We start from the raw sequence: 52551 nt of genomic DNA, 5'->3' as shown, positions 1-52551 counted from the left end.
AAAAAAAAAAAAAAAAAAAAAAAACCTCAGCATCTTTATTTATTTATTTATTTATTTATTTATTTATTATTATTATTATTATCTTTTGGAGATGGAGTCTCGCTTTGTCACCCAGTCTGGAGTGCAGTGGCGCAATCTCAGCTCACTGCAAGCTCTGCCTCCTGGGTTCACGTGATTCTTCTGCCTCATCCTCCCGGATAGCTGGGACTACATGCACCCCCCCGCCACACCCGGCTAATTTTTTTGTATTTTTAGTAGAGACGGGGTTTCATTATGTTAGCCAGAATGATCTCGATCTCCTGACCTCGTGATCCACCCGCCTTGGCCTCCCAAAGTGCTGGAATTACAGGTGTGAGCCACTGCACCCAGCCTTTCTTTCTTTCTTTTTTTTTTTTTTGGATATGGAGTCTCGCACTGTCACCTGGGCTGCAGGTGACAGCAATTGACAAAAATTATTCAACTGTTGTTGAATAATTTTTTTCCTGTTTTTTTTGTTTTGTTTTGTTTTGTTTTTTTTTTTGAGACGGAGTCTCGCTCTGTCACCCAGGCTGGAGTGCAGTGGCCGGATCTCTGCTCACTGCAAGCTCCGCCTCCTGGGTTTACGCCATTCTCCTGGCTCAGCCTCCCGAGTAGCTGGGACTACAGGCGCTCGCCACCTCGCCCGGCTAGTTTTTTGTACTTTTTAGTAGAGACGGGGTTTCACCGTGTTAGCCAGGATGGTCTCGATCTCCTGACCTCGTGATCCGCCCGTCTCGGCCTCCCAAAGTGCTAGGATTACAGGCTTGAGCCACCACGCCCGGCCTGTTTTTTTTTTTTTAAGACAGGGTCATGCTGTGTCACCCAGCCAGACTGGAGTGCAGTGGCGCAATCACAGCTCACTGCAGACTCAACTTCCCAGGCTCAAGCGATTCTCATGCCTCAGCCTCCTGAGTACTGGCTAAGTTTTTGATTATGTGTAAAGATGGAGTTTTTCTGTGTTGCCCAGGCTGGTCTCAAACTCCTAGGTTCAAGTGATCCTCCTGCCTCAGCCTCTTAAGTAGCTAGGACTACAGGTGTGCATTACTAAGCACAGCTCACAAAATATATTTTAAAATTAAAAATTCAGGCCAAGCACAGTGGTACACATGTTATCTCACTGCTTTGGGAGGCTAAGAGGGGAGGATTTCTTGAGCCCAGGAATAGGAGGCCAGTCTAGGTAACATAATGAGACCTTATCTGTACAAAAAAAAGTTTTTTAATTAGCTGGGCATGGTGGCACACACCTGCAGTCCTAGCTACTCAGGAGGTTGAGGCTGGAAGATAGCTTGAGCCCAGAAATTCGAGGCTGCGGTGAGATATGATATATGATCACACGACGACACTCCAGCCTGGATGACAGAGCAAGACCCTGTTTCTGAAAACAAACAAACCAAAAACCCAGAAAGTAATGCCCAAGAGGTTCCTTTTATACAGGTTATCATGGACTAGCATATTAATGAAAATTCCTAGGCCAGGAGCGGTGGCTCACGCCTGTAATTCCAGCACTTTGGGAGGCCAAGGTGGGTGGATCACAAGGTCAGGAGATCAAGACCAGTCGGGCTAACATGGTGAAACCCCGTCTCTACTAAAAACACAAAAAAATTAGCCAGGCACGGTGGTGGGCACCTGTAGTCCCAGCTACTTGGGAGGCTGAGGCAGAAGAATGGCGTGAACCCCGGTGGCTGAGGCAGGCAGATCACGAGGTCAGGAGTTCCAGACCAGCCTGGCCAACACAGCGAAACCCCATCTCTACTAAAAATACAAAAATTAGCCAGGCATGGTGGCAGGCACCTGTAATCCCAGCTACTTGGGAGGCTGAGGCAGGAGAATCACTTGAACCCGGGAGGCTTAGGTTGCAGTGAACCGAGATTGTGCCACTGCAATCCAGTCTGGCCGGGTGACAGAGCATGATCCTGTCTCAAAAAAAAAAAAAAAGGAAAAAAAAATTATTCAACAACAGTTGTTAAAGCACAGGAAGAGCTGGGCACGGTGGCTCCCACCTGTAATCCCAGCACTTTGGGTGGTTGAGGCAGGCAGATCACTTGAGGTCAGGAGTTCGAGACCAGCCTGGCCAAAACAGTGAAACCCCATCTCTACTAAAAACACAAAAATTAGCTGGGCGTGGTAGCCCATGCCTGTAATCCTAGCCACTGGGGAGGCTGAGGCATGAGAATCTTTTGAACCCGAGAGGCAGAGTTTGCAGTGAGCCGAGATCATGCCACTGCACTCTAGCCTAGGCAACAGAACGAGACTCCGTCTCAAAAATTTAAATTAAATCAAATCAAATAAATAAATAAAATAAAATAAGGCACAGGAAAGGAAGGCTTTATTCAGAGCCATTACGATAGAGAGAGGGGCCACAGTGGCAGGGGCTTGCAGTGAGGAAGACAGGTTGGGCTCAACTCCAAATACTGCATGGGGAAGTGGGAATTCACAGCCTAGGATCAGGGTGGGGTGCAGTGGATGGAAAGTTACTAAGACGAAACGTCAGGGGTAAGGGGGGATTCTGGCTCAACCAACCTAACAGGATTCTTGCTGAAGACACGCCCAGGTTATCAGACATCACTTGGGGGCTGGTGGAGGATGAGGAACCTGATCAGATGTCAAAGATGGGAGAGGGTTCTTGCTAAACTGACTTAGCAGGGTTCTTTGCTAAAACTGGATTTGACAAGGAAGTACACAGATGAGCCTAGCAGGAGATTCAGAGGCTTGACTAGTTTGGCCATGCAAATAATTTTTTTGTTTTGTTTTTTTCTGTTTGTTTTGTTCGGCTCACTGCAACCTCCACCTCCTGGGTTCAAGCGATTCTCTTCCCTCAGCCTGCAGAGTAGCTGGAATTACAGGTGCCTGCCACCACACCTGGTTATTTTTTTCTGTATTTTCAGTAGAGATGGGGTTTTGCCATGTTGGCCAGGCTGGTCTCGAACTCCTGACCTCAAGTGATCCACCCACCTTGGCCTCCCAAAGTGCTGGGATTACACCCACCGCGCCTGGCCCAAGCAAATCATTTTTATCAGGGGATTGGCTCCAAAGAAAAACAATAGGAGAGGAGATCCTGCAGGGTCACAGCCGGTACAAGAGCCTGGCCGCAAGGAAGCCTGGTGACAGGAGAGGGAACAGAGCGCTGCTGACCTGCTGAAGGGAAGGCAGAGGTCGGACAGGTATCCGGATTAGTCATCGCATAACAACTTGGCATCAGCCATGCTCTGCCATCTACTGTGTGGCCTCCGGCAAGTGACTCTCTCTGAACATCCACTTCCTCTCATGTTAATTTCTTTCTCAGAGGGTTGTAAAAGGCCTTGGCAAGCCATGGCCATAAAGCAATCACGGGCTGGGCGTGGTCACTCATGCCTGTAATCCCAGCACTTTTGGGGCACTGAGGTGGGAGGATCACTTGAGGCCAGGAGTTCAAGACCAGCCTGGGCAACATAGTGAGATCTGGTCCTCACAAAAAATAAAAAAATTATTCAGGTGTGGTGGTGTACCTGTAATCCCAGCTACTCTGGAGGCTGAGGCAGGAGGATCCCTCGAGCCCAGGAGTTTGAGGTTGCAGTGAGCTATAATTGTGCCACTGCACTCCAGCCTGGGTAATGAAGTGAGACCCTGTTTCACTTTTTTTGACATGGAGTCTTGCTGTCACCAGGCTGGAGTCCAGTGCTGCAATCTTGGCTCACTGCAACCTCTGCCTCCTGGGTTCAAGTGATTCTCGTGCCACAGCCTCCTGAGTAGCTGGGCTTACAGGCATGTACCACCACACCCAGCTAATTTTTGTAATTTTAGTAGAGATGGGGTTTCACCGTATTGGCCAGGCTGGTCTCCATTTCCTGACCTAGTGATCTGCCTGCCTTGGCCTCCCAAAGTGCTGGAATTACAGGTGTGAGCCACCGCACCAGGCCAAGAAAAAATTTTTTTGCTCATACAAAGTTAGCTATGGGTCTGGGTGACTATCGAAGGCAGAAGCCCTCGATGCCAGGGCTCAGCCCTCTTCCTTCATGTGGCACCTCCAGGTTTGCTCAGCTCCTAGTGTGGCCCAGGCAGGAGAAAACAGAGCATGGAGCATTTTGCACTGCCTTCCCCTGCGCGGGCCACAAACACAAGGTCTTGCTGTATCCACTGGGGTGGAGTGCAGTGGTTGCACTGGTTTTGAAATACTTCTACAAGGAGCATTTAAAGTGTTCTACATCCAACACTTCTACTTACGTTTTATTGGCCAAGTAAGTCACATAACTATGCCTGAGTTCAACAGAGCCTAGGAGATGGTGGAGGGCATTAGTAATGCTTGCCCTACTGTCTCACTGCTGGTGCTGAAAATCCAGTGAGAAAATACACACAAAACATATTCATTCATTCATTCATTCAACAAACGTTTACTGGGCACCTATGATGTGCCAACCACTGTTCTAGGAACTGGATACATACCTATGAGTGAGTACATAGCAGTGAACAAGACATATAGAAATCCCGGCCCAGCCGGGCACGGTGGCTCACACCTGTAATCCCAGCACTTTGGGAGGCCAAGCGGGTGGATCACCTGAGGTCAGGAGTTCAAGATAAGCCTGGCCAAGATGGTGAAACCCCATCTCTACTAAAAATACAAAAATTAACTGAGTGTGGTGACAGTCGCCTGTAATCCCAGCTACTCGGGAGGCTGAGGCAGAGAATTGCTTGAACCCAGGAGGTAGAGGTTGCAGTAAGCTGAGATTGAGCCACTGCACTCCAGCCTGGGCAACAGAGTGAAACTCTGTCTCCAAAAAAAAAAAAGAGAAATCCCGGTCCATGGCAAGCTCACATTCTAGTGGAGAAGACAGAAATCTGGATAAATATGTAAAGTACACAGGGGTGGGAGTGGTGGCTCATGCCTGTAATCCAAGCACTTTGGGAGGCTGAGGTGGGTGGATCACCTGAGGTCAGGAGTTCGAGACCAGCCTGGCCAACATGGTGAAACCTTGTCTCTACTAAAAATACAAACAAATTAGCCAGGTGTGGTGGCGGACTCCTGTAATCCCAGCTACTTGGGAGGCTGAGGCAGGAGAATCACTTGAACCCAGGAGGTGGAGGTTGCAGTGAGCTAAGACCATGCCATTGCACTCCAGCCTGGGCAACAAAATTGAAACTCCTTGAAACTCCATCTCACTAATAATAATAATAAAATAAAAAATAAAGTACACAGTATGTGAGTGGGTGATAAAAGACAGGACCTTCCAGAGATCACTAGATGTGTAGACTTGAAAGATCTGCTCCCCAGACCTGGGGCTGGAGAAGGTCTTAGTAATGGAGTGGCGGCCTCATGTCTTTATGTCTGCCCTGAGATAGAATGTTTGGGTGTTGTTGTGCTTGCAGGGCCTCCATGCTGAGTTTTGTCTGTGTTCAGCTGGGAACATGCAGGTGACCCTGCCAGGCAGGCATCTTCTCACTTTCTCCAGGGGGAAGAGATGAGGGCAGGGAGGTGATGGGACAGATCACTAGGGACTTGGTGGCTGTCATAAGAACGCTTTTTTTTTTTTTTTTTTTTTGAGACAGAGTCTCGCTCTGCTGCCCAGGCTGGATAGAGTGCAGTCGTGCAGTGGTGCAATCAAGGCTCACTGCAGCCTCTACCTCCTGGGCCTGGGCTCAAGTGATCCTCCCACCTCAGACTCCTGAGTAGCTGGGACTACAGGCACATGCCACCACACCTGGCTAGTTTTTGGTATTTTTTGTAGAGATGGGGTCTTGCCATGTTGCCCAGGCTGGTCTCAAACTCCTGGGTTCAAGCGATCCTCCTGCCTCAGTCTCCCAAAGTGCTGGGATTCCAGGCATGAGCCACCACACCTGGCCCTGTTTTTTTTTTTTTTTTTTTTTTTGAGTTGGTGGCTGTGAGACGGACTCTCGCGCTGTCGCCCAGGCTGGAGTGCAGTGGCCGGATCTCAGCTCACTGCAAGCTCCGCCTCCCGGGTTCACGCCATTCTCCGGCCTCAGCCTCCCGAGTAGCTGGGACTACAGGCGCTGCCACCTCGCCCGGCTATTTTTTGTATTTCTTAGTAGAGACGGGGTTTCACCGTGTTAGCCTGGATGGTCTCGATCTCCTGACCTTGTGATCCGCCCATCTCGGCCTCCCAAAGTGCTGGGATTACAGGCTTGAGCCACCGCGCCCGGCCAACCTGGCCCTGTTATGAGAACTTTTGACTGTTTCCTGGAGTGGGGGGCAGCCAGGGCAGGGGTCTGAGCAGCAGGGCCCTGACCTGACTCAGGTGGTCTCAGGCTTCCTCTGGCTCCACAAGAGGAGCAGACAGCGGGGAGCAGACAGAAGGGAGCTGGGAGACCAGGGAGAAGGCTGTGGGGTGTCCAGATGGAGGCTGCGCCAGGGTGGGGACCGTGAAGGGGAAGAGTTTAGTTTCTGTAGGTGGAGCCAATAATATCTGCTGACAGGCTGGAGTGGGTGTGAAGGAGAGAGGTGAAGGACCACCCCGGAGTGTTTGGCCTCAAGTCACTGGAAGGACAGAGCTGCCACTAATCTAGGTGGGGAAGGTGGTGAGGGAGCAGGTTCTGGAGGAAGGTCAGAAGCTCGGGAGGCTGAGGCAGGAGAATGGCGTGAACCCAGGAGGCAGAGCTTGCAGTGAGCCGAGATCGCTCCACTGCACTCCAGCCTGGGTGACAGAGCAAGATTCCGTCTCAAAAACAAAACAAAACAAAACAAACAAAAAACTGGGTGTTGATAGCCTAGAGATGGGATTTAAGCTGTGCATAGAGGGGAGGCACCCCATGGCATGAGTGGTACAGAGAGGAGGATGGAGACCTAACACCTGGGGCTGGCCAGGAGTAAGGGGTTGGGGGCCAGAACTAGATGACAATATGGTTACGACCGGCAGTGAGTGCCATGAGAAAGTACAGGTCCTTTTGAAAGCATATAACTGGAAGCTCCACCTAGTCTCAGGCTGGGTGGAGACAGGGAGGGCTTTCTGGAAGAGATGACTCCTGAGGTGACACCTGCAGCCTGAGTAGCTACACAACCAGGCCAGAAAAAAAAAAGGTGGCAGGAGAGTTCCTGGCCAGGGGCATGAGGGCTGGCAGCAAGTGAGCCTCGGGAGAGGGCAGAGAGCTGCAGCAGTCTGGCAGGGAGGGGTGTGGTGAGAAGGGAATCTGGATTAGTCACCACCAAAAGATTTGTCATCACCCAAGCCCAGGATCAGATCTGGTTCTGCCACCCTCCGTGACCCTGCCTTTCAGAATCTCCGTTCTCTCTCCTGCCTTGCAGACAAGGCTTGTGTAGCAGTTACCTTGGCCTGGCCCCAGCAAGGCCTCAGGAAACATCAGCTGCAACTAGTTTTGTCTGTTGTGATCTTGTTATTTGAGCTATTATATTAATTATATTATTAACGCATAAGGGTAGTGGTTAAGGATACAGGCTAGGGAGCGTGGCTACCTGGGTTTAACCTCAGAGTGGGTTTACTTCTCTGTAAAATGGGGATAATAAATAGCATCTATGTCACAGGGCTGTTAGGAGAATGAGGGAGCTGATGGACGTCAAGCACTTGGAGGAGTGCTTGACAGTTATCTGTTTTTTTTATTTTTTTGAGACAGTTTTGCTCTTGTTGCCCAAGCTAGAGTGCAATGGCGCGATCTCAACTCACTACAACCTCTGCCTCCTGGATTCAAGCGGTTCTCCTGCCTCAGCCTCCCCAGTAGCTGGGATAACAGGCACAAGCCACCACGCCCAGCTAATTTTTTATATTTTTAGTAGAAATGGGATTTCACCATGTTAGCCAGGGTGATCTCAAACTCCTGACCTCAGGTGATCTGCCCGCCTCGGCCTCCCAAAGTGCTAGGATTACAGGCGTGAGCCACCACACCCGGCCTGTGTTTGTATTATTTAAGGATGACTAAGAGTCCACCAGCTGAGGAATACAGGTGGCCTCCAGGATGAGGGAGCAGCATGGGCACAGACATAGAGCTAATAGCTGGCATTTACAAAGCATTTATCACCTATTTATTTATTCATTTATTTATTTATTTGAGATGGAGTTTCACTCTTGTTGCCCAGACTGGAGTGCAAGGGTGCAATCTTGGTTCACTGAAACCTCTGCCTCCTGGGTTCAAGTGATTCTCCTGCCTCAGCCTCCCGAGTAACTGGGATTACGGGCATGTGCCACCATGTCCGGCTAATTTTGTATTTTTTAGTAGAGACAGGGTTTCTCCATGTTAGTCAGATTGGTCTTGAACTCCTGACCAATCAGGTGATCTGCCCAACTTGGCATCCCAAAATTCTGGGATTTCAGGCGTGAGCCACTGTGCCCAGCTATTTATTTATTTGAGACAGCGTCTCGCTCTGTCACCCAGATTGTAGTGCAGTGGCATGATCTCGGCTCACTGTAACCTCTGCCTCCTGGGCTCTGGTGATCCTCCCACCTGTCTCCAGAGTAGCTGGGACTAGGCGCATGCCACCACACTCAGCTAATTTCTATATTATTATTATTTGTAGAGATAAGTTCTCACTATATTGCCCAGGCTGGAGTCGAACTCCTGGGCTCAAGAGATCCTTCTGCCTCAGCCTCCCAAAGTGCAGGGAATACAGGCAGGAACCATCACACCCAGCCACTGCTTTAAGTTTTTTTTTAAATAATCAGTATTCCTGCAGATATCATTTAATTTTTATTTTTTATTTTTCAGACGACAGTCTCGCTCTGTCGCCCAGGCTGGAGTGCAGTGGCCGGATCTCAACTCACTGCAAGCTCCGCCTCCCAGGTTCACGCCATTCTCCTGCCTCAGCCTCCCAAGTAGCTGGGACTACAGGCGCCCGCCACCTCGCCCGGCTAGTTTTTTGTATTTTTTAGTACAGACGGGGTTTCACTGGGTTAGCCAGGATGATCTCGATATCCTGACCTCGTGATCCACCAGTCTCGGCCTCCCAAAGTGCTGGGATTACAGGCTTGAGCCACCGCGCTCTGCCGATATCATTTAATTTTGATAGCGGGCCTAGTGGTATGGAGCAACCCATGATCCCATTTTACAGATGAGAAAATTGCTGCTCGGGAATATCAAGTCACTGTTTTGGGGTTGTGCAGTTATTACAGGGCATAGCCAGGATTCAACTCAAGCCTAGCCAGCCTCCAGGGTAGGGACTAAGAGCCAACCAGCCTGCCTGGGGGCCAGATTTAGCTGCCCCTGAGGAGTCCTGAAAAAGTACTGGACACCTGTGGCTCACGCCTGTAATCCCAGCACTTTGGCAGGCCGAGGCGGGTGGATCACCTAAGATCAGGAGTTTGAGACTAGCCTGGTCAACATGGCGAAACCCCGTCTCTACCAAAAATACAAAAACTAGCTGGGCGTGGTGGTGCACGCCTGTAATCCCAGCTACTCGGGAGGCTGAGGCAGGAGAATCGGTTGAACCTGGGAGGCGGAGACTGCAGTGAGCCAAGATGGCGCCATTGCACTCCAGCCTGGGCAACAGAGCAAGAGGCTGTCTCAAGAAAAAAAGAAGAAAGAAAGAAACCAGGCTATGCAAAAACAGTATTGTTAAAAATTAAATTAAATCAAAAAAAGGCCGGTAGCCCATACCTGTATTCCCAGTACCTCCCAGTACTTTGGGAAGCTGAGGCAGGAGGATGGCTTGAGGGCAGAGATGGCTTGAGGCCCGGAGTTCAAGAGCAGCCTGGGCAACATAGCTAGACCTCCGTCTCTATTACGTAAAAACAACAATATTTTTTAAGTAAATAAAGAAACCCGGCCGCCGCCAAAGGAATCTTCCTGTGTCTGGGACCTTCTTTAGACACTAGCATACTGAGGACACCCTTTGGGCCAGTCCAGGAAGGAATGATTCAGGTGGCCCCTGACTGGGGCGGGACGTGGTAAGGTTCGCCTGGGAGGCGGCGCCTGCGCTGCCTGCGGTTTGACTGCCATCCGGGCTGCTGCAGGCACTGGGAAAGGCACTCCAGCCTCAGTCCTCGCCACAGACACGGGCGATTGTCCTCCTGCGTGTGAGCCACAGCATACTACAGGCCTCCAGGAGGTGTTTGTCGCGACAACACCTGGAAAGGGCCCGTGCGGAGTCCCTTAGTGAGCGGACCGAAAACTGCCACCCTGGAAGGATATTGGCAGGCCCTAGGGGCTGTCACACTACGACATTGAGGGGGTATGGGTCTCCTCCGAGTTCTCATCACCCGGCCCCTGCACCCAGACCTGAGGGGTGTGGGGAAGACCCCAGCCTACCGAGTCAGGGCGGTGTGGGGTGCGCATGCGCAATGTTCCGAGACCTCCGGCGCTGGAAACGTGTAGGGCGGGGCCCAAATCCGGGTCCCGCTAGCAGGGCGGTGTGGGGTGCGCATGCGCAATGTCCGCTTCGGCTCTAGGACCGCGCGGGAGACAGCCGGGCCGCGGTGCAGTGTCAGACCCGAGAGTTGCAGCCTGAGTCACCGGCCCCGCCCTCCGGAGCCGGACGCCGCGGGAGGCCCGGGAGCGGCAGCGGAACGGACTCCCAGACCTCCGGACGCGTGAGGTGGTAAGCGCCCAGCCCGTACCCCCTCCGCACCCCGCAATTCCGGCTTTGGCGGCCCCCAGACCTGGCGAATCGTGAAGTCTCGGCCTCAGGAGCCCCCCAGATCCATGGTCTCAGATTCGAACCCTCAGACCTGTTCGACCCCCTTTCATGCCGTCCCGGGGACGTCCCGTACTTCTCCACCCTCTGTCTCATGATCCAAAATACAGGCCCATAGGTTTCAGAGGTACCCTGTGAATTCTTCCTTGGGGTGTCTTGAACCACGATCGTAGATCTGTGCCCCCAGTTCCAGCGAGAGACCCCATTATCCGGGAACCCAGGGCTCACAGCCACGATCTTAGACCACAAAGCCAGAGGTGACACTGGAATCCTGCCGCTGGGAATACCTGAATTCTCAAGCCCACATTTAGGATTTCCTAAACCCCGCCCTGGGGCCCTTTAGGCGGTGGATGTTTGCTCCGCGCCCATGACCCGCCAAGGACCTTTACATTCAGTCTGGGCTCTGGATCTCACATTCTAGCGCCCAGACACGTCGGGCACGCCTTACGCCAACTTGGGGTCCCCAACAAGAGAACCCCCACCAGACCTACACCCTCCCGTTAACGCGTGCACCCAGTCCAGGCTCCCTCAAGCCCACGGGTGCCTTTTAGACCCGAGGAGGTTGCAAACCTTGCGAGGACAACCCGCCCTCGCAAACTCAGACCCCCATCCGGAGGCCTCAGATCCCTCCTCCCATGTCCAGCTGCCGGAAATGCGTGTTTGAGGGGAGGGTGTGGGCTCAGGGGCGAAGCACCCACTGGTCCCCTTTTTTCCCCCCAGCAGTGAGTCGCAGCCATGTTCCTGGTTAACTCGTTCTTGAAGGGCGGCGGCGGCGGCGGCGGGGGAGGCGGGGGCCTGGGTGGGGGCCTGGGGAATGTGCTTGGAGGTCTGATCAGCGGGGCCGGGGGCGGCGGCGGCGGTGGTGGAGGCGGCGGCGGAGGCGGCGGTGGCGGTGGAACTGCCATGCGCATCCTAGGCGGAGTCATCAGCGCCATCAGGTAAGGCGGCGACTATCGGAGGGGCGGGGCCTGGAAATGTGAATGGGAGGTGCCTCAGGGGGGCGTGGTCCGGGAGGGGCGTGGTCTAACAATAATAGGATTAACCTGGAGGCTAACCTGGGTACCTGAATTAGGCCGGGGTGGCCTAGTTTGAGAGTCCTGTTATAAGGGGGTGGACCCCAATGAGGCGGATATCAGTCCTTGGGAGCGGGGCTTGATATGGGAGTAGTCTGATTGTGTGGGACCAGGACAATGTGGTCCTGAGGGGACCGATGTGGAGTTTTGGAGGGTGGGGCTTATGGGTCTGGGCCCGGCCTGCATTGGCTAACCTGGAGATGAACGTTAAAGGGGCGGAGCCAATGCGTCTGAGTGACATTTTACGGTCGGGGCTTGACTTATGAGTGTGGTCAGAGGTTTTAGGTGGGTTAATGAGGAGGTGAGCCCAGGAGAAAGCAAGACCTAATGGGATAGAGGAAATGGCCCAGAATGGGCTAGGCTTGCTGGGAACTGGCCGGATTAATGGAGAAAAATGCCCTGGTAGGGGTAGGGCAGGTTGGCCTAATTAGTCATGGCCACTGAGCAGTGATCCCTTGAAGGGACGGGGACCAATGGCTGGGGTAGGATGTTGGGAAGACAGGTGTTTAGGAAGGGGGCCATGGAGTAGAGTCTTGGGCAGATGGCACCTAAGGAGGATAAGACCTTGGGAAGCTGGGGCAGAGCGTCTATGAAGTGAGCCCTCCAAGGGGCGGGGGTTTTTGATTCTGTGTGGGATTTTTAGGTTGAGGGTGGCTGAGATGACTGGAATCTGCCACTGGGTAGGTGTGCCTGGCAGGAGTGGAGCCTCCCAGGGGACGGATCTCTGGGTTTCCTGAAGGGTGGGGTTGGCCTGAGGAAGGGAGAAGAGGGGCACGACCAGGGCTGTGTGGATTGGGACAGATGAGGACAAGAACAGATGAAGGGCACAGCAACCAAGTAAGGAAGATAGCGGCTGAGGTCTGGAGCGTTGGGGCTGATGGTTCTGTAGTGCTGCCCGTTGGAGGCCCCGCCCCCGACACTGACCCCTCCCCCTTATCTCTTCGCAGCGAGGCGGCTGCGCAATACAACCCGGAGCCCCCGGTAAGCCCACTCTGCAACCAGACCCACTTCTCCTGCCAAGGCCTCTTCGAGGTCCCATTCCTGTTCCTGTAGAGAAGTCCCACCTTCCTCCCCTTCTTGTGAAATTCCTCTGCCAGTTCCTCCCGTGCCATGTCCGCAGCTACGCCATGGGTCTTAGCCATGCCCCACATACGCGTACCCATTCACAACCACCTCTCATTCTTTTTCTCATCAAGCTGCCCAGCCCACTCTGACTTTCCCACCCAGGGTGCCTTGGTGTGGGGAGCCGTCCTGGCCGGGTTCCCCTCCCCCTGCTCTGAGCTCTCCTCCCTCTGCTCTGAGCTCTCCTCCCTCTGCAGCCCCCACGCACACATTACTCCAACATTGAGGCCAACGAGAGTGAGGAGGTCCGGCAGTTCCGGAGACTCTTTGCCCAGCTGGCTGGAGATGTAAGTAACCTGGGGTTCCCTGACCCCGTCCTAACCCTTCCATCCCTTCCCTTGTGGCTGCCCTTGCGCACACACCCTTGACCGTGACAATCCCAGTGTTCCCATTCTCCATGACATTCTCAGACCCTTCAGTCACGCCTGACCTGCCCCTAACTTCCGCCTGCAGGACATGGAGGTCAGCGCCACAGAACTCATGAACATTCTCAATAAGGTTGTGACACGACGTAAGTGACCGGGCTCAAGGAATAGGGTAGGTTTAGAGGCAGAGGGGCCTGAGTGGCTTTGACGTCTGGCCTCTGACTTTCAACCTGTTGCCCACAGACCCTGATCTGAAGACTGATGGTTTTGGCATTGACACGTGTCGCAGCATGGTGGCCGTGATGGATGTATCCTTGGGAGCAGTGTGGGAGAGGCCCTGGGTGCACAGGGAGTTTTTTGAGAGTATGTTTGGAAAGCCAATGTGTAGCCTTCATATCCACATATCCATGAATGTGGAAATGCATTCATCAGAGCACGCTTACCTACAGACATGTGGCAGTAAATCATAACAATGCCAGCTGTTACAGCTGGCACTTTAATTATATAAAGTGACCGAACCTTCACAACCACCCTGTTGGACAGGCACAATTATTATACTCCATTTTACAGATGAGGAAACTGAGGCTCAGTTTCCTGAAAGAAGCAGTCATTTGTCTCAAGTTATAGATAAAGGTCAGGCGTGGTGGCTCATGCCTGTAATCCCAACACTTTGGGAGGCCGAGGTGGGCAGATCACCTGAGGTCAGGAGTTCGAGACCAGCCTGGCCAACATGGTGAAACCCCATCTCTATTAAAAAATACAAAAATTAGCCGGGCGTGGTGGTGTGCAGCTATAGTCTCAGCTACTTGGGAGGCTGAGGCAGGAGAATAGCTTAAACCCGGGAGGTGGAGGTTGCAGTGAGCAGAGGTTTCGTCACTCCAGTCTGTGGACTCAGGTCTTTTGGGCTTGGGAACCTAAATTTATAACAGCCACATGCACATGTACACACACACACACCTAAGAGCACACCCACATGCGTGAAAGTGTATGAGGCAGTGTGCTCAGGGACACACATATATCTGTATATGGGCCAGCCATCAGCTGACCTTTGATGCATGCATATTTTTATTTATTTTTGTTTTAAAAAATAGTTTATAAGAAGACAAACTTTCACTATATTGACCTGGCAAGTCTCAAACTCCTGACCTCAAGCAATGCTCCCACCTTGGCCTCCCAAAGTGTTGGGATTACAGGCTTGAGACACTGCGCCTGCCCTTATGCACATTTAACACATAGGGCAGTACAGACACACAATATATACATGTAATGTAATCACAGACATATTGCATAGAGCGAAGCAATCCCAACTGTACCTCTTAACCAGGTTATTGAACCTCTCTGTGCCTCAGTTTCTCTGTCTGTAAAATGGGTGAGTGATAATGGTGATACTGAATTGGAGCTACATGCAAAAGTTTTAGCATTGTGCATAACGCATAGTATGTGGTCTGTACACATTAGCTGTTAACTATGATATTGGGTAGAGTTTTCAGCTTTGAATATTCTTCTTTCTCTGGAAATAGTCCTGGTAGAACTGGTGTCCCGAAGATTTAGTGAGAAAGTGATGTTCCTGAGCTCAACAATCCACCTGCCTTGGCTTCCCAAAGTGCTGGGATTACAGGCATGAGCCACCATGCCTGGCCACACACTTGTTTTTCACATGTCCTAACATTTATGAAATTGAGTTACTGTCCATAATTTTCTTTTCTTTTTTTCTTTTCTTTTCTTTTTTTTTTTTTTTTGAGACAGAGTCTTGCTCTGTTTCCCAGGCTGAAGTGCAGTGGTACCATCTCAGCTCACTGCAAGCTCCGCCTCCTACGTTTGAGCAATCCTCCTCCCTCAGCCTCCCAAATAGCTGGGATTACAGGTGTGTGCCACTACGCCTGGCCAATTTTTGTATTTTTAGTAGAGAGGGGATTTCATCATGTTGGCCAGGCTGGTCTTGAACTCCTGACCTCAAGTGAACCACCTGCTTCAGCCTCCCAAAGTGCTGGGATTACAGGCGGGAGCCACCGCGCCTGGCCTATCAAGAATTTTCTGAATGAGCAATTAACAACTCTTCAGGCGGCCGGGCGCGGTGGCTCAAGCCTGTAATCCCAGCACTTTGGGAGGCCGAGACGGGCGGATTACGAGGTCGGGAGATCGAGACCATCCTGGCTAACATGGTGAAACCCCGTCTCTACTAAAAAAAATACAAAAAACTAGCCGGGCGAGGTGGCGGGCGCCTGTAGTCCCAGCTACTTGGGAGGCTGAGGCAGGAGAATGGCGTAAACCCGGGAGGCGGAGCTTGCGGTGAGCCGAGATCCGGCCACTGCACTCCAGCCTGGGCGACAGAGCGAGACTCCGTCTCAAAAAAAACAAAAACAAAAACAAAAAAAACAAACAACTCTTCCGGCAAGGAATGTGTACTTTAGAGTAGTTGAATATAATTCCTCATGGTTATGTTCCTTTTTTGAGACGGAGTTTCGCTCTGTCACCCAGGTTGGAGTGCAGTGGCGTGATCTCCGCTCACTGCAAGCTCTGCCTCCTGAGCTCATGCCATTCTTCTGCCTCAGCCTCCCGAGTAGCTGGGACTACAGGCGCCCGCCACCTCACCAGGCTAATTTTTTGTATTTTTAGTAGAGACGGGGTTTCACTGTGTTAGCCAGGATGGTCTCAATCTCCTGACCTTGTGATCCACCCACCTTGGCTTCCCAAAGTGCTGGGATTACAGGCACGAGCCACCACGCCCGGCCTAGTTATGTTTAAAGAGAATCCTTATTTAGAAATATAAGTGACGATTTGTATGGATAAAATGAAAAATAAAACTGCACACCAGGTGATACGACTAGGACCAAGCGGGAGCTGGAATTTCAGCTGTGGCTCCCCTGCTTGCTGTATCACCATCGTGTCCACAGTGCATGTGATGCGTGCATCTGGGTGTAGCTGTCACTCTTCTTTTTTTTTTTTTTTTTTTTTTTTTTTTTTTTTTTTTTGAGACGGAGTCTTGCTCTGTCGCCCAGGCTGGAGTGCCGTGGCCGGATCTCAGCTCACTGCAAGCTCCGCCTCCCAGGTTCACGCCATTCTCCCGCCTCAGCCTCCCGAGTAGCTGGGACTACAGGCACCGCCACTTCGCCCGGCTAGTTTTTTGTATTTTTTTAGTGGAGACGGGGTTTCACCGTGTTAGCCAGCATGGTCTCGATCTCCTGACCTCGTGATCCACCCGTCTCGGCCTCCCAAAGTGCTGGGATTACAGGCTTGAGCCACCGCGCCCGGCCAGCTGTCACTCTTCTTAACACCCTCCCACCAGAGCGACACCACAGGCAAGCTGGGCTTTGAGGAATTCAAGTACTTGTGGAACAACATCAAAAGGTGGCAGGTGTGTAGCAACCTCTGAAATCCCTGGCACCCAGACCCCCAAGCCACAGAGATACCATGCTCCACAATGCTCACTTGGACCCGATCTCTCTGTCCCCACAGGCCATATACAAACAGTTTGACACTGACCGATCAGGGACCATTTGCAGTAGCGAACTCCCAGGGGCCTTTGAGGCGGCAGGTATGGCTGGCAGGGACATGGTGGGGCTGGGAGTGGGATGGGTAAGAAAACCTTTACTCAGCTGGTTTGGGCCTGACTCCTGGGCATGGGAGTGGGTTGGGCCATGTGGCCCCCACACCTGAAGGACTAAATCCATCTCAGGGTTCCACCTGAATGAGCATCTCTATAACATGATCATCCGACGCTACTCAGATGAAAGTGGGAACATGGACTTTGACAACTTCATCAGCTGCTTGGTCAGGCTGGACGCCATGTTCCGTGAGTGACGCCCCAGCTGTCTTCCTGGGTGGGGATTCCTATGACCTCTATGGGCCAAAGTCTCCTCTAAGCCTGACTTTGAGGTGGGCGATGCTAGGGGCACAGGGGTGACTGAATCAGCCCCAGTTTCTGCCCTCATGGAGCGCACAGTCTAGTGGAGGAGAGACGAGTCCCCAGACAGTGACAGTTCAGACTGGTGATGGCTGAGAGGGGAAGCTCAGGGCAGAGTGATGGATTGTGATGGGGGCAGCACAGGCTGAGGGTCTGGGGCTCTGGTGAGGGAAAGAGTGAGCAGAGTGTGCTCAGATTGTGCTTGGGGAAGCCTAGAGGGCAAATCCAATCCAGGAGGCACCTGATGCAGCCCAAGGGGTCAGGGAGGGCTCACTGGAGAGGGAACATTGGGACCTGAGGGATGAGGAGAGAACTTAGTGAGCAGGTAGGGAATACTGTTGCAGGGGGAGGGAACAGCATGTGCAAAGGCCTAGAAGGGGAAAGAAGATGGGGCTTCTGGTACTTTTAGCTTGCTTTCTTTTCTTTCTTTTTTCTTTTCTTTTCTTTCTTTCTTTTTTTTTTTTTTTGAGACGGAGTCTCGCTCTGTCACCCAGGCTGGAGTGCAGTGGCAGGATCTCAGCTCACTGCAAGCTCCGCCTCCCGGGTTTACGCCATTCTCCTGCCTCAGCCTCCCGAGTAGCTGGGACTACAGGCGTCCACCACCGCGCCCGGCTACTTTTTTGTATTTTTTAGTAGAGACAGGGTTTCACTGTGTTAGCCAGGATGGTCTCGATCTCCTGACCTCGTGATCCGCCCATCTCGGCCTCCCAAAGTGCTGAGATTACAGGCTTGAGCCACCGCGCCTGGCCTTTTTTTTCCTTTCTCTTGTCTTTTCTTTTCTTTCTGCCTGCCTGCCTTCCTGCCTTCCTATTCTTTTCTCTTCCTTTCTCTTCCTTTCTCTCCTCTCCTCTCCTTTCCTTTCCTTTCTCTCTTCTTTCTTTTTTTTTTCCTTTTTGACAGAGTCTTGTTCTTGTTGCCCAGGCTGGAGTGCAGTGGCACCATCACAGCTCACTGCAGCCTCAACTCCTAGGCTCCAGCAGGCCTCCTGCCTCAGCTTACCGAATACCTGGGAGTACAGGCACACACCGCCATGCCTGGCTAATTTTTTAAAATTTTTTGTAGAGACAGGGTCTTGCTATGTTTCCCAGGCTTGTCTTGAACTCCTGAGCTCCAGCAGTCCTCCCACCTCTGTCTCCCAAAGCCTTGGTATTATAGGCATGAGCCATTGCATGTGGCCTTCTGAGTGTTAGTGTACTGAATGCTGAAGACATGGCTGAGAAGTAGGAATTACTGTCCTTATTTTATGGAGGAAGAACTTAGGGTTCAAGGAGGCAAAATCTCTTGCTCATAGTCACCCAGCTAGGAAGTTGCAAAGCCGGAATTTGAACTTGGATCTGTCTGAGATTTGAGCTAAGTAAGAGAAGTTAGGAGCAGTGGACATGATTAGGTCATGCAGGATTGTGGGTGCAAAATTTGGGGGTGCTCAGACTCTACCAGGGACATTGGGGAGCCATTGCAGGTTCTAGGCAGAGGGAGGGACAGGGTCAGATTTGGCTTTAGAAAGATCCCTTGGCCTTACCGGGTGCGGTGGCTCATGCCTATAATCCCAGCACTTTGGGAGGCCGAGGTGGGCGGATCATGAGGTCAGGAGTTCGAGACCATCCTGGCTAACACGGTGAAACCCCGTCTCTACTAAAAATACAAAAAATTAGCCGGGTGTGGTGGTGGGCAACTGTAGTCCTAGCTACTCGGGAGGCTGATGCAGGAGAATGGCGTGAATCTGGGAGGTAGAGCTTGCAGTGAGCTGAGATTGCACCACTGCACTCCAGCCTGGGTGACAGAGCAAGACTCCGTCTCAAAAAAAAAAAAAGAAAGATCCCTCGGCCTCCAGGCCAGGCACAGTGGCTCACGCCTATAATCCCAGCACTTTGGGAGGCCGAGGCAGGAGTATCACCTGAGGTCAGGAGTTCAAGACCAGCCTGGCCAACATGGCGAAACCCCATATCTACTAAGAACACAAAAATTAGCCGGGCGTGGGGGCATGCCTGTAATCCCAGCTACTCAGGAAGCTTAGGGAGGGAGAATTGCTTGGAACCCAGGAAGCGGAGGTTGCAATGAGCAGAGATCATGCCATTGCACTCCAGCCTCCAGCCTGGGTGACAAGAGCGAGACTCCATCTCAAAAAAGAAAAAAAAGAAAGAAAGATCCCATGGCCAGGACAATGCATGAAGAGTGACAGAGGAAAAGAATCAGGTATGTGAGATAGCAGGGAGGTGAAGAAAGTGGACAGAAAGGGGAGATGAGGCCAAAAGTCACATAAGAAGGGCCAGGAAATAGCCACTGGATCTACCAGCAAGAAGGCTGATAGTCGGGAGGATCGTTTGAGACCAGCCCAGGCAACATTGTAGGACCCCATCTCTACAAAAAAAAAAAAAAAATAGACACTGGATCTACCAGCAAGAAGGCTAATAGTCGGGAGGATCGTTTGAGACCAGCCCCCCCAGGCAACATAGTAGGACCCCATCTCTACAAAACAAAACAAAAAAAGTAGCCGGGCGTGGTGGCACATGCCTGTGATCTCAGTTGCTCGGGAGGCTGAGGTGGGAGGATCACTTGACCCCGGGAGGGTGAGGCTGCAGTGAGCTATGATCTTGCCACTGGACTCCAGCCCGGGCCACAGAGATATTGTCTCAAAAAAAAAAAAAAAAATGAGGGCCAGACATTGTGGCTCACTCCTGTAATCCCAGCACTTTGGGAGGCCAAGGCGGGCAGATCACCTGATGTCAGGAGTTTGAGGCCAGCCTGGCCAAGATAGTGAAACCCCGTCTCTACTAAAAATACAAAAAAATTAGCTGGGTGTGTTGGTGCACGCCTGTAGTCCCAGCTACTCAGGAGGCTGAGGCAGGAGAATCACTTGAACCTGGGAGGCAGAGGTTGCAGTAAGCCAAGATTGTGCCACTGTACTCCAGTCTGGGCAACACAGTGGGACTCTGTCTCAAAAAAAAAAAAACAAAAGGCAGCCAGGGAGTGCAGGACGCTGTGGGTGTGGACACCTGAGGGTTGTGGTAACTGAGCGATGATAGTGTAGTCATTGTGTCTAGATTCCCTGTGGGTGGGGAACATGTAGTCAAGTTTCAGGGCAGATGTGGGGACCTACCTGTAAGACTCTAGGGACAGGAAGTAGAGAGTGCAGAGCCTCCCTCTAGTAGCCTGTTAGGCTTGGAACTGGAGAGGATGGAGCATAGATGTCAGTAGGAGGCTGGGGCTGGGCAGAGGTGATATCAGTACACAGAGGCCATTATTGAGGAGGGTAACAGCTTGGATTCCAATCCTCATTTCTTCACTTTCTTGCTGTGTGACCTGGGGCATGGCCCCTCCCTTCTCTGCCTCATTTTTTTTTTCTTTTCCTTTTCTTAATTTTTAGTTTTTTTAAAAAACAGAGATGAGGTGTCTGTTGCCCAGATTGGTCTCGAACTCCTGGGCTCAAGTGATCCTCCCATCTCGGCCTTCCAAAGTGTTGGGATTACAGGTGTGAACCACCATGCCCAGCCTGTGCTTCATTTTAAAATGACACTTATCTCACAGAGTTGGATTAAATGAGCTAATACCTAGAAAGCACTTTACACTGTGCTGGGTGAAGGGGTGGCCTGCCCCTCCACACCTGTGGGCATTTCTCATGAGAGACTTGAGAAAAGAAATGAGACACAGAGACAAAGTATAGAGAAGGAAAAAGTGGGCCCAGGGGACCGGCGCTCAGCATACAGGCGGCACTGGTCTCTGAGTTCCCTCAATATTTATTGATCATTATCTTTACCATCTTAGAAAAAGGGAAGTGGCGCCGGGCGCGGTGGCTCAAGCCTGTAATCCCAGCACTTTGGGAGGCCGAGGCGGGCGGATCACGAGGTCAGGAGATCGAGACCATCCTGGCTAACATGGTGAAACCCCGTCTCTACTAAAAATACAAAAAACTAGCCGGGCGTGGTGGCGGGCGCCTGTAGTCCCAGCTACTCGGAGGCTGAGGCAGGAGAATGGCCTGAACCTGGGAGGCGGAGCTTGCAGTGAGCCGAGATCGTGCCACTGCACTCCAGCCTGGGTGACACAGCGCGAGCCTCGGTCTCAAAAAAAAAAAAGAAAAAAAAAGAAAAAGGGAAGTGGCAGGATAATATGATCATATAGGGAGAAGGTCAGCAGTGAGACATATGAATAAAGATTTCTGTGACATAAGTTTAAGGAAAAGTGCTGTGCCTTGATATGCATATGCAAACATCTCCGTAAACCTTTTTAGTGCATAAAGAGCAGCATTGCCGCTAGCTAGTCCCACCTTCAGCCCTAAGGAGGTTTCTCCTTTGTCAGTAAACAGAACATACAATCGGGTTTTACACCGAGATGTTCCATTGCCCAGGGACGGGCAGGAGACAGATGCTTTTCTCTATCTCAACTGCCAAAAGGCCTTCTTTCCTCTTACACTAGTCCTCCTCAGCACAGACCCTTCACGGGTGTCCGGCTGGGGGACGATCAGGTCTTTCCCTTCCCACGAGGCCATATTTCAGACCATCACATGGTGAGAAACCTTGGACAATACCTGGCTTTCCTAGGCAGAGGTCCCTGCGACCTTCCGCAGTGTATGTGTCCCTGGGTACTTGAGATTAAGAGAATGGTGATGACTTTTAACCAGCAAGCTGCCTTCAGGCACTTGTTTAACAAAGCACACCCTGCACAGCCCAAAATCTGTTAAACCTTGAGTCACCACAGCACATGTCTCTTGCAAGGACAGGGTTGGGGGTAGGGTCACAGATTAACAGCATCTCAAGTACAGAACAAAATGGAGTCTCTTATGTCTACTTTTTTCTATATAGACACAGTAACAGTCTGATCTCTCTTTTCCCCACAGCTGGGCACACAGTGAAGTACCAGCTGCTATTATTGTCATCCCATATATTTGTGTAATGTTATTATGCTAAAAACCAATCTCCTTCCTTCCCTACCCCTAAACCTCCCCATCTCCTCCTCCAGGTGCCTTCAAATCTCTTGACAAAGATGGCACTGGACAAATCCAGGTGAACATCCAGGAGGTAAGAACCCCCATCTTGGGGTATGGGTGCCTAGGGGGACCCTACCCCTTGGCCCTTCATACCAGCTCTGAGCTGCAGTCCCCTCCCTCCTATTTTGCCAGCAGTCCCTGGGTGAGGGCAGAGGGCCTGGTGCTCTGGGGTTCCCTGTCCTCACTCTCCACCCTCCTCTCCCCAGTGGCTGCAGCTGACTATGTATTCCTGAACTGGAGCCCCAGACTCATCCCCTCACCGCCTCGCTATAGGAGTCACCTGGAGCCTCGGTCTCTCCCAGGGCCCATCCTGTCTGCAGTCACATCTTTGTGGGGCCTGCTGACCCACAGCTTTTGTTCTCCCAGCACTTGTTACCCAGCTTCTCAACATCCAGGGCCCAATATGCCTGCCTGGAGTTTCCCTTGGCTCTAGAACACTCTAACAAGCTCTGTCCAAGGGTCTCCCCACTCCCACCGGGCCCTGCACACACCCGTTCCGTAACCTCTACCCTGTATCGGTGCCAAGCCTAGCACTTGTGATGCTTCCATGCCTCGAGGGCCCTCTCTCGGTTCTGGGAGGATGACTCCAGTCCCTGCACACCCTGGCACACCCTTCATAGTTGCCACCCAGGCGGCCAAGCTCCAGACCGTGCCAGACCCAGGCGCCCCAGTGCCTTTGTCTATATTCTGCTCCCAGACTGCCAGGCCCAGGAGGAAATAAACGCACCCTGGTTGCTGATCTCTATGTGATCTGCCTCCTGATCTGATCTGAGAGAGGAGGGAGGAGCTTGGGCTCTGGGTCCTGGGGAACTGGGGAGGTCATAGATTCATCCCCAGGGCTGGATCTGTGGATCTCCTTGTCTTTTTCTCATCTGTATTTTTTTTCTCATCCTGAGCTGTGGAGGCTGAGACAGGACCCAGAAGGCCCCGTGATCTCTGCTTCTGCTTCCAGAGTCTGGGCTGGAGGGAGGCCTTAATACCACTCCTGGCCCTGTCTCCCAAGGCCATGTTTGCCCCTCTTGCAGCTTCTCCATCCACAACAGAGGCCTCTGCCTCTGTTGTGTCATGGACCATGGTCAGTGTCTTCCTTCCCACTTGAGGACACCACCCCATGTCCGCGGGTCCCGAGGGGCAGCCTATGGGTGCTGTTTGGGGTACCCAGCAGAGGGCCCAGAGGCAGCGACATCCTAGGGGTAGCCCTGGTCCAGCGTGAGGCACTGAGGGCTGGGAGTAGTGCGCAGTCCACAAAGCAGAGATCGCTGGCTGGTGGGAGTATGGGCTTGGCGGGAAGGGGTGGACACACACATACACACACACACAGAGGCCAGCGTTTATTGACACTTGTTCAAGTCCCTCAGGCCCCCCAGGCTTCCTGGTCTTAATTCCTGGGGAAGGAGGCCCAGCCAAGGCAGTACAGGCTGTAGACAGAGCCTAGAAAGGGGAACCGCGGGAGACAGAATGAGACCTAATCCCCTCCCTGGACATCCCGGGCTTTTAAGGCCTTCTTCAGACTCCGGAGTTCCCAGCCTGGACCCCAGCTCTAGTTTGGGCTCCAGCTCCCTTCCCAGATTGGACTCCTATTGTAAAGGCCCCTGGCGTTGATCTAGATCAGGCTGGGAGCTTCCTCCCCAACTCCTCCCTGGGCCTCAGTCCCACTACTAGCCCAGCCCCCATCCTGGGACACGAGCCCAAGCCCTATTACTCCCTTCCCTCCAGCTCAGTACTCCACCCCCTTCCTAAACGCCAACCCCCAACCCAGATCCTGGTCAGTCCTGGCCAGAAACCAGCCGCCTCCTACCCTGGGTCCAGCCCCGCCTCCCCGGCAGCTCGGCCGGGTTGTGCCCTGCGCTCACCTCCCAGACTCAGAGCCATTGTCACTCGGTATAGGATGTTGTCAACGAAGCCGCCCTTCAGGTACAACGGGATGTCATTGTCCTCCTGGATGTGGGGGTGTCTGATGAGAAGGGTGCCGGCTGCTCCCTTGAGGGCGCCCCGCCTGCCCCCTGCTCGGCGCGTCGGATCCCCCCACCCCCAGCCCCGCCCACCTGGAAGAGCTTCTGTTTCTCGGGCACTCGGTTCTGGAGGCGGTTCCGGGCGGTGGAGCTGAAGGAGCGGATCAGTGCCGGGGAGACCTGCGGGGTGGGAGGTGGGCGGGTATTGGAGGCACCTGGAGGGGTGTCCTGAAGGGGAACCGCTCTCTGAGACCTGGACATGGGGACAGCCCCATCCCTAGCGACCGTCCCAAAGGCGAGGAGGGTGATAACTTGGATTTTATTACCTGCGAACTGCCAGCCTGGGTGGGGAGGGGACTCGCCCTAGAGTCTGACCTGGAGGTGACCGGGCTGCCTAGAGGGTCCTGGAAGGGAGAGGACCCAGAAGGACTTTGTTCTGTGGGGTCTAAGTCCTGAGCTTTTTGTCGGGGGAGGGTTTCCTGGATTAAAGGGAGGAAACCAGGTCCCGGGAACGTGGGGACCGGAATGGAGGTCCCGGGAGCGTCCAGGCTGCCTGAGAAGCCCTGGGTGAGGCCAGGATGTTACGTTTCCGTTTCCGGTGTTAAGGGTTCCCGAGATGTTAAGTTCAAACCCGGGGCTTTGGGCTAGAGTGGGGGTCCCCAGTTGTCTCTGAAGAGTGGATTGTGGGGGAGGGGACCCAGGTTGTTTAGCGGGGAGTCCCAGGCCCTGAGGGGGGCTCACGTTCCAAGGCCCCAGATGCGGGGGTACTTGGAGAGTCGCGTATTAGGGCGGGGTTTTCTGGGTGGGGGGCCCCGGCCCAGCCCGTGGGGGCCTCACCCGCAGGGCCTGCATTCTGCCTCGTCCTCTTCCGCCGGAGTCACCTCCCCTCTCCGCCCAAGGACACGCATGGCCCTCTCCTGTCCAGGAACTCCAGACCCCGCCCGCTGCGCGCAGCGTGACAGCTGGGGACGCGGCGGGGCTGGGGCTGGGGTGGGGGGAGTCCCGCTACTCGATTCGTCCACCGAGGAGGAAGCGGTCCAGACCCTCACCCCGGGCCGCAACGCGCACCCCTTTCGGTCTCGGAATTTCTGTTGGGACAGGAGCGGAAAGCGGTACCAGGGAATCCGTTTTTGCAGATTTTTGGAGATTTCCGGGGGAGCAAGTGCAACTCCTCCCTGGATCTCTCCCTGCCCGCTGGTATGTGAGAGTGAGGAGGGAAAGGCATAAGGCCGAGTTCCAACTCCCTGTTCTGTCTACACAGCCAGAGATTGCACCTCCGAGCCTGTTTCCGTATCTGTAATGTGAGGGCTAAGGCAGGATCTTTCTCGGAGATTTGTTGAGACGTTAAATGACCTTGTTTTTAGGAAACATAAGCTGAAGTCCTTGGGGGTGAAACGGTATTCTATGTTACCCTAAGAAACACATCATATGTATTTATAGCTCTCTAATTCTGGCAGGCAGCGGGGTGCGGCACAGTTGTCCTAATGGTTTTAGCAACCAGGAAAGATCCTGGCCTAGTCTAAAAGGTTTTCTTTTTTCTTCTTTTTTTTTTTTTCTTTTCAGACTGGGTTTTGCTCTGTTGCACAGGCTGGAGTGCAGTGGTGTGATCATAGCTCACTGCAGCCTCGACCTCCTGGGTTCAGCGATCCTCCTGCCTCAGCCTCCTGAGTGGTTGGGACTTACAGGTGCATACCACCATGCCCAACTAATTTTTGTGTTTTTTGTAGAGGCTGGGTTTCACCATGTTGTCCAGGCTGGTCTCGAACTCCTGAGCATGAGAAATCCGCTAGCCTCGACCTCTCAAAGTGCTGGGATTACAGGTGTGAGCCACCGCACCCAGCCAATAGACAATGTTTGTTTGTTTTTGAGGCAGCATCTTACAGTGTTGCCCAGGGTGGTCTCCAACTCCTCCAAGTAATGTTCCCACCTCTATCTCCCAAAGTGGTGGAATTAGATGTGTGAGCCACTACACCCAGCTTCTAAAAGGTTTTTAACAATCTGTCTTATTTATTTATTTATTTTAGACAGTCTTGCTCTGTTGCACACCTTGGAGTACAGTGGTACAACCTTGGCTCACTGAAACCTTCTGCCTCCCAGGTTTGGGCAATTTTTGTACCTCAGCCTCCAAAGTAGCTGGGATTACAGGCACCCGCCACCACACCCGGCTAATTTCTGTATTTTTTAGTAGAGACAGGGTTACACCATGTTGGCCAGGCTGGTCTCAAACTCCCGACCTCAGGTGATCTGCCCGCCTTGGCCTTCGAAAGTGCTGGGATTACAGGCCCAAACCACCACTTCCAGCCACAGTCTCTTTTAAAGAGGGGTTTTATAACTATTAAATTCCTTTAACACTTTCAAACTATGCTTGTAAAATTAATGTTAGGTTTTTCCATTTAAGAGCCACACATAGGGCCAGGCGTGGTGGCTCACGCCTGTAATCCTAGCACTTTGGGAGACCAAGGTAGGTGGATCACTTGAGGCTGGGAGTTCAAGACCAGCCTGGTCAACATGACAAAACCCTGTCTCTACTAAAAATACTAAAATTAGCCAGGTGTAGTCCCGGGTGCCTGTAATCCCAGCTACTTGGGAGGCTGAGGCACAAAAATCGTTTGAAAACAAGAGGCAGAGACTGCAGTGAGCCAAGATTGCACCACTATATTCCAGCTTGGGTGACAGAGTGAGATTCTGTCTCAGAAAAAAAAAAAAAAAAAAAAAAAAGCCAAAGTAGGCTGACTTACCAGATGAACAGATGACTCTTCAATTCTTAAATAACTTTTATGAATCAAAAATTCATAAACTGTACATAAACAGATTTCAAGTAAGTCTTAGTCACCAACTGAATTCCACATTTTACAATGGAATTACAAGATTGACCTGTCGTTTGAATAGGCCAGTTTGCCTTAAATATTACAGATTCTTAAAATACCAAGTATCCACAGATTCTCTAACACAAAGTTAATACCACGGGGGCCGGGCGCAGTGGCTCACGCCTGTAATCCCAACACTTTGGGAGGCCAAAGCGGGTGGATCACCTGAGTTCAGGTGTTCAAGACCAGCCTGGCCAACACGGCAAAACCCTGTCTCTATTAAAAATACAAAAATTAGCCAAGCGGGTGCCTGTAATCCCCGATACTTGGGAGGCTGAAGCACGAAAATCACTTGAACCTGGGAGGTGGAGGTTGCACTGAGTGGAGATTACGCCATTGCACTCCAGCCTGGGCAACAGAGCGAGACTCCATCTCAAACAAAAAGAAAAAACAAAGTTAGGCCTGGCGCGTTGGCTTGTGCCTGTAATCCCAGCACTTTAGGAGGCCAAGTCGGGCGGATCACGAGGTCAGGAGATGGAGACCATCCTGGCTAACACAGTGAAACCCTGTCTCTACTAAAAATACAAAAAATTATCCGGGCATGGTGGCGGGCGCCTATAGTCCCAGCTACTCGGGTGGCTGAGGCAGGAGAATGGCGTGAACCTGGAAGGTGGAGGTTGCAGTGAGCTGAGACCGTGCCGTTGCACTCCAACCTGGGTGACAGCAAGACTCGGTCTCAAAAAAAAACAAAAAAAAAAACAAAGTTAATACCATGGTTTTGACTGTCTTAATTTTCTTTTTCTTTTTCTTTTCTCTTTTTTTTTTTTTTTTTTTGAGACAGTCTTGCTCTTTCACCAGGCTGGAGTGCAGTGGCACGATCTCAGCTCACTACAATCTCCACCTCCTGGGTTCAAGTGATTCCCCTGCCTCAGCCTCCTGAGTGGCTGGGACTACAGGTGCATGACACCATGCCTGGCTAGTTTTTTGTATTTTAGTAGAGACGAGGTTTCACCATGTTGGCCAGGATGGTCTCAAACTCCTGACCTCAGGTGATCCATCTGCCCCGGCCTCCCAAAGTGCTGGGATTACAGGCGTGAGCCACTGTGCTCGGCCTCTTTTTCTTTTCTTTTCTTTATTTTATTTATTTATTTATTTATTTATTTATTTATTTGCCTGTTGGTTCAGTGACACAAGGACCTAAAAATGTTCAGGTGGAAGTCTCATCTCCCAGTTCTTGGATCCATTGTGTGCCCAGTGGAAGCATTCTTCTCCATGCGGACCAAAATCTCTAAACTAGCAGAGCTCAAAGCTATTGAGGAGAGAAGCGATTCTTCAAGTTATTGTGCGTAACAGAGAGAGGAACCATTTCTACTCACTTTCTCCCTGACTCCCAGTCCCATAAATTCTCACTATGGGGAAACGTGATAGAGAGGTCTCTCATGCAAAGCACAGGCCATGTCCTGTAAGACAATCCCATTTTTGCAGGGTATTGTTTCCCAGTTGGTACTTTAATGGAGTCATTGCTGACTCATTCTACCGTTCAGTTAGGCCGGTTGCTTCTGGGTGATGGGGAAGATAGTAAGATTCTATAAGATTCCATAGGCAGGAGCCCATTGCTGCACTTCCTTCACTTTCAAATGATTTTTTTTTTTTTTTTAATAAGGTCTTGGTCTGTCACTCAGGCTGGGGTGCAGTGGCACCATCATAGCTCACTGAAACCTTGATCTCCTCGGCCAAAGTGATCCTCTCAACTCAGCTTCTTAAGTAACTGGGACACTACAGGTGCGTACCATTATGCTCACTTAATTTTTTTGGTATTCTTAGTAGAGACAGGGTCTCACTATGTTGCCCAAACTGGTCTCAAACTCATGGTCTCAAGTGATGCTCCCACCTCAGCCTCCCAAAGTGCTGGGATTACAGGTGTGAGCCACCGCACCCAGCCTCAGATGGATTTCTTGTTCTGAGGCAATGCTGTGTGGAATGCCATGATGGTGGATGAGCATGCTTTGAGTCTGCAGATGGTGGTGACAACAAACACATTAAAGGCAGGGAAGGAAGTTCATGTTCCGGATATCTGTCTATTCCAGTGAGGACAAATCTTTGCCCTCTTCATGACGGAAGAGGTCCAAGGTAATCAACTCGCCACCAGGTAGCAGGCTGATCCCCAGGGAATGGTGCCATATTGGGGCTCAGTGTTGGTCTCTGGTGTTGGCAGATTAGGCACTCAGCAGTAACAGTAGCCAGGACAGCCATGGCAAGGGAAAGCTGATGTTGCTGAACCCATGCATAGCATCCATCTTTGCCACTATGACCACTTTGTTCATGGACTCATTGAGCAAGCATTAGGGTGGCTGGGAAAAGAGCCTGACTCTCATGTACACAAGTGTCATCTTGTCTGCCTGATCATTAAGAATTTTTGGGCCAGGCACAGTGGCTCACGCCTGTAATCCCAGCACTTTGGGAGACCGAGGCGGGTGAATCATGAGGTCAGGAGATGGAGACCATCCTGGCTAACACGGTGAAACCCCGTCTCTACTGAAAATACAGAAAATTAGCCGGGCGTGGTGGCAGGTGCCTGTAGTCCCAGCTACTTGGGAGACTGAGGCAGGAGAATGGCGTGAACCTGGGAGGCGGAGCTTGCAGTGAGCCGAGATTGTACCACCGCACTCCAGCCTGGGCGACAGAGCGAGACTCTGTCTCAAAAAAACAAAAATTTTTGGCTGGGTGCGGTGGCTCACGCCTGTAATCCTAGCACTTTGGGAGGCTGAGGCGGGTGGATTGCCTGAGGTCAGGAGTTTGAGACCAGCCTGGCCAACATGATGAAACCCTGTCTCTACTAAAAATACAAAAATTAGCCACGTGTGGTGGCAGGCGCCTGTAGTCCTAGCTACTTGGGAGATTGAGTTGGGAGAATCACTTCAACCTGGGAGGCAGAGGTTGCAGTGAGCCAAGATTGTGCCATTGTACTCCAACCTGGGCAACAGAGGAAGATTCCATCTCAAAAAAAAGGAATTTTCATTGCAGTGGCTGCCTTTGGGTGGGCACCCCTATAGGACACAAATATCTTCACAGTCTGTGCAGAGTCTGAGAGGCCCATCCATATACTTCTCCAAGCTTCCTTGTCATTAATCTTTCAGTCTTCTTCCTTCCACATACTTGACCATCCACCCAAACCATTAGCAACTGCCCATAAATTAGTATGGATCTATACTTCCGGCCACTTCTCCCTGCAGGCATACTGGACAACTAAATGTGCAGCATGAAATTCTTTTTTTTTGAGAAGAGTCTCGCTCTGTTGCTCAGGCAGAGTTCAGTGGCACAATCTCAGCTCACTGCAACCTCCACCTCCCGGGTTGAAGCGATTCTCCCGCCTCAGCCTCCGAGGTAGCTGGGACTACAGGTGTGCACCACCACACCCAACCTGCATGAAGTTCTGACCACTGCCCTTCAGGTTCATCCCTAAGGGAGGTTGTAATGCTGCCATTGTCCACTTTTGAGTGGTACCAGCATGATGTACAGACTAGCTGTAAGCTGGGCTCAAGTTTCTTTTCTTTTTTTTTTTTTTTTTTGAAATGGAGTCTCGCTTTGTTGCCAGGCTGGAGTTCAGTGGCACAATCTCTGCTCACTGCAACCTCTGCCTCCTGGGTTCAAGTGATTCTCCTGTCTCAGGCCTCTTGAGTAACTGGGATTACAGGCGCCTGCCACCACGCCTGGCTAATTTTTTTTGTATTTTTAGTAGAGACAGGGTTTCATCATGTTGGCCAGATTGGTCTCGAACTCCTGACCTCAGGTGATCCACCCGCCTCAGCCTCCCGTAGTGCAGGGATTACAGGCGTGAGCCACTGTGCCCGGCCTGTTTTTTTGTTTTTGTTTTTGTTTTTGAAACAGTTTCACTCTGTTTCCCAGGCTGGAGTGCAGTGGTGCGGCCGTGGCTCACTGCAACCTCCACCTCCCAGGTTCAAGCAATTCTCCTACCTCAGCCTCCCGAGCAGCTGGGATTACAGGCATGTGCCACCATGCCTGGCTAATTTTTGTATTATTAATAAAGATGGGGTTTCACTATGTTGGCCAGGCTGATCTCAAACTCCTGGCCTCCAGTGATCCACCCACCTCGGCCTTCCAAAGTGCTGGGAATTACAGGGGTGAGGACACCGCACCTGGCCGTGTTTTTTAATACAACAAAAGTTACTTGACAGAGGGTCATGCATTTCTACTTCACCAAAGTCCCCACCAACCCCTACTGTCTTCCATCTATTTCACTTATTCCTATTTCTTGCCTGGTCTGTAGGCATTTGAGTTTGCCACTCATGGATAGGGTCTGGCGTGGCAACTGCCTGGAACTTCAGCACTGCTCCCTACCATCCCTCCAATCCCAATTCCTGGGAGGGAATCCCAGGTCTCATTCCACCCACTTTTCCTCCTCCTCCCCAGCACCTTCCCCGGGTCCTGCCCACCATCATCTTCTCGCTTCTGGCTCACTGCATCCGCCTCTTCTCTGTTCTCCGTGTATACAGCTGTAATCATTATCTAGTTAATTGCTTCAACTCAAGAGAGTAATAAAATTTCTCTTATCTCAACACAAAGTCTGGTTACAGCCTGGACAAAGTTCCTGGATTAAACTCCAAGGGGCCAGGAGGTCTGGAACAATATGTCCATGTCAAAAGCAATGAAGCAGCTGGCACAGCGGCTCACGCCTGTAATCCCAGCCTGAGCGACAGAGCGAGTCCCTGTCTCTAAACCAAACAACAAAAACTGCTGCTGCCATAGCACAGGTCTCATTTAGGAATGGTTTTGTCAACTTGCGGGACAAATGAGCTCAAACTCAGTATAAAGGGCCAGCTGGGGGATGTCATCTCTGCTCCTCTGTATCGGTTTACATGAAGACTTAGCTTCATACATGGTTTAAAGGGGACAGAATCGCTGGGCGTGGTGGCTCACGCCTGTAATCCCAGCACTTTGGGAAGCTGAGGCAGACAGATCACTTGAGGTCAGGAGTTCAAACCCAGCCTGGCCAACATGGTGAAATCCCATCTCTACTAAAAATACAAAAATATTAGCCGGGTGTGGTGGTAGATGCCTATAATCCTAGCTACTCAGGAGGCTGAGGCAGGAGAATCGCTTGAACCTGGGAGGCAGTGGTTGCAGTGAGCTGAGATCGAGCCAAATAAATAAATAAATAAATAAATACACAGATTTTACATACCAACAGATCTCAATATAGAGATCTTATTTCGATCTTGAGCTAAACAAATATTTTTAAATTTATGCCTTTTTTTTTTTTTCAAGACAAAGTTTCACTCCAGCCTGGGTGACAGAGTGAAACTGTGTCTCAAGAGAAAAAAAAAAAAAAGTCCTTATATTTTAGAAACATAAATACACATTCAATTTTTGTTGTTGTTGGAATGCTATAACATATAATGTTTATTATTTATTTTTTTGAGACGGAGTCTTGCTCTGTCATCAAGGCTGGAGTGCAGTGGCACGATCTCGGCTCACTGCAACCTCCGCCTCCCAGGTTCAAGAGATTCTCCTGCCTCAGCCTCCCAAGTAGCTGAGATTACAGGCGCCTGCAACCACGCCCGGCTAATTTTTGTATTTTTAGTAGAGATGGGGTTTTGCCACCGTGACCAGGCTGGTCTCGAACTCCTGAATTCAGGTGATCCGCCAGCCTCAGCCTCCCAAAGTGCTGGGATTACAGGCGTGAGCCACAGTGCCCGGCTACACAGTTCAAAACAATACGTATTTATTATCTCAGTTTCCGTGGGTGGAGAATGGGTGGATGGTTCACACAGCGGTTGGGAAGCCCGCAGGAGTTGCGGGTTGTGATTGGGAACCAGGCCTGCCCTTGGGCGGCCTTCGGGGTCCAGAACTTGGCTTCAGTGCCGCTCTGCTGCCGTCTTGTGGCGGGTACAGAAACAACCGCCGTTTCCACCTGGACCTTCCCATACTCTAACCATTCTTGATGTTTTAGAACTTGCTTTTCAAAATTTTTAGCTTTTATTCTCCCAGTTGCTGAATAGATGATAAAGTCACATGGTTTAAAATTCATGAGGATAAACAGGGTATTCCTCTCCCTGGGGACTCTAGGTTTCTTTCCGGGGAAACTATTCTATGTTGTTTCTTTTTCTTTCTTTCTTTCTTTCTTTTTTTTTTTGTGAGACAGAGTCCCACTCTGTTGCCCAGGCTGGAGTGCAGTGGCGCGATCTCGACTCACTGCAACCTCCGCCTCCCGGGTTCAAGCGATTCTCCTGCCTCAGCCTCCTGAGCAGCTGGGATTACAGGTGTGTACCACAATGCCCGGCTAATTTTTTTTTTTTTTTTTTTTTTTTTTTGTATTTTTAGTAGAGAAGGAAGTTTTACCATGTTGGTCAGGCTGGTCTTGAACCCCTGACCTCAGGTTTTCTGCCTGCCTTGGCCTCCCAAAGTGCTGGGATTACAGGCGTGGGCCGTCGCGCACTGCCACTTATTTGTTTCTTTTGTATCCGTCTGGAAAAAGTTCATGTACATACAAAAGCAAACAACACACATATACACGACCAACAACAACAAGAACACCCCCCAAAACATGCCCAGCCTTTCCCAGTAATAAAAGGATAATTTGTTCCTGGCCAGGTGAGGTGGCTCACACCTGTAATCCCAGCACTTTGGGAGGCTGAGGCAGGAGGGCCACTGAAGGCCAGGAATTGGAGACCAGCTTAGGGAATATAGTGAGATCCCTTTTCAACAAAAATAAAAATAAAAAAATTAGCTGAGTGTGGTGGCCCATGCCTGTGCTCCCAGCTACTGGGAAAGGCTGAGGTGGGAGAATCACTTAAGCCTGAGAGGCGGGGGTTGCAGTGAGCCTGGATTGTACCACTGCACTCCACCCTGCATAGTAAAGTGAGACCCTGTCTCAAAAATAAAAAATAAAAAAAAAGGTTATGATCCCACCAGCATCTAAGCTACATGAATGCATGGAGTTTTTCAGTATTGTTCCCTGGTGATCTCCAGTGTCTGGAACAGTGCCTGGCACACAGTAGGTGCTCAGGAAATATATTTCAGTTCGTAATCATGGGAAATGTCAAACACACAAAAACACAGCAAGTAGAATAATGAACTCCCCGTTCCTATCACCGAGCCTCAGCAAACTTGCCTCATCTACACCTCACCCACCTTTTCCCCTCAATGGATTTTTAAATCAAAGCCAAGGCATCATCATATCCTTTCATCCATGAATACTTCAAATTGTATCTCTAAGAGACAACTCCATATCACACCTAAGCAGTTAACAAGAATTCCTTAATACAACTAAATATCCAGTCAGAGTTCAATATCCATTTTTTTCCATTGGGTCATATATATTTTTTGTTTGTTCAAAACATATTATTTGTTCAAATCAGAATCAATAAATACTGTTCCAGGCATAGTGGCACATGACTATAGTCCCAGCCACTCAGGAGGCTGAGGCAGGAGGATTTTTTTTTTGTTTTTTTGAGACAGGGTTTTGCTCTGTTCCCCAGGCTGGAGTTCAGTGGTGCGATCATAGCTCACTGCAGCCTTGATGTCCAGGCTCAAGGGATCTTCCCAGCCCAGCCTCCCTAGTAACTTGGACTACAGGTGCGCATCACCATGCCTAGCTAATTTTTTTATTTTTACTTTTGTAGATATGGGGATCTCACTATGTTGCCCAGGCTGGTCTTAAACTCCCAGGCTCAAGTGATCCTCCTGTCTCAGCCTCCTAAAGTGCTGAGATTACAGGTGTGAGCCACTGTGCCTGGTCAAATATGACTTCTTCTTCTTCTACTTTTTTTTTTTTTTAGACAGTCTCACTCCATTACCCAGGCTGGAACACAGTGTTTCAATCTTGGCTCACTGCAACCTCTGCCTCCTGGGTCAAACAATTCTTGTGCTTCAGCATCCTGAGTAGCTGGAATTTTACAGGTGTGTGTCACCATTCTCGGCTAATTTTTGTATTTTTAGTAGAGACAGGGTTTCACCATGTCGGCTGGCTGGTCTCGAACTCCTGACCTCAGGTGATCTGCCTGGCTCAGCCTCCTAAAGTGCTGGGATTACTGGTGTGAGCCACCGCATGTGCCCAAATGTGACTTCTTGAAGCTCTCCCTTACCTCAAAGAACAGAGCCTGGCTCTTCCATTCTGGGAGTAAGCACAGGTCTATCGTTGCCTTCAGTTGCCTTCAAGACCACTGCGGTCCTGTTCCAGTCACTTTAGGGGATTGCGTCTTTGGCCACCTCTAAGAGTCCTTGAACAGTCTCAGCTCGCTGCTTAGGTTGAATGATCAAAGCAGAAAGTCCTGGCTTCACTGAACCAAAAATGTCCCTTCCAGAATTGGAAGCTGTTCTGGTGTTTTCTGCACAAAAGTGTAAACATAGATTCAAGTTCCAGTGCTTTCTGCATCCAACAGAATTCCACACAAGGCCCTGACTCTGACCTCGATGGAGTGCATGAAGACAGGAAGATAAACCCAGCCTGCTGCAAACACAGGTTACCATCAGCATGAAAAAGTTACACCCCATGAAGTGGCCATTCTCTTCTCAAGACGTGGTGAGTCTAGGCCCTTCTTGCAGAAGCACAGCTGCACATACACACACACACACACACACACATATATATATATATATTTTTTTTTTTTTGAGACGTTCTTGGTCTATTGCCCAGGCTGAAATGCAGTGGTGCAATCTCAGCCTTCTGGTTTCAAGCAGTCCTCCCACCTCAGCCTCCTGAGTTGCTGGGACTACAGGTGCATATCAGCACGTCTGGCTAATTTTTGTATTTTTTGTAGAGATGAGGTTTTACTGTGTTGCCCACGCTGGTCTTGAACTCCTGGGCTCAAGCTATTTGCCTACCTCAGCCTCCCAAAGTGCTGGGATTACAGACATAAGCTATCATGCCTGGCCAAATTCCTTATCTTTCTCTCTTTTGTTTTTTTTTTTTTTGAGACAGGGTCTCACTCTTGCCCAGGTTGGAGTGCAAGAGACAGGATCATAGCTTACAGCAGCTTTAAACTCCTGGGCTCAAGTGATCCTCCTTCCTCAGCCTCCTGAGTACTGCTGGGACTACAGGTGTGCCACTACACCTGGCCAATTTTTAAATTTTTTGGAGATAGTGTCTTGCTATGTTGCCCAGGTTGGTCTCAACTCCTGGCCTCAAGTGATCCTTCCACTGGCCCCTCCCAAAATGCTGGGATTATAGGAATGAGACACCACACCTGGCCTCCTTATTATTCTTTTTCCTTTTTTTTTTTTTTTTTTTTAAGATAGAGTCTCGCTCTGTCATCCAGGCTGGAGTGCAGTGCTGCGATCTTGGCTCACTGCATCTTCCGCTTCCCAGGTTCAAGCGATTCTCTTGCCTTAGCCTCCCGAGAAGGTGGGATTACAGGTGCACGCCACCACCCCTGGCTAATTCTGCATTTTTAGTAGAGACAGGGTTTTACCATGTTGGCCAGGCTGGTCTTGAACTCCTGACCTTGGGTAATCTGCCCATCTTGGCATCCCAAAGTGCTGGGATTACAGGTGTGAGTCACCGCACCCGGTCCCTTCTCTCTTAAAGTAGAAAAAAAAAAAAAAAAGCCAGTCACCAGAGACATAAATGGCAATGCATGCATCAGGCATGGTGCTAGGAACTTTATACACATGTAATCCTTTCAAAAAATAGCTCTTTTAAGTAAAAAAAAAAATGACCCCTCCCCATATTAAATGAACAAATGATATGAACATACAAGTAATTTATTCAATTAACAAATATTTATTGAGCACCTACTATGTTTCAGGCACTGTGCTAAAATCAATTCCGATGGTCAACAAATATGCGAACAAATGGTAACTTTATCATTATTGAAGGAATGCAAATGTAAACAAAAGTGACTTTTCCATTTTTCACCTGTTCAATGGTCTATGTTCAAAATAAATGATTCTCCAGGATTGGATGAGCATGGCTTTGGGATCTCTTCTACAGTAGGTAGATACACAGGTGCATAATCTTCCTGAAGGCACTTGAGCAATGTCTATAGAATGGCTTAAAATATATACACATTGGCCGGGCGCGGTGGCTCAAGCCTGTAATCCCAGCACTTTGGGAGGCCGAGACGGGTGGATCACGAGGTCAGGAGATCGAGACCATCCTGGCAAACACGGTGAAACCCCGTCTCTACTAAAAAATACAAAAAACTAGCCGGGCGATGTGGCGGACGCCTGTAGTCCCAGCTACTCGGGAGGCTGAGGCAGGAGAATGGCGTGAACCCGGCAGGCGGAGCTTGCAGTGAGCTGAGATCCGGCCACTGCACTCCAGCCTGGGCGACAGAGCGAGACTCCGTCTCAAAAAAAAAAAAAAAAAAAATATATATATATATATATATATATATATATATACACACACACACATATATACACACATCTTAAACATGGCCAACCAGGAGCAGGAAGCACTCCTAACAACCTGATTGTGGTTTCCAAATACCATTTGGGAAAGTACCAAAATTCCAAAAGGAAAGAAGAGGGCTCCTTGGAAAATGGCGACTTAATGGTGAGAGACAGGAAATGAACAAGATGAGCTTGGAGCTTGGAACATCTCGTGGTGGCAGACAACAGGCAAATGATCAAAGATGACTGGGTCATAGCAAAAGGACACAGGAGCCAGCTGGAAGAGACTCTTCCACACCCAACATGGAGGCATTTGAGCATCACTGAGGGTGCAACTTAAATGAACTGAAACACATTAAACATCACACACACAAACACACACCCCTGCATCTAAATTCATCAGCTACCATGGCAGAATGCTGGGGAAACCGATTCATTATTATTATTATTTCTGAGACAGAGTTTCTCTCTTGTCACCTGGGCTGGAGTGCAGTGGCGCAATCTCGGCTCACTGCAACCTCCACCTCTTGGGTTCAGGCAATTCTCCTGCTTCAGCCTCCCGAGTAGCTAGGATTTCAGGCATGCGCCACCCTGCCCGGCTAATTTTTGCATTTTTAGTGACCTCAAGTGATCTGCCTGCTTTGGCCTCTCAAAGTGCTGAGATTACAGGCATGAACCACCCTGCCTGGCCTCAATTCATTATTATGAAAACCAAGAAAGAGAAAGAAGCATTTATCCTGCGTTTCTTTTCTTTTCCCTTTTTTTTTTTTTTTTTTTTTTGGAGGAGTCTTGCTCTGTCACCCAGGCTGGAGTGCAGTGATGCGATCTTGGCTCACTGCAACCTCTGCCTCCCAGGTTCAAGCAATTCTCCTGACTCAGCCTCCTGAGTAGCTGGGACTACAGGCACACACCACCAAGCCTGGCTAAGTTTTTGTATTTTAACTGAGATGGCCGTGTTGCCTAGGCTGGTCTGGAACTCCTGAGCTCAGGCAATCCGCCCACTTTGGCCTCCCGAAGTGCTAGGATTATAGGCGTGAGCCAAAACGCCCGGCCTGCTGTGTTTCTTTACTGTATCATTGGGTACTAAATAGTAGCTGAAGGAAAGTGTTTCTTTTTTTCTTTCTTTCTTTTTTTTTTTTTGAGACGGAGTTTCACTCTTGTTGCCCAGGCTAGAGTGCAATGGCACGATCTCAGCTCACTGCAACCTCTGCCTCCCAGGTTCAAGTGATTCTCCTGCCTCAGCCTCCCAAGTAGCTGGGATTATAGGCGTGCGCCACCATACCCAGCTAATTTTGTATTTTTAGTAGAGAGGGGGTTTCACCATGTTGGTCAGGTTGGTCTCAAACTCCTGACCTCAAGTGATCCACCTGCCTCGGCCTCCCAAAGTGCTGGAATCACAGGTGTGAGCCACTGCACCAGGCCAGAAGTTTTTTCTTCATAAGAATATTCTAGCTAATAAGGAAAGAATGAATAATAAGATATCACCATTTTGCAACCTCTAATGAACAGATTTATCAATTAAACATCAATGGTTGCCAACATCACAAAAACAGCAACACCTAAATATTATGGCTCCTAATATTAACCACTTATAAATAATCTTAACAAAAAAAGAACCTCAATCTGACCAGTCCTCTAAATCTCAACTACCAATTTACAGGAAATACTAGGAATAGAAGAGCATGTTAAACTACACCATGCAGATGCAGCCAGCAAAAACCAGACTTGGAGAAGCTCTACGAGGCAAATTACCTAGTTTCTTCAAAAAACAAGAAGTTGCAAAAAAACCCAGTAAGGGAGAATAGATTGAGTATAATAGATTCAGAAATAAGAGACATATCAACTGCAATTTGAGAACATCATTTGGATCCTGGTAATTTTTTCTAAAACTGACATTTATGAAACAAAAATTTGAACACTATCATACATGTAATGGCATTAAGGTGGTAACATCATTTTTTTTTCTTTTGAGATGCAGTTTCGCTCTTGTTGCCCAGGCTGGAGTGCAATGGTGCAATCTCAGCTCACTGCAACCTCCGCCTCCTGTGTTCAAGGGATTCTCCTGTCTTGGCCTCCCGGGTAGCTCGGATTACAGGCACCCACCACCACGGCTGGCTAATTTTTGTATTTTAGTAGAGTTGGGGTTTCACATTGGTCGGGCTGGTCTCGAGCTCCTGACCTCAGGTGATGTGCCCACCTCGGCTTCCCAAAGTGCTGGGATTACAGGCATGAGCTACTGCGCCAGGCCTATTTTTTTTTTTTTTTTAAGGAGTGAAAATATTTTCTAATGTTGTCATGTGTTTTAGAGAAATGTATGAAATGTTTATGGATGAAATCATACATCTGGTATTAACTTCAAAAATAACACAAAGATGAGAGAAGTGGATATACAGACAAAGCAAGCCTGGCCATGAGCTGATAATTCTTGAAGCTGGTGATGAGGCTGCTGGGGTTCATTATAAGATTCCGTGTATTTTTGTACATGTTCAGATTTTTTTATGACAGAAAGTTTTAAAAAGTTACTTTTTTTTTTTTTTTTTGAGACGGAATCTCGCTCTGTCACTAGCTAATTTTTTGTATTTTTGGAAGAGATGAGGTTTCACCAGGTTGGCCAGGACAGTCTTTATCTCTTGACCTTGTGATCCCCACCCCCTGCCGCCCCCGCCTCAGCCTCCCAAAGTGCTGGGATTACAGGTGTGACCCACTGCGCCTGGCCAAAAATTTACATTTTTATCTAGCATTTCCACTTCTAGGAGTTTACCTTAAAGATATGTTACACATGTACAAAATATGTGCAAGGGAAATATTATGGGATTGTTTGAAAGAACAAAAAATAATGGAAAGTCTGGGCATAGTGGCTCATGCCTGTAATCCCAGCACTTTTGAGAGGCCAAGGTGGGTGGATCACTTGAGGTCAGGAGTTTGAGACCAGTCTGGCCAACATAGTGAAACCTTGTCACTACTAAAAATACAAAAATGAGCCAGGCGTGGTAGCAGGTGCCTGTAATTCCAGCTACTCAGGAGGCTGAGGCAGCAGAATTTCTTGAACCCAGGAGGCAGAGGTTGCAGTGAGCCAAGGTCATGCCACTGCACTCCAACGTGGGCAACAAAGCGAAACTCTGTCTCAAAAAAAAAAAAAAAAAATGGCCGTATGAGGTGGCTCACGCCTGTAATCCTAGCACTTTGGGAGGCCAAGGCTGGCAGATTACCTGAGGTCAGGAGTTGGAGATCAGCCTGGCCAACATGGTCAAACCCCGTCTCTACTAAAAACACAAAAATTAGCCGGGCGTGGTGGCTCGCACCTGCAGTCTCAGCTACTTGGGAGGCTGAGGCAGGACCATCGCTTGAACCTGGGAGGTGGAGGTTGCAGTAAGCTGAGATCACGCCACTGCACTCCAACCTGGGTCACAGAGTGAGACTCCGTCTCAAAAAAAAAATTGATAATGTTAAATAAATTATGAAACACACAGATGATGGAATCCTAAGGAGTTGTTAAAAAAAAATGAGGCAGCCATATATGTACCAATATGGTCTAATCTTCAACACGTATGCATAAGCAAAAATAGCAATGTGTTGAAATTTGCTATCACTTGTGTAAAATATCTGTATAAAGAGTACATTATGCTTATGCAAATATTAATAATAATTATTATTCAGATGGAGTCTCCACTCCGTCACCCAGGCTGGAGTGCAGTGGCAGGATATCGGTTCACTGCAGCCTCTGCCTTCTGGGTTCAAGTGATTCTCATGCCTCAGCCTACCAAGTAGCTAGAACTACAGACATGAGCCACCACACCTGGCTAATTTTTGTATTTTTTAGTTAAGACAAGGCTTCACCATGTTGGCCAGGCTGGTCTCGAACTCCTGACCTCAAGTGATCTGCTTTCCTCAGCCTCCCAAAGTGCTGGGATTACATGTTTATGCAAATTAAAAATCAGAAACTATATACAAGAACTCGGTGTTAGTGATTGTTCCATAAAAGGTAATGGGGTGGGAAAGGCATAGCGCTACTGTGTGAAGATTCACTTATGTCTGCATACCATATTGTAACTTTAGGCCAGGAAGTGGCTCACGCCTTAAACCCAGCCCTTTGGGAGGCCGAGGTGGGCAGATCACTTGAGGTCAAGGAGTTTGAGACCAGTGTGGGCAACATGGTGAAACCCTGGCTCTACTAAAAATACAAAAATTAGCTGGGCGTGATGGTGGGCGCCTGTGATCCCAGCTACTTGGGAGACTGAGGCAGAAGAATTGCTTGAATCTGGGAGGCAGAGGTTGCAGTGAGCTGAGATTGAACCACTGTACTCCAGCATGGGTGAGACTCGGTCTCAAAAAACAAACAAAGCAAAAAAACCCAACAACAACAAATTGTAACTTTAACAATTTTATCCTGTGACTGTGCTTTAACTATTCAGAGTGACAATTTTTTTTTTTTTTTGAGACAGGGTCTCACTCTGTCGCCCAGATTGGAGTACAGTGGCGTGATCTCAGTTCACTGCAACCTCCACTTCCCAGGCTCAAGCAATTCTCCTGCCTTAGCCTCCCGAGTAGCTGGGATTAAAGGCGTGCGCCACCATGCCTAATTTTTGTATTTTTAGTAGAAGGGATTTCACCATGTTGGCCAAGCTGGTTCGAACTCCTGACCTCAAATGATCCACCCGCCTCGGCCTCCCAAAGTGCTGGGATTACAGGCGTGAGCCACCATGCCTGACCTTAGAGTGACAATTTTTCATGTCATAGCTTTGAGCCCCTCCAAAAGAACATTTTAATCATTAAACAACTTAAGGGAAAATGACATACAGAACATTGCTTTCTAACCTTTTGTAGGCCACAGCACATACAGACAATTGGTAAGACAGCTGGTATCAAAGTGCAGCTGGCCCCTGCCCCAGACATTGGCTGGCTACCCCAAGAGCTAAGGGGATCAGTTTCTTGAGATTCCAGACTCATTGGCAAACCCTGATCCGGATTTCACTTTGGATCGAGGCTCCATTCCCCATCATTGTGATGTCATGGGGACAAAGTATCAACAGTCTGAAATCATCATGAATTCAGGACGTAAAGTTTCAGACATTTCATTTAAAATTAGCTGCTGCTGCCTTTTTTTTTTTTTTTTTTTTCTTTTTAGACTCATTCTTGCTCTGTCGCCCAGGCTGGAGTGCTGTGGCATGATCTCGGCTTACTGCAACTTTCACCTCCTAGGTTCAAGCGATTCTCCTGCCTCAGCCTCCCGAGTAGCTGGGACTATGGCCGTGCACCATCACGCCTAATTTTTTTGGGAGGTGGAGGGATGTAGTTTCTCTCTTGTTGCCCAGGCTAGAGTGCAATGGTGTAGTCTCGGCTCACTGCAACCTCCATATCCTGAGTTCAAGCAATTCTCCTGTCTCAGCCTCCCAAGCAGCTGGGATTACAGGTGCATACCACCACTCTCGGCTAATTTTTGTACTTTTAGTACAGATGGAGTCTCAAGCCTCTCATGCTTTAGCCTCAAGGACTACGGGCACACGCCACCACACCTGGCTAGCTTTTGTATTTTTTAGTAGAGAGGTTTTGCCATGTTGGTCAAACTGGTCTTGAACTCCTGACCTCAGGTGATCCACCTGCCTCGGCCTCCCAAAGTGCTGGGATTACAGGCATGCACCACTGCACCTGGCTAATTTGTGTATTTTTAGTAGAGACGGGGTTTCACCATGTTGGCCAGGCTGGTCTCAAACTCCTGACCTCAAGTGATCCGCCTGCCTCAGCCTCCCAAAGTGCTGAGATTACAGGTGTGAGCCACCTTACCAGGCCACTCTTCTGTTAATTTCTAATCTTCTGAATTTCTAACCTTTTGATTGAAGGCCTCATAATAATTATGCTTTCCCACTATTTTTCAGAATAAATGATCATAACAACTGGTCATGAAGACTTTTGGATATGTGATACATTCATAAGCCTCTCCCCTCATACAAACTCCTTATCAGTGATACTGATAATAAAATTAATGACAATAGCTAATATTTACTGAGCACGTGTGTGTGCCAGGTATTACTTCTAAGGCTTTACATAAAATAATCTAATTTAGTCCTCATAAAAATTCTATTAGTTAGGCATAATAATCACCACTTAAAAATAAGTAAACTGGGTCAGGCGCGGTGGCTCACACCTGTAATCCCAGCACTTTGGGAGGCCAAGGTGGGCAGATCATGAGGTCAGGAGATCAAGACCATCCTGGCCAACATGGTGAAACCCCATCTCTACTAAAAATACAAAAATTAGCTGGGCGTGGCAGCGCGTGCCTGTAATCCCAGCTACTTAGGAGGCCGAGGCAGAAGAATCGCTTGAACCCAGGAGGCAGAGGTTGCAGCGAGCTGAGATCGCAACACTGCACTCCAACCTGGTGACAGAGCTAGACTTTGTCTCAAAAAAAAAAAAAAAAGTAAACTGAGGGACAAAGAGATTGCATAACTTGCCCAATTATGCTATGTAGTCCATAATCAGGGGAAGTGAGCACTGCTAAGTAAGGTATATGCCATAATGAAAGGCACAGTCACAGAATCTTTTTTTTTTTTTTTGAGACAGAGTTTTGCCCTGGTCACCCAGGCTGGAATGCAATGGTGTGATCTCGGCTTGTTGCAACCTCTGCCTCCTGGGTTCAAATGATTTTCCTGCCTCAGCCTCCTGAGTAGCTGGGATTACAGGCACCTGCCACCATGCCTGGCTAATTTTTGTATTTTTAGTAGATACGGGGTTTCACCACATTGGCCAGGCTGGTATCAAACTCCTGACCTCAAATGATCTGCCAGCCTCGACCTCCCAAAGCGCTGGGATTACAGGTGTGAGCCACCGCGCCTGGCCACAGAATCTTTTAATAGGGTCATTTTGTGTTAGAAATTCTCAGAAACTTAACATATTTTGAATGGCAAGAAGCAGCTTTTCTGTATTCCTTTTTTTTTTTTTTTTTTTTTTTTAGCACAGATTATCTGATGCTTAGGAAACACTGAGTGAGGCAAAAAGAATTCCCACATTTATTGAATTTTCTTTGGGTGTGAGTTTTCTGATGTTCTATCATGGAAGTGACAGGTGTTTTCTGACATTAATTACACTACATTAAAAATTACCTAGTACTGAGCCAGATGTGAACTCCACATAAAGGCTTCTCTTTATCACTCACACTCGAGGCTTTCTAACTAGTATGAATTCTGTAGTGTTCAATGAGTTGGGAGCCAAGAATAAATGCCTGCCCGCACTCTCTACATTCGTAAGGTTTGATACCAGGATGCATTCTCTGATGTTCGGTAAGTTGTGAACTACGAATAAAGGCCATTCCACACTCCCTGCATTCATAGGGTTTCTCGCAAGTGTGGATTCGCTGATGATGAGTCAGTTGTGAAACACGAATAAAGGCCTTCCCGCATTCCTTACATTCGTAGGGTTTGTCGCCTGTATGAATTCTTTGATGTTGAATGAGGTATGAGCTACGACTGAATGCCTTCCCGCAGTCCTTACATTCATAGGGTCTGTCGCCAGTATGGACTCTCTGATGTCGTGTGAGCTGGGCGTGCTGTCTAAAGGCCTTCCCACATTCTTTACACTCATAGGGTTTCTCCCCAGAATGAATTCTTTGATGTCGGGTAACTTCTGAGCTGTGAATAAAGCCCTTTCCGCATTCCTTACACTCGTAGGGTTTCTCACCAGTGTGGATGCGCTGGTGGACGGTCAGCTGGGAATGCTGTCTAAAGGCTTTCCCGCATTCTTTACACTCATAGGGTCTGGCGCCCGTGTGGATTCTCCGATGCACAGTGAGTTGGGAGCCACGAATGAAAGCCTTGCCACAGTCTTTACATACGTAGGGTTTCTCGCCTGTGTGAGTTCTTTGATGCAGAATCAGCTGGGAATGCTGCCTAAAGCTCTTCCCACATTCTTTGCATTCATAAGGTTTGACACCAGTATGAAGTCTCTGATGCAGAATAAGTTCTGACGTACGACCGAAGGCCTTCCCACAGTCCTTACAGTCATAAGGTTTCTCACCTGTGTGAATTCTCTGATGCTGAACAAGGTGTGAGGCACGGCTGAAGGCCTTCCCACATTCCTTACACCCGAAGGGTTTTTCACCAGTGTGAGTTTTCTGATGTTGAATAAGGTGTGAGCCGCGGCTAAATGCTTTCCCGCATTCCCGACATTCCATCAGTTTCTCACCAGTCTCCCTGCTCCCAGTGTGAGACCTGTGATGCTGGAACGCGGGCATATGTCCATAGGCGACGTTCACTTGCTTAAAATAGCACTCTTCATTGACTTGTCTCTCAAACTGGCCTTCGCATTCCCAGTCAGCTCTAAAATCGGAGCCCTCCAGGTCACAGCATGTAAGGCTTTCCATTATCTCCCAGTTGAATGCCCCGATTTCAAAAATATCTTTTTGTAGAAATTTCTCACACCTGGACTCCAAGTCTGAAAAATAAGAAAAAGATAAATACAAGCTGTGCTCCTTTTCTATGAGAAATAAAAAACTCTATAGAGGCCGGGTGCAGTGGCTCACATCTGTATTCCCAGCACTTTGGGAGGCTGAGGCAGGTGGATCACAAGGTCGGGAGTTCACCTGGCCAAGACGGTGAAACCCCATCTCTATTAAAAATACAAAAATTAGCCAGACATGGTGGTGGGCGCCTGTAATCCCAGCTACTGGGGAGGCTAAGGCAGGAGAATCGCTTGAACCCGGGAGGCAGAGGTTGCAGTGAGCCAAGATCATGCCACTGCACTCCAACCTGGGTGACAGAGCAAGACTCCGTCTTAGAAAATAATAATAATAATAATAATAATAATAATAACCATAGAAAGTGAATGGCTTATATACGTCTCAAATATTATACAATTTCAAAAAAGTACATGAAAGCACACTATATGAAGAGCTCATACAGTGCCAGAAGGGAGCAAGAAGACAGATTAAACCAGGGGTTCTCAATTTCTTTTCTGTTTTGAGACAGAGTCTTGCTCTGTCTCCCAGGCTGGAGTGCATTGGTACAATCTTGGCTTACTGCAACCTCCGCCTCTTGGGTTCAAGTGATTCTCCTGCCTCAGCCTCCTGAGTAGCTGGGATTACAGGCATGCGCCACCACTCCCGGCTAATTTTTGTATTTTTAGTAGAGATGGGCTCTCACCATATTGGCCAGGCTGGTCTCGAACTCCTGACCTCAAACAATCTACCCGCCCTGGCCTCCCAAAGTGCTGGGATTACAGGCGTGAGCCACCTCCCCTGGCGGAGAACATTTGTATTACTCCAAATAGAAACCCCCTGCCCCTTAAGCAGTCGCTCCCCATTCCCTATTCCCTCCAGTCCCTGGCAACCATTACTGGCAGAGAGCTACTAATTTTGTCTCTATAAATTTGCCTGTTCTGGACATTTCATGTAAATAAGGTATCTATATTTTCAACACTTCCCACCACATAAAATTGATGTCAATCAAAATGAAAATCTCTGCTTAAACATTTCACTACCTTCCCATTTCGGTGCATTTAGAATTAATTCCAAAGGCCAGGCAAGGTGGCTCATGCCTTAATCCCAGCACTTTGGGAGTCCAAGGCAAGTGGATCGCTTGAGGTCAGGAGTTCAAGACCAGCCCAGACAACATGGAGAAACCCTTCTCTACTAAAAAATACAAAAATTAGCCGGCATGGTGGCAGGTGCCTATAATCCCAGCTACTTGGGAGACCGAGACACAAGAATCACTTGAACCTAAGAGGCAGAGGTTGCAGTGAGCCAAGATGGCACCACTTCATGCCAGCCTGGGGGACAGAGTAAGAGTCCATCTCAGAAAAAAAAAAAAAAAAAAAAAGAAGCTGGGTGCGGTAGCTCACGTCTGTAATCACAGCACTTTGGGAGACCGAGGTGGGTGGATCATCTGAGGTTAGGTGTTCGAGATCAGCCTGACCAATATGGAGAAACACCGTCTCTACTAAAAATACAAAATTAGCCGGCTGTGGTGGCGCATGCCTGTAATCCCAACACTTGGGAGGCTGAGGCAGGAGAATCACTTGAATCCGGGAGGCAGAAGTTGTGGTGAGCTGAGATTGCCCCACTGCACTCCAGCATGGGCAACAGAGCAAAACTCTGTCTCAAACAAACAAACAAAAAAAATTACAAACTCACTGCCATGGCTCTCAGGGCTCTTGGCAAAACAGGTCCCTGCTTGTTTTTGTCACCACTCTGTCTCAGCGAGAGCAGGGCCTCTTCACATTGAACATTCTCCCCTTTCCTCCCAGTCTACAAAACCACCAGCCATCTATGAGCATGTAAAATACATCTAGGCCTTTTCCATCTCAGATCTCTCATCAGGTTCTTCCATCTATCAAGAATCCTGTCCTGGGCTTTTTGCTGCTTTTCTCATCCTTAAGGTCTCAGATGAAAACTCACACTCTCTCTCTTTTTTTTTTTTTTTTTTTTTTTTGAGACAGAGTCTCACTCTGTTGCCCAGGCTGGAGTGCAGTGCAGTGGTGTGATCTCAGCTCACTGCAACCTTTGCCTTCCCCGGGTTCAAGCGATTCTCCTGCCACAGCCTCCCGCGTAGCTGAGATTACAGGTGCCTGCTACCATGCCTGGGTAATTTTTGTATTTTTAGTAGAGACGGGGTTTCACCTTGTTGGCCAGGCTGGCCTGGAACTCCTGACCTCAGGCGATCTGCCCGCCTTGGCCTCCCAAAGTTCTGGGATTACAGGCATAAGCCCCCACGCCCGGCCCCTTATGTAACGTATATTTTATCACAATTTTAAAAAATCTAATTAATAAAAGATTGTTATTTTTTCAGAACTGCAAGGAATTAGAAAACACACCAAGCAAATATTCTGTGAAAGACAAGAACACTTTTATGGAATCAACAGCAATAGGCTTAATATTTTAATATGGAATTACAGTAGAGTCGCACGCATAAACTTGTTTTTGTTTTGTTTTGTTTTGTTTTTGAGATGGAGCCTTGTTCTGTTACCAAGGCTAGAGTAAAGACACGCGATCGATCTTGGTTCCTTGCAACCTCTGCCTCCCGGGTTCAAGCGATTCTCTTGTCTCAGCCCCCTGAGTAGCTGGGATTACAGGTGCCTGCCACCACACCTGGCTAATTTTTGTATTTTTAGTAGAGATGGGGTTTTGCCATATTGACCAGACTGGTCTCGAACTCCTGACCTCAAGTGATCCGCCTATCAGTCTCCCAAAGTGCTGGGATTACGGGCGTGTGCCACTGCGCCCGTCCATACATTGTTAATTTATGCATATTCAATTAACTTTGCTCAAAAAGACACATATAGAATGTGGTAGGTGGGATAACGGCACTCAAAGATGTCTGTGTCTTTATTCCTGGAACCTATGAGTGGTATGTCACACAGCAAGGGGAGTTCGAATTCAGACTGCTAATTAGGGCAGGGCTTAGTGGCTCATGCCTGTAATCTCAGCACTTTGTGTGGCCGAGGAAGGTGGATCACCTCAGGTCAGGAGTTTGAAACCAGTCTGACCAACATGGAAAAACCCCATCTCTACCAAAAATACAAAATTAGCTGGGTGTGGTGGTGGGTGCCTGTAATCCCAGCTACTCAGGAGGCTGAGGCAGGAGAATCACTTGAACCCGGGAGGCGGAGGTTGTGGTGAGTAGAGATCTCGCCATTGCACTCCAGCCTGGGCAACAAGGGCGAAACTCCATCTCAAAGAAAAAAAACAGAAAGGCTAATCAGTTGACCACCATGAGATGGCGAGATTATCCTGGTTTATCTGGGTGGATACAATGTATTCACAAGGGTCCTTAGAAGTGAAAGTGGGAAGGCCAGGTGCAGTGGCTCATGCCTGTAATCCCAGCACTTTGGGAGCTTTGGGAGGCCTAGGTGTATGGATCACTTGAGGTCAGGAGTTTGAGACCAGCCCGGCCAACTTGGCGAAATCCTGTCTGCCAAAAATACAAAAATTAGCCGGGTGTGGTGGCACACTCCCGTAGTCCCAACTACTTGGGAACTTGGGAAGCTGACACAGGAGAATTGCTTGAACCTGGGAGGCTGAGGTTGCACAATGATGAGACCTTTCACACTCCCGGCGATGGTGACAAGTGAGACTGTCTCTGGCTCCCACTCCAAAAGAGGCCGAGTAGCGGTGGCTCACTGTAATCCCAACACTTTAAGGAGGCAGGCAGTATACAAGGTCAGGAGGTCGAGACCATCCTGATGCCACAGGTGAAACCCATCTCTAAAATACAAAAAACCCCAGCCAGGCGAGGTGGAGCAGGCGCTGGCAGTCCCAACTCTCGAGGCTGAGAAGGAAGAATAAATGAAAGCCAGGGCGGAGCTGCAGTGAGCTGAATCCGTGCCACTCAAACCTAGGCGACAAGCGAGCTCCGTCTCAAAAAAAAAACCATAAAGCGGCTGCTGAGACCTGATGATAAAATGTTTAGGGTTTTGGCCAAGATGCTATAGTCTATAATGCTTTTGAGGCAGTCTTGCTCATGCCCAATTTCGTGCAATGGCGGGTCTCAACTCCAGTTCCGCATCTCCTCAACCTCCAGTAACTGGGACTTCCCATCGCTTCGCTGATGAATAAGGGATTTCACCGATAACTCGGACGATCTCCGTCCTGACCTCAATCAATCGCCATTCGGCTAAAAATCTTCGGATCTTCAGCGTATCCCGCTGCTGCTCCAGGCCGCCGAGCTGTTCTTGGCTCTAGAGCTGTATGAAAAACTGGTTATGGACTGCATTTATTTGACCCACAGATTGCAGTTTGCCAACCCCTGGTCTAGGGCACAGGGAAGTAAATGACGGTAAAGATCTTAAGGTCTTGCTTTGCTTAGAAAAACTTCAAAGATACGATTTCCTATCATTTTTCTTTTCTTTTTTTTTTTTTTCCTGAGATGGAGTCCCATTCTTGTTGCCCAGGTTGGAGTGCAGTGGGGCGGTCTCGGCTCTCTACAACCTCTGCCTCCTGGACCATTTTTCAGTAAAAGGAGCCAGCACTCTTTTGAGAACTGGCTGATTTAAGGGCTGAGGCAAGAAAAATCTGAAATAACCATGGAACATGCTGTGGTACCAGAAAACATGGAAGTACACAAAAGAGAATGAGGGCGTGTTGAGAGAACCCAGGAGCCAAGCTTACGGAGTTCTCAAGGGCCAAAGCCTGAACAATTGGAGCAAGGAAATAAACCATGAAAGCAGTGACTATAGCCCATAGAATAAAATAAATACCCATGAACTCATCGTGATATAAAGAAATCATTGAATTAATAAATGAATGGGAGGCCAGGAGCAGTGGCTCACGCCTATAATCCCAGCACTTTGGGAGGCTGAGGTGGGTGGATCACATGGTCAGGAGATCAAGACCATCCTTGCTAACATGGTAAAACCCCGTCTCTACTAAATATACAAAAAATTAGCCAGGTGTGGTGGTGGGAGCCTGTAGTCATAGCTACTCGGGAGGCTGAGGCAGGAGAACGGCGTGAACCCGGGAGGCAGAGCTTGCAGTGAGCAGAGGTCGCACCACTGCACTCCAGCCTGGCGACAGAGCGAGACTCCGTCTCAAAAGCAAAAACAAAAACAAAACAAAACAAAAATAAGTGAATAGGAGAGGGCTAGGGACAGCTCTTCCTTACCAAAGAATTCCAATTAATAAATGGTGAAGAAATAAGGGACACAGAAAATCAACATTAGGCAAGTGACAGAGTAATAGCTGGTGCAGACAAGGTCTAGTGATGGATGCCAAAGAGGAAAAACAGCACATTTGCCTAGTGTGAAAGTATTTCGCCATAAGATATTTATCAATTACAAATGGAAACTTTACAGGGGAGAAACAAGAGAGGCCCTATTTACCAAGTGATGAAAGTGAACAGCATCTATCTTTTTTTTTTTTTTTTTTTTTTTCTGAGACAGAGTCTCACTCTGTCGCCCAAGCTGGAGTGCAGTGGCGCAATCTCAGCTCACTGCAACCTCTGCTTCCCAGGTTCAAGCAATTCTCCTGCCTTAGACTCCCGAGTAGCTGGGACTACAGGCACCTGCCACCACGCCCAGCTAATTTTTGTATTTTTAGTGGAGACAGAGTTTCACCATATTGGCCAGGCTGGTCTCGAACTCCTGACCTTGTGATCCGCCCGCCTTGGCCTCCCAAAGTGCGAACAGCACCTATCTTACCAAGTGATCAAAATGAACAGCACCAGTAATATGGCATGTTGATATCTGATATGTGATACACAGAGAAGAATACAACATCACTTCTGCGATATTCTTGCTAAAATGCAGAATCTCACCGTGAGAAAACATTAGACAAACACGAAGTGAGAGACAATCTACAAAAAACTTCTCATTAAGAGGATCAGCTGGCTGGGTGTGGTGGCTCATGCCTGTAATCCTAGCACTTTGGGAGGCTGAGGTGGGCAGGTTACTCGAGCTTAGGAGTTTGAGACCAGCCTGGCCAACATAGTGAAACCCCATATCTACTGAATATACAAAAATTAGCCGGGTGTGGTAGTGTGCACCTGTAATCCTAGCTACTCAGGAGGCTGAGACAGGAGAATTACTTGAACCCAGGAGGCAGAGGTTGCAGTAAGCTGAGATCGCACCACTGCACTCCAGCGTGGGTGACAGAGTGAGACACCGTCTCAGAAAAAAAAACAAAAAAATTTTATTTATTTATTTATTTTGAAATGGAGTCTTGCTCTGTCACCCAGGCTGGAGCGCAGTGGCACGATCATAGCTCACTGCAGCCTTGATCTCCCAGGCTCTAGTGATTCTCCTGCCTCAGCCTCTTGATTAGCTGGGACTACAGGTGTGTGCCGCCCTGCCTGGCTAATTTTTGTATTTTTTGTAGAGAAGGGGTCTTGCTATGTTGTTCAGGCTGATAAATGTCATTTTTAAAGAAAAAAACCAAAACAAAACAGTATTTTCGTGTGGCCAAAAACTGAGGGAAACTTGAAGGGTCTTCTTCAGATAGAGAGAAAATGATTCCAGATGAAAAGTAAAAATGACAACAACAGGCTGGGCGTGGGGCTCACACCTGTAATCCCAGCACTTTGGGAGGCTGAGGCGGGCAGATCACGAGGTCAGGAGATCGAGACCATCCTGGCTAACACAGTGAAACCCCATCTTTACTAAAAAAATACAAAAAAAATGGCCGGGCACGGTGGCTCAAGCCTGTAATCCCAGCACTTTGGGAGGCCGAGATGGGCGGATCACGAGGTCAGGAGATCGAGACCATCCTGGCTAACACGGTGAAACCCCGTCTCTACTAAAAATACAAAAAACTAGCTGGGCGAGGTGGCAGGCGCCTGTAGTCCCAGCTACTCGGGAGGCTGAGGCAGGAGAATGGCGTGAACCTGGGAGGCGGAGCTTGCAGTGAGCTGAGATCCGGCCACTGTACTCCAGCCTGGGCGGCAGAGCAAGACTCCGTCTCAAAAAAAAAAAAAAAAAAAAAAAAAAA

The 52551-nt window shown here is 49.3% G+C and overlaps 3 protein-coding genes and 1 long non-coding RNA gene across 9 annotated transcripts; 2 read left to right on the top strand and 2 right to left on the bottom strand.

Moving 5' to 3' along the window:
• The first annotated feature begins 10345 nt into the window (after positions 1–10345).
• LOC116268536 (calpain small subunit 1) lies at positions 10346–22775 on the top strand. 4 transcript variants are annotated; one of them, XM_031662309.1, is made up of 11 exons: positions 10346–10489; positions 11309–11523; positions 12606–12639; positions 12978–13067; positions 13234–13291; positions 13389–13453; positions 16432–16500; positions 16602–16680; positions 16822–16938; positions 22003–22061; positions 22237–22775. In XM_031662309.1, the coding sequence occupies exons 2-11, from the start codon at positions 11321–11323 to the stop codon at positions 22261–22263; spliced, it is 801 nt and encodes a 266-aa protein (XP_031518169.1). In that variant the 5' UTR covers positions 10346–10489; positions 11309–11320; the 3' UTR covers positions 22264–22775. The 4 variants fall into 4 exon arrangements, with proteins under 4 accessions (XP_031518169.1, XP_031518168.1, XP_031518170.1 ...); XM_031662308.1 differs by having other exon boundaries at positions 11306–11523; XM_031662310.1 differs by lacking the exons at positions 10346–10489; positions 11309–11523 and adding an exon at positions 11666–11943.
• Positions 22776–23346: 571 nt separating this feature from the next.
• On the bottom strand, positions 23347–25431 carry LOC101021606 (cytochrome c oxidase subunit 7A1, mitochondrial). 2 transcript variants are annotated; one of them, XM_009194226.3, is made up of 5 exons: positions 24820–25431; positions 24309–24386; positions 24076–24162; positions 23884–23968; positions 23347–23461 (listed from the first exon to the last, which is right to left on the bottom strand). In XM_009194226.3, the coding sequence occupies exons 1-5, from the start codon at positions 24832–24834 to the stop codon at positions 23409–23411; spliced, it is 318 nt and encodes a 105-aa protein (XP_009192490.1). In that variant the 5' UTR covers positions 24835–25431; the 3' UTR covers positions 23347–23408. The 2 variants fall into 2 exon arrangements, with proteins under 2 accessions (XP_009192490.1, XP_003915439.1); XM_003915390.4 differs by lacking the exon at positions 24309–24386.
• Positions 25432–27907: 2476 nt separating this feature from the next.
• On the top strand, positions 27908–36707 carry LOC108583274. 2 transcript variants are annotated; one of them, XR_004181698.1, is made up of 4 exons: positions 27908–28131; positions 28453–28571; positions 35192–35331; positions 36557–36707. It is a non-coding gene; the product is annotated as an uncharacterized LOC108583274 (long non-coding RNA). The 2 variants fall into 2 exon arrangements; XR_001897712.3 differs by having other exon boundaries at positions 27908–28571.
• A 7419-nt stretch (positions 36708–44126) lies between these two features.
• On the bottom strand, positions 44127–45630 carry LOC116273315 (zinc finger protein 565-like; the record flags this gene model as incomplete). The annotated part of the gene is made up of 1 exon (XM_031662307.1): positions 44127–45630. A coding segment is annotated over one exon (1323 nt), but the record flags the coding sequence as incomplete, so codon positions are not given.
• Positions 45631–52551: the final 6921 nt, after the last annotated feature.

The sequence above is a fragment of the Papio anubis genome, unplaced genomic scaffold (assembly GCF_008728515.1).
Source record: "Papio anubis isolate 15944 unplaced genomic scaffold, Panubis1.0 scaffold544, whole genome shotgun sequence".
Lineage (NCBI taxonomy): Eukaryota > Metazoa > Chordata > Mammalia > Primates > Cercopithecidae > Papio > Papio anubis.
This window is presented reverse-complemented; position numbering and strand designations above follow the sequence as displayed.

Coding starts and splice junctions, on each gene's coding strand:
- LOC116268536 (XM_031662309.1), top strand. CDS start 11,321: ATGTTCCTGGTTAACTCGTTCTTGAAGGGCGGCGGCGGCGGCGGCGGG. Junction 11,524..12,605: donor GGAGTCATCAGCGCCATCAG/GTAAGGCGGCGA, acceptor ATCTCTTCGCAG/CGAGGCGGCTGCGCAATACA. Junction 12,640..12,977: donor AATACAACCCGGAGCCCCCG/GTAAGCCCACTC, acceptor CTCCCTCTGCAG/CCCCCACGCACACATTACTC.
- LOC101021606 (XM_009194226.3), bottom strand. Junction 24,163..24,308: donor CCCAGGCTGGCAGTTCGCAG/GTAATAAAATCC, acceptor CCCACCCCGCAG/GTCTCCCCGGCACTGATCCG. Junction 23,969..24,075: donor AGAAACAGAAGCTCTTCCAG/GTGGGCGGGGCT, acceptor CCCCACATCCAG/GAGGACAATGACATCCCGTT.